We start from the raw sequence: 67,924 nt of genomic DNA on the forward strand, positions 1-67,924 counted from the left end.
TTTTTTTTACACTTTTAAAAACCTTATTCATCAATGACCCACATACAAATCATTTTAGACCGTTATCAGGGGTGGACTGGCCATATAGGGAGCGCCAGAGGCCTCATTTATAAAATGCAAATATACTATCAGATTTAATCCTAAATTTCATGTATTTCATCCAAAACTGACGATCAAATCAGATTTATAAAGACAAAAACTAATGTGAAATATACATACGTTTGCCCATGATGATGAGTGCCGTGTTCACATTGCGCTTGAATTTAAAATGAACTGCGATTTATAAAGTGACATGCATTTAGGAAACATTTTTGTGTGTATGAACATTTTATAAATTGTTTGTAGAAATTCTATGCACATCTTTATAAAGGAAGATTCCCAAAGAGGGGGGGACATGTAAAGTGATCAAACACACTTTGTTTTGATTTTATGTACTGCTTACGAGAATAAACCAGTGCAGAAAATTAGTTTATATAATCATGCAGCAATATCCATGAAAACACTGTTAAAATAGTGTAAATGTTTGTAGACTTTGCAATCAAAATGTTTGCCTGTGCAAAAGTAATAAGCAATATTTCTGAAACAAAACAAAGGACTGCTTTTGATTATCTTGTTCATATGTTTTTCTCTTCTGTTCTGCGTTTCACTTCTGCTCCAGCTTGTGTGCTAATTTATCTTAAACTTAAAGTCAGCATTGTGTGGTGCAAATATTGTAAGTCTTATGATAAAATGCTGATGACAATACTCCTCATTTGTATGTCACTTTGGATAAAAGCATCTGCTAAATGAAAAAATGTAAATGTAGTTTACTTACTTCTAAGTGCTTCAAACAAAACACTTTCAAAAGACTTTCAAAGACTTGATGGCACTAACCTTGCAAACTTTGGCAGATTCGTTCATCCTCCGTGCTCACTGTATCATCCTTAACACAACTTTGTTCCCAGCTGGCAATCAGATTGGAACCGGTGATTTCAGCCAGTGCTTGGCGTTTTTGTGTGAAATGTACATCAAACGGTCAGTGTCCGAACTGTGAGCAGTCTGACCTGCATGGTGCCGTCTATGCTCACAGGCCCTCAGTTTGGACATGGAACTTTTAGCCAACTGTGAGCCAATGACCTGAGTCATAAATGCCATGTGACTAATCACAGGAAAATGACATCATGACAAAGTTGATTGGCTGAAAATCCTAAACCCTTCGCTAGTAACCATTATGAGCTGTGACATAAAAGACAGCAGACCAGGAAAAATCTGAAATTATTTCATGCTTTAAAAAGCCTCAGAAAAAGAAATGGTCACTGGTTTAAACAAATAAAATAATAAAATAAATAAACACTTTAAAATAAAAACTATAATATATAATAAAATATTAACTGCTCATTAAATATAAATACTATAATATTAATAAAATTAATCAATGATAGTATATCAGTGTTGTTATCATTAACTAAAACTAAATTTGAAACAATTAAAAATCATTTTCAGTAATCAAAATAAAGAATAAAATAGAATTTTTTATCTTAAAAAATTTCAGAATAAAAATATGATGAAGTCGTAAAATTACTAATAAAACGAATAAAAAACTAATACAAATTACAAAACAAAATTACTAAAACTAAAATGAAAATATAAAAATAAAAGCTTATATATATACAGTACAGTCCAAAAGTTTGGAACCACTAAGATTTTTAATGTTTTTAAAAGAAGTTTCGTCTGCTCACCAAGGCTACATTTATTTAATTAAAAATACAGTAAAAAACAGTAATATTGTGAAATATTATTACAATTTAAAATAACTGTGTACTATTTAAATATATTTGACAAAGTAATTTATTCCTGTGATGCAAAGCTGAATTTTCAGCATCGTTACTCCAGTCTTCAGTGTCACATGATCCTTCAGAAATCATTCTAATATGCTGATCTGCTGCTCAATAAACATTTATGATTATGCTGAAAACAGTTGTGTACTTTTTTTTTCAGGATTCCTTGATGAATAGAAAGTTCAAAAGAACAGCATTTATCTGAAATACAAAGCTTCTGTAGCATTATACACTACCGTTCAAAAGTTTGGGGTCAGTAAGAATTTTTATTTCTATTTTTTTGAAAAGAAATTAAAGAAATGAATACTTTTATTCAGCAAGGATGCATTAAATCAATCAAAAGTGGCAGTAAAGACATTTATAATGTTACAAAAGATTCGATTTCAGATAAACACTGTTCTTTTGAACTTTCTATTCATCAAATAATCCTGAAAAAAAATATTGTACACAAATATTTTGTACAATTGTACACAATAAATATTTCTTGAGCAGCAAATCAGCATATTAGAATGATTTCTGAAGGACCATGTGACACTGAAGACTGGAGTAATGATGCTGAAAATTCAGCTTTGCATCACAGGAATAAATTACTTTGTGAAATATATTCAAATAGAAAACAGTTATTTTAAATTGTAATAATATTTCACAATATTACTGTTTTTTACTGTATTTTTAATTAAATAAATGTAGCCTTGGTGAGCAGACGAAACTTCTTTTAAAAACATTAAAAATCGACTGTACTGTGTGTGTGTATATATATATATATATATATATATATATATATATATATATATATATACTAGATTTTAAATATAGTATAAAAATAGTACTCTAAAAAATATATTAATATTAGAATGATTTCCAAACAGAAAAGGACAGAGGAGCTGTGGAGAAACCATCACCCACGACTCCTGGTACAAAGGGTTCAAACATTTTCATTTTTGGATGCAACGGAAAAGCACTGTTCAGTAATATTTATTCAAACATTGTGGCATTTTTCTGCTTTAATTTGAAGCATTTTCAGATGACTGAGGTGTTAAAGGCAACCATTACAGATGAACCCTTTTTGTAAGTGATGTTTATTTTCCTTTCTCTACTTTTGCTGCAGATACTCATTTCCTGTGTTGTTTGTTTCTTCACTCAGTTTCTCAGTAGCTGTGCTGATTCATCTAACAGCATGACGGCATCCCGAAATCTGGAACATCTTATCTTGTGCAACACAAAAAGCTACGGAAATGCTTTTCGATTTACAAAAGTCCTCCTGAGCGCATCTCGACCTTCTGAAATCAAATACATCACAAGTAATTATTTGTTACTTAGGACAGTAGCATGGCACGCCTCATTATTTTTCATTCAACAATTTTTTTCCCAGCTGTTAAACAATAAAACACTGACAGCCAATCAGAATCCATTCGAATTTAAGGGCTCACACATTTAAAATGGCAGACAACATTGTGGAGAAGTTAATCACAGAGGTTCAGAAAAATTTACTGCTGTTTGACAAGTCAAACACCCTTTTCAAGGATACTTAAAGAAAATGGATATATGGAAAACAATTAGTCATACCCTCAGAATAAATGGTGATCAATATACACCGATCAGGCATAACATTATGACCACCTTCCTAAAATTGTGTTGGTCCCTCTTTTGCTGCCAAAACAGCCCTGACCCGTTGAGGCATGGACTCCTCTAGACCCCTGAAGGTGTGCTGTGGTATCTGCACCAAGATGTTAGCAGCAGATCCTTTAAGTCCTGTAAGTTGCGAGGTGGAGCCTCCATGGATCGGACTTGTTTGTTCAGCACATCCCACAGATGCTCGAGTGGATTGAGATCTGGGGAATTTGGAGGCCAAGTCAACACCTCAAACTCATTGTTGTGCTCCTCATACCATTCCTGAACCAGTATTCTGACACCTCTCTGTCAGAACCAGCATTAACTTCTTGAGCAATTTGAGCTACAGTAGCTCATCTGTTGGATCGGACCACACGGGCCAGCCTTCGCTTCCCACGTGCATCAATGAGCCTTGGCCGCCCATGACCCTGTCGCCGGTTCACCACTGTTCCTACCTTGGACCACTTTTGATAGATACTGACCACTGCAGACCAGGAACACCCCACAAGAGCTGCAGTTTTGGAGATGTTCTGATCCAGTCGTCTAGCCATCACAATTTGGTCCTTGTCAAACTCGCTCAAATCCTTACGCTTGCCCATTTTTCCACATCAGCTTTGAGGACAAACTGTTTACTGCCTAATATATCCCACCCACTAACAGGTGCCGTGATGAAGAGATAATCAGTGTTATTCACTTCACCTGTCAGTGCTCATAATGTCATGCCTGATCGGTGTATTGGCACCACTATAAGATTAGACCTTTGCCTAGAGAGTCAAAGGTCAGAGGTTGAGATGCAGACCACAGATTCAATGTAATGCTACATGTTTTTATGGAAAAAAAAAAAAAATGTAGTATTTTTCTAAACTGTATAGATTTTACATTGGACAAAGCAGCAGGAGAAATTTTAGGATTTAGAGTCAGACACTTTTATCCAAAGTGACTTACAGTACTTTGCATTGAAGATATACATAAAAAAAACCTCAAAATTCTGTCACGAAACTAGATGATGCAGGCTGATAGGTCTTTAACTCAATGTCACATTTTTCTCTATAGAGCACAGCTGATTGGTTCCTAATGTATCAGGCATAACCTGATATTGCTGAGTTCAACATGTTCCTGGGTTAACATTTTTGTTGATCCTGGAACAACATTCAAATCAACCAATCAGATTTGAGTGACAAGTTTACAGATTATGTCAAGTTTAGGCTTAAAATCATGAATTGGTGCTTCTACATCAGTGTTATTCATCTATCATTTCCCTCAGATTTTTGGGATAACTTCTGGGTAGGGTTAGGTTTAGGGGTAGGAATAGGGTTAAGACTAAATTTTCAGACTAGAATGTTTTCCAGGATCAACAAAATATGTCGACCCAGGAACGCATCTAACTCAGCAATATCAGGACGTGCCTGTATTAGTAGCCAATGAGCTTGCATGCTCAACCTTCAAATACTTGGTCAGCATATGCTGTAGCAGTTTGCAAGGCAGTTTTTTTAGAAACCCTCCACCTTCCCCAGCTCCACCTGTATAGATCTGCTATGGGTAATTAATGTACTCTATATTGTACAGCAGCATGTTTTTCTTGCTCACAGCAGCGTGTCGTATATGTACTGGCAGTAGCAAGTCCCATACTTGCTCTGCAGCAGCAGCAGCAGCAATAACCAACAGCAATGTAGCAGATCTATTCCGCCAATACCAAACATATTAACATTATCATATCCATTACCATGCCAAACACTCCAAGAGCTGTCAAGACAGAACATCGGTTCATGCATTTCCTGAGAATGAAACCATGATTTACAATTTATTGTATTTTCAAGGTAACATAGTTATTCAAATCTGTGATCTGCTCTGTCATTTGCAGATCATTTTTCATTCCAGTTAAATAATAAAAATACAACACAAATATGTCCTGTTTTTTATATACATACCCTGTCAATCAAGGTTCAAATGTGACTCTTACAATGCAATGAAAAATTTTCCTCAAATTACTTATTTAATTTCATTTTCTATACCTATTGACTCATGAAACAGTATAAGTTTCAGACCTTTTTGGGAAGGACATTTTGAGACATTTTCTTTAATTGAATACCCCCTGATCTACTGTAGGCTGTATGAGCTCCTGAGGAGCAGATCTTACTGCATCTTATTAAACCTGTACGGTCAAAGGCCAGACACATAATCAGTGTTACAGAGGCTTCTTTAATTTAGCTGCCATATCCACTTTATGTATAAATGAGAATTTGGCTAAGGTAATTAGATGTCTACATTTAATTATTATACATATTCATATCATAACCAAGATAAGCCTGTGCTAACAGTGGGCAAATTCATTATCCAATACAATGGCACAGATACCAGTCGATTAATTTTAACAAATCAGTCAAAAAGACTAAGTTAACCACTTATATAATGACTCACTCACTGAATAATTGGAGCGATTCGTGATTAGTTGATCTTCAAGACACTATGTATATCAAATTAACTGATAGTTTACAGATAAATTAACAATAAAACGAATTTCGATTTATTGATCGATTAATAAATCGATTTACTGTAATGTGCATTTTAAATCATAAAATCAATTTTTTTAAACTGTTCATGATTAATCTGTGTATGTTATTCAAAATAATAATATGAAATAATACTAAACGATTGTTATCCTTTAATGCAATAACTTGCTTAATCTTTAAAAGGTTTAAAAATAAAAAAAATCACACAAATTACAAAAAGAATCGTTAATATAACTGGAACCAGAATCATTACATTTCTTAAAACCACCATTCCTATCACAAACTCCAACTTGCTTCACCTTAAATCTGCCATTTTGTTCCTTTCCAAATTGCCAAAACTTTTAGAAAAAGACACCTATAATTAGGCTGCTGGAAATAAGGACAACTGCTTCAGCTGGAAAGGTTTTTGCTCATAATTGTACAGCATTTCAGAGTTGTACAGTCACTTTGTACTTGGTCAAGACCTTTCCAGCAAGAACCAGCTGCAGTCGCGATGTAATGAAGCCGAGAGCCGGGCTGCGTCTGACACGGTCAGTGCTTTAGCATGTGATGAATCTGTCCAGCAGTGATAAGGATTTATATACTGTAATACGCCAGTCCCAGAGATACGCTTCGGTGCGATTGTAAATGGATATATTGATATGAATAAAGTCTGGCTTAGTGGGAAACAAAGAACAAAGGGTGTCATGACCTTGCAAACTACTGAACCCTCAGAATGGCTTGAATCACACAAAACGTGTGTGGGTCACAGTTAATTGTGTTTAATTGGTTAAAAGTAGATAAATAAAATCTGTTTCTCTATATATTTATGCATCTGGCAGATGCTTTTATCCAAAGCAACTTACTTTGCATTGAAATTATACATCAGTTCATGCCTTTTCTTAGAATCAAATTTATTGCATTTTCAATTTATGGGAGGGTTTAATGTGTTCATTGGCAGGAAAAAAAGACATAAAATAAATATTTGTTTGTTTGATATCAACTGGACATTGAAACCTCATTATTTCAGATTTCATTAGATTTGGAAGAGATTCTTAAGTTCATACATTTTGTTTATTATTGTCATATTTATGTGTGAGCTGTTGGCCAATGAAAATCATGTAACTGGTGCTCTCATTCTAGTGCTATGATCTTAAATTGGTCTTCTTTTGTCTTTTTATATCCAAGAACTACTAAAATATTTATAGAAAGCAGTTGTTTACAGGTTCAATTTTATTCAAAAGCAGGAATATATCACAAAATAAAAGCTGAATCATGTTGAACAAGGGACCAAAGCGAAAGCGTTTGTTTGTCATGTGGCGTTAGTTTCTGCAATACACAGATTCAGTCTGCTAGATTGCTCGTGTCTCCGTTTCGCAGCTGCTGTTTCTGACAAGATGCTTTTGTTATGCTTGAGAAAACCTTCCCTGCTTAGCTGTGCAGTTCTCGTCTGCTATCAGACAGAAAAAAATACAAAGCAGGCATCCAATCTGCCGGATTGTCCAGTGCTGAAACATCAATTTACACTTGTGTAACTTTGATCTGCATTTTTTTTTTTTTTTTTTTTTAAGATTTGCATTGCCATGCAAGACACCAGATTTCTTTGAAACCAGGATTAAAGGAACGGTGAAAAATGCAACACACCCTGATGTTGTCTTGCTTCTGTGGAACATTCATGAATTTTTGAAGAATGTTCACACTGTTCTTTTCCAAATAATGAAGTGCAAAGGGGACTGTGTCTCTCAAGCACAATAAAACCAACATAAAAGCAACAATAACAGCAACTTGCGTCTTATGAATTGCATAGTAAATAAAGTCTTTGTGTGAGATGCTATTCCATGAAAGCTCTCAAATCAGACACATTAGACACATCAAACCTGATATGATGCATGTAATGGCACCTTAGATTTTTCCTTTTAGGGTGAACTAATGTACTGTATAGAATTTAAAACCTAAAGTTTTAAGTCTTACAACAGGATCCTAATGGGAATTGTCCTATAAGATTTAAGCACAGAACAAAACTGGATTTTGTACAACATACTGTAGTTCCCAATAGGAATATTATGAATATCAATGTGATAAAATACCTTTGTAGATGTTTTGCTTGTAGCAGCATGACATTTCAATAGGAAACAAAAAGATTACACAATCTCAAATATGGGCTCAAATGAGAATACAAAACAAACCCTGGAGTTTCCAGTTACAGAAAGATCTTATTTGAATCTTATAAGATTTTTGGAAGGTTTCGTTCCAAATATATTGTGATATATTAATATGTTAAGAATGGCCTATAGGGATATAGTGCACACATATGAATATTTTAACATCAGTGATTTAACATGAAATAACTATAATTTCTCATTTTATACTCAGAAATAAAAAACAATTTAATACAAGTATTATATTGGTACATTTGTGGAAACCGTGATACATTTTCTGGATTCTTTGATGAATAGAAAGTTCAAAAGAACAACATTTAAATCTAAATCTGTTGTTACATTATAAATGTCTTTACTGTCATTTTTGAGCAATTTAATGCATCCTTGCTGAATTATCGTTCCATAATCATTTACCATAAATCGATAAATCCATATTGAAGGCCCATTTTGCCAGTGGTGAAGTACCCCTTTATCCATTTTTAGGCAGCAGTTTTTATAAAACATGCATGTTTTATAAAAACATGCAATGCTGACTTGCGTTTATAATGCCATATCACAATGGTGAGTGTTTGACAAAGTATTATATTAGCATTTGTGATACTGGCCTTGAAATCTAGAAAGCTGAACCACACAGCATCACCCATCACTAATAACCAGAACTTACAGAACTTGCTGTACTTTGCACTTTCAGGAAACCATGGCAATCAATCTTTAAAATTCACTCTAAAATATCTTTCATATGTGCTCCTCATTACAGAGTCCCTCTGAAAAGTGTTTTCTAGTCTCTGCGGGTTCTGGCACTCTAGTTAAGATCTGCTCTTGATAATGTCCCCAGTGCCAGGTCAGTGCCAGCTACACACACCAGCCTGTGCCAAATTTCTTATAAGCTCCACTCAGCAGGCCAGCATGAAGTAGATATCATGCTGACAGAACCTGAGACCAGCTGCAGTAGTCGTAATCATACTTAAAGTCAACATGACATAAAATCTGTCCCAATTTACTTTTCTATTACATGTTCTCATTTTACTGCGACCGATTCATCAAAATATTGCAGTGTATATTATAAATGATTTTTCAGTGCACATCATTTTTTTAAAATTCTTATGCCTTGTAATCTTTAATCAAAATAACTTCCTCTCCATCTTGCAGCGACATCTCTTTTCTTTTCTGATGAAGTGTTTACTGGCGTGAGGGCGGGACAACCTGTCACATCGATTGCTCCTGTCTGCCTCTCTGCTCAGTGTTTTGCCTGCCTGCTGTCTGACCTACGCTCGAAGCTTCGTGGAGTTTATCCTAAATCTTTCTCTTTATTCCTATTCACATAATATAACTTTCTTATTTTTCACTAGATTACTTAACCTATTGCATAGTATTACTAAACGGAACGATTTATTACTAGTAATCTACCAGCGTAATCACCTAGTGTCAGCCATAGCCCGCTAGCCTGCTAGCTACCGTCTATTTTTTTCCTCTAAACTAACCTTCCTTGTCGATCTAATGGCGGATTTATCCGATGTATGTTATTCTGATCTGTCCTCGCCAGATCGGGAAGCTGTGGAGACTTTGCTGCCCGGCATTCATCGATCCACCGCGAGGTACAGCGTCCCGCACATCACCCTTGCCCCAGGCACCGGCAAGCGACCGAGACATCCAGCTAGCGAGTCCCGTGTGCGATGCAGCTTTTCGGACGGCGTACAAAAACACGGTCAGTCATGTCCGACGATTATCATGTGTATTAACTGCAACATGTACAGCTTAGCTCTTTCTGTCAGCAGTGAGACTTACACATGTGATAAATGCAGGGATATTGTCAGGCTGACAGAGAGAATCTCAGAATTAGAGACACGCATCCAAACTTTAATTGAGGATAGTGAGAATGAAAGGGCCTTAGATACTGCTTTGGATGCGACTAGCCTAGTAAACACTGCACATTCGGTTCCGGTTGTAGAAGCCACGCAGCAGGCTAACTGGGTGACTGTGAGGCGGCATAGTGGCAAGAACAAACACCACTCTTCCGTTCCGATTAGAACATCAAACAGGTTCTCCCCACTCAGTGACGCACCCACTGAGAATCCTGTTGAAAGTGCCCTAGTTATTGGCGATTCTATTACACGGAACGTGAAAATAGAGACACCAGCCACCATAGTCACATGTTTGCCGGGGGCCAGAGCACCTGACATCAAAGCAAATTTAAAAGTGCTGGCTAATGCTAAACGTAAATATTCTAAAATCATTATCCACGTCGGCACAAATGATGTTCGACTTCGTCAGTCGGAGATCACTAAAATTAACATTAAAGAGGTGTGTGAACTCGCAAATTCAATGTCAGCAGAAGTAATTTGTTCTGGCCCTCTTCCTGTTCGTCGGAGTGATGAGATAGTTAGCAGGTTATCATCACTCAATGGCTGGCTGTCTAAGTGGTGTCCGCAGAATAATATAGGTTTCATAGACAATTGGAAAAGCTTTTGGGGCAGACCTGATCTGTTGAAAAGAGATGGTATTCATCCCTCCCGGGATGGTGCTGCTCTTCTATCTAGAAATTTGGCAAATAGTCTTAGAGCTAAACCATGACAAACCAGGGCCCAGATCAGGACGCAGACAAACTGGCTAAACCGACCGTCTGCTAGCTGCCTCACGTCACAGAACTCAAATAATTCACAGCACATAGAAACTCTTTCACCTAGATATTATCACATAGAGACTGTGTCTGTACCTCGAACTAGTAAATACAAAAAACTTCCGAAACCTTTTAAGGGTAAAAATTTAATTGATGTTCAAAAAATGAAAATCACAGATAAATTAGATAAACAAATGATAAAGCTTGGGCTACTGAATATTAGATCTATTTCTTCAAAAGCGCTTATTGTAAATGAAATTATCACAGAAAATAAACTAGACTTGCTGTGTTTGACAGAAACCTGGCTAAAACCAGACGATTACATTATTTTAAATGAGTCTAGTCCTCAAGGTTATGACTATCGACACAATCCTCGACAGAAAGGCAAAGGGGGAGGTGTTGCTGTAATTTATAGTAATATATTCAGAATCATTCAAAAGAATTTCAAATATAACTCCTTTGAAGTGATGGTGCTTTATGTAACATTATGTAAGTTGACATTTGTGCTGGCTACTGTATACAGGCCACCAGGGCACCATACTGACTTTATCAAAGAATTTGCTGATTTTCTATCAGAGTTAGTACTGGCTGCGGATAAAGTCCTTGTTGTTGGTGATTTTAATATCCATGTAGATAATAATAAAGACGCATTTGGATTGGCATTTGCAGACATTTTAAACTCTATTGGAGTTAGACAACACGTGTCAGGACCCACTCATTGTCGTAATCATACCTTAGATCTAATACTGTCGCATGGAATTGATATTGATGCTGTTGAAATTCTACAGCAGAGCGATGATATATCAGATCATTATTTAGTGTCGTGTATAATACAGTTAGCCAAGGCTACAAAACCACCACCCAGCCATAAATATGGTAGAACCATCACTTCTACCACTAAAGATTGCTTTATAAATAATCTCCCCGAGCAGTTTCATCGCCTTAGTACACCTGACAACTTAGAAGAACTCGATGCTGCAACAGAAACTATTGGCTCTCTCTTTTCCAGCACATTAGATGCAGTCGCTCCTTTACGTCTAAAGAAGATTAAGGAAACTAATCCAACGCCGTGGTATGATGAGCACACTCGGGCTCTAAAACGAGCTGTGAGAAAAGCTGAACGTAGTTGGAAGAAAACAAAACTAGAAGTTTTTCGCCTTTCGTGGAAAGAAAAAATGATTGAGTACAGAACGGCTATAAGAAATGCTAGATCTACTTATTTTTCAAATCTCTTAATAGAAAACAAACATAATCCTAGGTACTTATTTGACACAGTGGCTAAATTAACTAGAAACAGAGATTCAACTGCTGACGTTTCCAAAGAGCACAGCAGTAATGACTTTATGAACTTCTTTACTTGCAAGATTGACAATATTAGAGAGAAAATTATAAACATGCAACCGTCTACAGTTTCGCTTCAGACAGTGCACTGTAGTGTCCCTGAGGTAAAACTAGAATCATTCGCCGCTATAGGAGAGGAAGAATTATCTAAACTTATCAAATCATCAAAATCAACAACATGTATGTTAGACCCAATGCCGACTAAACTACTGAAAGAAATGCTTCCAGAGGTCGTAGGTCCACTTCTTGATATAATTAATTCATCGTTAACACTAGGATACGTGCCAAAAACTTTTAAGCAGGCTATTATTAAACCTCTTATTAAAAAACCTCAACTAGATCCGAGAGATTTAGTAAATTACAGGCCAATCTCGAATCTACCTTTTCTGTCAAAGATACTAGAAAAGGCAGTTTCAACACAACTGTGCTCCTTCTTAGAAAGAAATGGAATCTGTGAGGATTTCCAGTCAGGATTTAGACCATACCATAGTACTGAGACTGCTCTCGTTAGAGTTACAAACGATCTACTCTTATCATCCGATCGTGGCTGTATTTCTCTATTAGTGTTATTAGATCTCAGTGCTGCTTTTGACACTATCGATCACAACATTCTTTTAAAAAGACTTGAAAACTATATTGGCATTAGTGGAATTGCTTTGGCATGGTTCAAATCTTACTTATCTGACCGTTATCAGTCTGTAGTAGTTAATGAAGAGATGTCGTATCGATCACAAGTTCAATATGGAGTACCACAAGGCTCAGTACTAGGACCGTTGCTTTTCACTCTGTACATGCTGCCCTTAGGAGAGATAATTAGGAAGCATGGTGTTAGTTTTCACTGCTACGCTGACGATACTCAGCTCTATATTTCCTCGCGCCCTGGCGAAACCTACAAATTCACAAAACTAACAGAATGCATAGCTGACATTAAAAACTGGATGACAAGAAATTTCTTATTATTAAATTCAGAAAAAACTGATATCCTAATCTTTGGACCAAAAACTTCCTCACGAAAAAACCTTGAATACTCTCTAACACTTGACGGGTGCTCCATTAAATCTTCGTCCTCAGTTAGGAACCTGGGTGTGCTCTTTGATACCAATCTTTCATTTGAAAGTCATGTTTCTAGTATCTGTAAAACCGCCTTCTTCCATCTAAAAAATATATCTAAATTACGACATATGCTCTCAATGACAAATGCGGAACAGTTGGTTCATGCATTCATGACCTCAAGACTAGATTACTGTAACGCTCTACTGGGTGGTTGTTCTGCTCGGCTTTTAAACAGACTACAGTTGGTCCAAAATGCGGCAGCTAGAGTTCTTACTAGAACCAGAAAGTATGACCATATTAGCCCAGTTCTGTCAACATTACATTGGCTCCCTATTAAACATCGTATAGACTTTAAAATCTTGCTACTTACTTATAAAGCTCTAAATGGTTTAGCTCCCCAATATCTAAGCGAGCTCTTGGTGCATTATAGTCCTTCACGTCTATTGCGATCTCAGAATTCAGGCCAGTTGATAATACCCAGAATATCAAAATCAACTGAAGGCGGCAGATCCTTTTCCTATTTAGCACCTAAACTCTGGAACAATCTTCCTAGCATTGTTCGGGAAGCAGACACACTCTGTCAGTTTAAATCTAGACTAAAAACACATCTCTTTGCTCTTGCATACACATAACACATTATCAATACATTAACATTTTTCAAATCCGTTAAAGGATTGTTACGCTGCAATAATTAGGTCGGCCGGAACCGAGAACATTTCCTATAACACTAGATATACCTTTACATCAGAATAAGAATGGCATCTACGCTAATATCTGTCTCTCTGCTTATCCTGAGGTTTTCCGGGTGCTGGATCCAGGCCGTATCCAGATCAGATGGAGAACCTGTGTCTGGACCTGACTACAACGTAGCCCAGGAGACAATGGGCCTACAGATCCAGTTCTGGCTGCATCTATAATTCAGATTTTTAAATCTCCGTATCCGCTTACATATATTCATATATAATCTATTTTTAATCTCTATAATAAAAATGTATAATTCAGATTTTGATCTCCATATCCATTTACATATATTATATATATCTTCCAAGGGGTTTTTTCCCTCCTAGGACTTTTTTCCCAGTGCTAGCACGCTGGGTTTTTCTCCTAGGGGGTTTTTTCCACCCCTGGGAGTCAGCCGACACTGGCTTAATGTAGCACCATCTTGTATATGTTACATATTACCACGCTTGCTTGTACAGCTTATTTTTAACCATTTCTCTTTTTTCTGTGCTCCTAATATGTAAAGCTGCTTTGAAACAATTACAAATTGTAAAAAGCGCTATATAAATAAATTTGACTTGACTTGACTTGACATGAGATTCACCAATAGCCTTGAAATTATGCCTTTATGCTGCCTTGAAACATTGCAGCTCATGTGGTTTTCCAACAGAGCCTACGAATGCAAGTTTAATCACAATAACAGTAACATGACGAGTGTTTGACAACCTCCTCACACCTAGAAAATTTCAAGACATTTATAGATGTCACTGTTGCCTCAACATTCCCAGGAAAATACCATCATTATACTTTCCATATTTAGATACCTGTCATATTATGATTTCAGAGAGCATTTCCCGAGGAATAGAGATATGTACATATGAAAAATGATAATATAAAATACAAAAAAATGGGTCGATGCACATTCAACAGTCTGAACAGTAAGAGATTTATTAGAATATGACTCCAGTTACACTTGATTCACACAATGCGCTTTGAACCTGAAATTATTTACAGGGTTCTACAGCGTGCTACTACACACAGTTCCTTTGTCGAAGGTGAGGTCACCGGACATTCAGCCAATCAAAGAAAAGGTCACATTCAAATGCCCTAATTACTGATCAGGTCAATTAAAGGAATAGTTAACCCAAACATGACAATTCAAGTCATTATTTACTTACCATCATGCTGTTCCAAACCCTTATGCTGTTTTTTTTTCCTGGAACACAAAAGAGATTTTGATAATCTTTGATTGCATCATGGTATTGAAAGCATAAAAGCACACCTGGAATGACCGTCGTTAACTTCTGTATAAAAAACATGGTTAAACAGGTGTGACGGGCCACAGATTTGTCTTTCCGGGCCACAAAGGAGATGGCTAGAGCCATTTGTGGCCGTGGAGAGGCATCTCTGGTTAAATTTTTCAGATACTAAAGAGAACGATAAAATGTTTCTCATGGACCCTCCATTCTCTCCTCCTGGCCTCTTTGGCGACGCAATGAATCCGGTCATCGAGAGGTTTCAGGAGGCAAAAAAGCAGGTGGAAGCATTCAAACCTTACCTCCCTCACCGAGCTCAGGTCTCTGGAGCTGCTGGGCGGGAGCAGTCCCAGCCGTTGACTAGCTCCTCATATAGGGTCGGGACGGCACTCTCAGATGAAGCCTCCTAAGCAAAAGAATGATCTGAGAACTGTCATTCTCAGATAGAAGGCTTCGGCAAAGAAGCTGCCACTGGAATGCTTGCATCCTCCAAAGAGGATATTAGAGCAGTCAGTTCAGTTGTTCCCTGCTGATTCGCTTCAGGGCACCATGGTGACTACTCAGATTACACCAGAGGCCAGTCTCGAGAGACTGGTTCCCTTAATAGACCATTTGGCAGTGTGGGAACTTCTGTCAAATATGTCACAATGGGTCCTGCAGACTGAGATGATGACTGTCTTTCTAGAATTGAAGCATTTCCTCCCAGACCTAAGGGGCCATAATGTGCTTGTTCAGACAGACAACACTTATATAAATCATCAGGGGGTCTGCGGTTGTGCCCACTTTTACAAACTGGCAAATCAGATCCACCTGTGGTCTCAGGGAAGACTCTCCCTAAGAGCAGTCTACATTCCTGGATACCAAAATCAGGGAGCAGACATCCTGTCAGGGAGCAGACATCCTGCTGGGGTTGGATGCCATGGTACACACAAGGCAGAGGCTACGTCTGTACGCTTTTCCCTCGATTGGTCTGCTGCCTGGAGTTCTGGAGAGAGTCCGCCGGGACAGGGTCCATCTGTTACTAGTAGTCCCATTCTGGCCAGCCCAAGTGTGGTTCTGGGACCTTGTGTCTCTCCTTGATGGCTCTCCGTGGGAGATTCCGGTCAGGAGGGACCTTCTGTCTCAGACAGGGGGGTCAATCCTTCACCCCCACAAAGAGTTGTGGAAGCTGTGGGTTTGGTCTCTAAGGGGGCCCAACTCCTACAATCCAGTCTCTCAACTGTGGTTGTTGAGACCATAATTCACTCCAGAGCTCCCTCCACGAGGAAGCTGTATGCCTTGAAGTGGTACAGTGCTGGAGTTCCTGCAAGATCAGTTTTCAGCAGGGTTATCCTCTTCCACTCTGAAGGTGCATGTGGCAGCCATAGCTACTTACTATGTGTCTTTGGGTGGTGAATCCCTGGGAAGAAACCCGCGGGTGACACGTATCCTCCGAGATGCCTTGAGGCTGTGGCCTGCAAGCCGCATGACACGTATCCTCCGAGATGCCTTGAGGCTGTGGCCTGCAAGCCGCATTAGAGTACCTGATTTCACACACGTGCTTCAGATGCAATGACGCAGAGGCGTTCCCAAAGCATCGATACAATGACACAGTATCTCGTTCCCTTGTCAGGAAGTCAAGGTTACAGTCATAGCCTTCTCCCTAAACAATGCCATCATATCACTTCAGAATTTAAATATCAGCATATGGGTTTGGATTGACATGAGGGGAGTAAATAAATGACAGAAGCATCATTATTTGGTGAATTACCCACATAAGTCTCTGAGTATAACATTGCAAAACTACAGTGGTAATAGGGATATAAATGTGTATATTTTAAAATCTGTTCATTGTCAAAAACAATGCTGTTGCAGTACTCTCAAGAACAATCATAAGATCAAAAGTATTAGTTGTAAATTCCCACACGTAGAATGCATTATTCTATTAACGTCATTCTTATGTGCAAATTAAATTTCTCTTATAGATGAAGTGTGTAATTTCTATGGCACTAGTGGTACCAAACAGGTTTCCCAAACACTCCCATGAATCCTTTTGCACTTTTCAGTGCAATGAATCTACGAACTGTTTACTTCTGGTTCTACTTAATATAGGATAAAAGTATCGTAAGAGAAAAAAAATTACACACTCCACCTTTAAATTTCATGGACCCTATTTCAACAGACTATAAAGACAGACCATTGATTTTTGAAGGGGTACAAGAAATGCACCGTTATACTATTAGCATACAGAAGTCATAGAGCGCTGCAGTGATGATGTATTTTGTGTGCCAGCACAGAAGTTAGTATTTTCCCATTGGCTTTTGGATTACTACAGAAAATAAGCTCTGTGACAAACAAAAGTTTATGATTCTACACATGTTGTTCAAGATAATCTTGAACACAGCTTTGAGGAATTTTGAAGAATAAATACAATCATCAGAAATAAAAAGCTAAACTTAGGCCATAAACGAACTACACCACAGTCGCAAGACTTACGTTACGTCACCATCATTAAGCTTCCAACAACTCTTCCAGTCTTAAAAATGGGAAGGTTTGAGTTAGAAGAATTTGCAAGAGCATGATTATAAACACAAACGAGGCTGTAAAAGAGGACTAGTGAGTAGATGAGTTTACCTGTTCGGCATGATAATGCTTACCCGTCCTGATAACCTCTATAGGTTAACCACTTATTATAAACCACCCTTTTCAAGACACATGAAAGCTTAAAAAACACAAGTGCGGTATTACAGATGTATTTTATGTTGTAGAATAAAATGTGAAAATATTTTGAGCTTCTGTTAACCACAGACCTTATTTCAGGCCTTTAACCAAAAACCCATTCAAAAAACCTATTGACTTCAAGATGATGGAACCAGAAGTGCAAAAAAAATGTAAACTCATTTCTGGGTTTTAGAACTCATTCCTGCAGCACTCTATCTTTATGACATTCACAGATTTGTGATAAAAGAAAAACCTGCACATATCAGTTGGCACAATTTTTTTTCTGTTTTTGTTCAGGATTTGTTCCAAAAACCAGTGAGCTGATTACGTAGTTATGTAGCATTTACAGATGAACTAGATCAGTCACTAAGGTTCTATTTCAGGATGCTGCCTTTGAAGGTAGCTGCCTATGTAGGCGGTAGACAAGCAAGGCAGCTCATTAGTTTTGGAACAGCATCTGAGTGTAATAGCGGAAATATTGTTTCTGACTAACAGGCAGTTTTCACTCATGGTCCTACATCTTGACTTCTCAGAAGTATCACTCCTACTACGAGTGTAAAAAGTGTCAAAAGTGAACATCATTAAGGGAAGTTTTTGTTGTCAGGTCCAATTTTCAATGCTTAAAACACCTGTCTGATAAATAAGTGCAAGAAAAACATTCGACTTTCAGAGAAAAACTGAGCTAGTTGAAAGTGATTTGGCAATTCAAGTATATTACAATTAGTTATGATATAACAAGGCAAAAAATTATGACAATCAAAGAGAAAGCAGCTATGTGATATAGTTGATTTTGAAGTGCTGTATTGGCACATTAATACAGAGCAAATCCGAAGGAAATAAAGTCGCATGTCAATATGAATAAACATCATTAATAGAGTAAATGTACTGTCTTCACAATCAAAACCCCTAACATTAAGGAATAATTCACCAAAAAATTGTATCATTATTTTCAATTTTTGGGTGAACTATTCAGTTCAGATGTGGTTTCATTGAATGCAAACATGAATTATATTTGAGCTATCTGAATATATATATTCCTTATAAAAAGGCATTGCACAAGCCCAAACATTCGAGTGATTTCCAAAGATAAATCCAACTCATTCTTTAAAACATTCTGTCGGTGTAGTCATCAAAAAATAACTCTCGTTAAAATTCTCATAATCATAGTAAAGTAAAAAATAGAATGCGCTTAAACATAAAGCTTTCCCTTTAGTTTCTATTGCAATACCAGGAAAAAAAAAAAACATACATAAAACGTATCGGTATATTATATATTTGACTATAAAACAAGGGTGCATCTCTGAGCCTTTAAGCAAGGCCATCTACTACATAACAAATCATTTATTCAAGTTATAAATATTGACTACTGTAAATAAAAAAGACAAATGTCAAATTGCAATCCTTAACTCTTTGTTGTGATATATTTCGATTGACATTCCAAGAAAGTCTAAGGCCGGTGGCTGAAATCAGACATAATTACAGACCTCCACAAATGAAGTCCCATGTTTGTCCCAGCGTCTGTGCAACACCAGTAAAGAATACAGTGATACAAACACCATCTGACAGAAAAAAAAAAACAGATAGAAACCTCAAGACTTCATGGTGCAAATGGGCACTACGATGACCAGTATCACAGTGCAGGCGGCCGCAGCGATCAGCGCTCCAATTTTACACGCCTTTGCTCTGCGAAACTCCGCCTCCTTGCGCTTCAGCAGCGAATCGTAGCCCGGCGTGTAGATGTCCTCCATCCAGTACTCCAGATTGTTGGGGTTGAGTGACTCCTGGACCTGCAGGGGAACAGAAAAAGTGAGAGGTTCTGCAAAGGAAGCATCTGTGCGGAGCAGACCGTGATTGTGCTGAGGTTTCGGCTGTGAAATGATGGCCGTGGAAGATGAATGGAGCTCTTGTCCACTCGGCACACTAACTGCAGACAGATTACTGAAGCAACACATTCTGTCGAGATGGAATTTTTCATCAAATTGCCATTTTAATTGAATATATGGTGAGCGAGTGAGGTGGAAAGGGCGATACAGCGCCCGGTTCAGGGTGAGAAAGAGATGTTCAGGTACGACAGCAAGGAAAATGGAAACAGTCAGACAAAAATAGTCAAACCAGCTGAAGGGGGCAAAACAACATTTTCTAAAGAAAACATGAGTGGTGCTTGTCTGTGCATAACTCACCATCATGATGCTAGGGTGTTTTGGGTGGTTGTCATTACATTGCTATGTGATTTTAGAGTGTTATAGTTGCAATGGTGTTCCAGTAAGTTGCTAGGGTGTTGCTAGCAAGGTTGTACGGCATTCAGAGCTGAATTGAGGTAGTAAACAGGATGCAGTATTGCAATTCAAATTTGAATGTAATAAAGTAAAATTAAAGGATTAGTTCACTTTCAAATGGAAATTACCCCATGATTTACCCACCCTCAAGCCATCCTAGGTATATATGACTTTCTTCTTTCTGATGAATACAATCAGAAATATATTAATACATATCCTGACACATCCCGAGCTTTATAATGGCAGTGAACGAGACCAACGAGTATGAAGCTGAAGAAAGTGCCTCCATTCACATCCATTCATCATAAACATACTCCACATGGCTCCGGCGGGCTAATAAAGGCCTCCTGAAGTGAAGTGATGCATTTGTGTAAAAAAAAAAAAAAATCCATATTTAACAAGTTATTAAGTAAAATATTTAGGAAGGCGTAGGACGTAGCGTAAGCATTTTGAACTGCGAGAGTTTTACACTTTCTTCGTAAGTTGAATTCAGAAGGCGGTCTGGTGGAAGCTAGATATTTTACTTCATATCTTGTTAAATATGTTTTTTTTGTTTGTTTGTTTATTTACACAAATGCATCGCTTCTCTTCAGAAGGACTTTAGAAGGACACCCCGGAGCCATGTGGAGTATGTTTATATCCGATGGATGTGGATGGATGCACTTTCTTGAGCTTCATACTGATTGGTCTCGCTCACTGGCATTAAAAAGCTCAGATGTGTCAGAATAATATCTCTCCGATTGTGTTCATCAGAAAGAAGAAAGTTATGTACACCAAGGATGGCCTGAGGGTGAGTAAAGCTTGGGGTAATTTTCATTTGAAAGTGAACTAATCCTTTAAGTAAATTAAAATACAACATGTTCTAACCAATATGCCTATATAGGTCATTTGTCACTTCCCTGAAATACGACCCATAGGAGCGTTTTCTAAAGTTGCACCTCTATCGACAACAGTACACTTTCATTTCAATGCATTGTTCTCTTTTATCTGCGTCATATTTCTGGTTTTGCGTAGCTCAGTTGGCAGAGCATTGCAATATATATATCAATATGCAATCATGCGATCGTGGATTCAATCCCAGGGAACGCGTGTGCTCAGTATATGTATCTGCACTAAAAATCACTAAGGGTAGGTTTAGGGGTGGGGTGGGTGTAGTTGTTAATAAATAAATGATTTTTGCTAAATGGAAATAGGACAAATGGTATAAAAAGTCCATGCATTGCATTTAAATGAACATGCATTTTGATTGGTAATGACAGTCATAAGTCATTTCATAACTACAGACGTAACACGACAATGTCATTATTTTTACGCCAGCTAGAGGGCGCATGACTTTAAAATGTAAATATAGGTCATAAGGTGGTTTAAAAATGACCTATAGGGTTGGGGTTTTTTTGGGGGTTTTTTTGAGGACAGTCTCAAAATTATTTTAGGTTCCAAGGTTTAGAAATATATTAGATATAAATATATTAGATATATAAATATAAATTATAATACAAATGCATAAATTAAATAAATAATAATGTTACTTAATGTTTTTTTTAAATAAATAAATACCTGTAATATCAATCATTACAGGTATTTACTGATTTCTACAATTATTTATAAAAAAAAACGTAATATACACTGAGATATGACCATGTAGAAAAAAAAGAAGAAAAAAAGTTTTGAACCAGCAAAAGCTGATCTTCCACCTTGGCCAGGATGGTCTGCTGGTTAGTTTTGGGCACATTTCACCAGGTCAGACTGGGAGACCAACCAGCTAAGACCAGCTTAGACTGAAAGATTAGTCTAAGCAATATGGCATTATAAGACATCCATCTAATGTCAAGAGTACATGCTCTGCCACCGCTGTGACAATGATGCCATTTTTAATGCCCCTAATAACTGTTCTCCAGGGACTTTTGCACCCAAAGCGTGTTAAATGTTGCCATTTTTCACATGTGGATTGCTTCTGAATATCAGATATCATTAATTTCAGCAATGACTGGCAGGAGGACGCTGTCACTGATGACACTTTCCTCCGCTACACTGAGCATGTATTTAACTTCATGCACACTGAAGGTATTAGCCGTCTCTGTCTCCAATAAGCTCAGAGTAATCTTGTATCAATACCAGCAGTGAGCAAGAAAGATAATCCGATTTTCTCCTGTGAAAAAAACCTTCACAATTTCATATTGAAGGGAAATAGCAATCATGAGTTTTAAAGGTGACTAAATTTGCTGTTTTTTTGTACAAACCCGATTCCAAAAAAGTTGGGACACTGTACAAATTGTGAATAAAAAAGGAATGCAATAATTTACAAATCTCATAGACTTATATTTTATTCACAATAGAATATAGATAACATATCAAATGTTGAAAGTGAGACATTTTGAAATGTCATGCCATTATAAGGCATATAAGGAACAGCTGGAGGACCAATTTGCAACTTATTAGGTCAATTGGCAACATGATTGGGTATAAAAAGAGCCTCTCAGAGTGGCAGTGTCTCTCAGAAGTCAAGATGGGCAGAGGATCGCCAATTCCCCCAATGTTGTGGCCAAAAATAGTGGAGCAATATCAGAAAGGAGTTTCTCAGAGAAAAATTGCAAAGAGTTTGAAGTTATCATCATCTACAGTGCATAATATCATCCAAAGATTCAGAGAATCTGGAACAATCTCTGTGCGTAAGGGTCAAGGCCGGAAAACCATAGTGGATGCCTGTGATCTTCGGGCCCTTAGACGGCACTGCATCACATACAGGAATGTTACTGTAATGGAAATCACAACAAGGGCTCAGGAATACTTCCAGGAAACATTGTCGGTGAACACAATCCGCCGTGCCATTCACAGTTGCCGGCTAAAACTCTATAGGTCAAAAAAGAAGCCATATCGAAACATGATCCAGAAGAGCAGGCGTTTTCTCTGGGCCAAGGCTCACTTAAAATGGACTGTGGCAAAGTGGAAAACTGTTCTGTGGTCAGACGAATCAAAAATTTGAAGTTCTTTTTGGAAAACTGGGACGCCATGTCATCCGGACTAAAGAGGACAAGGACAACCCAAGTTGTTATCAGCACTCAGTTCAGAAGCCTGCATCTCTGATGGTATGGGGTTGCATGAGTGCGTGTGGCATGGGCAGCTTACACATCTGGAAAGGCACCATCAATGCTGAAAGGTATATCCAAGTTCTAGAACAACATTTGCTCCCATCCAGACGTCGTCTCTTTCAGGGAAGACCTTGCATTTTCCAACATGACAATGCCAGACCACATGCTGCATCAATTACAACATCATGGCTGCGTAGAAGAAGGATCCGGGTACTGAAATGGCCAGTCTGCAGTCCAGATCTTTCACCCATAGAAAACATTTGGCGCATTATAAAGAGGAAGATGCGACAAAGAAGACCTAAGACAGTTGAGCAACTAGAAGCCTGTATTAGACAAGAATGGGACAACATTCCTATTCCTAAACTTAAGCAACTTGTCTCCTCAGTCCCCAGACGTTTGCAGACTGTTATAAAAAGAAGAGGGATGCCACACAGTGGTAAACATGGCCTTGTCCCAACTTTTTTGAGATGTGTTGATGCCATGAAATTTAAAATCAACTTATTTTTCCCTTAAAATGATACATTTTCTCAGTTTAAACATTTGATATGTCATCTATGTTGTATTCTGAATAAAATATTGAAATTTGAAACTTCCACATCATTGCATTCTGTTTTTATTCACAATTTGTACAGTGTCCCAACTTTTTTGGAATCGGGTTTGTATCTTATAATCGACTGCTAATGTATAATTGCAACCTGATCATTTACTAAAAATCATTTTAGTTCCATTTTTTTTATATTAAATCATTATAGACAGAAAAAAATGTGCACAAGCCTTATTAAAATATGACATTATATAGATAATAAATTCAAGCCTCAACATTAAAACTACCACTAAATGTTAATATTAAATATTAAGTTAACATTGTCTATTTTCTCAAAACAAAATCAGTGAGCTAGAGACTAATTAAACCATAACAGAGCTGGCTTGTAAAGTTCCAGGGAATAAACACTAATGTTAGTTTGGAAATAATGCATTTTTAAAGATGAATGCTTAACAGTACACAACTCTCCTGTGAGAAACACGTTATTAATTGTCTTATAAATCTCCCTCTCGGTAATTGCTATGGCAACAGAACTTCTATTTCAAGTCACCTAATGGACCGTTCACACAGGATGCTTTCTTGTGTTCAGACTGCACTGGTTTTCAATTGATGGTCCATGTGTTACACACATGACACAGTGCGTTTGCATCATCAAAGCAGCAGCTGTTTACCCGTTGCTTGGTAATGACGACGCAGGAGGTTGCAAAATGCATAGCATTGGTTTTGTTTTCAAAGCGCAAGCAGACTCTGGACATAACGGCACTTGCCTCTATCTGCCACGAATGTACTGTTCTAAAAACTGTGGGACTACATTTCTGCTACAAGGCAAGCCGAAATGAGATATACATTCTCTCTGCTTGCTGTGCGTCAGTCAGGAAAGTGAGTGAGAACACACAAAAACGCAAACGCTGCATCCAAAATCGCATACTGTCTGAGTAGGTACTACATTTGAATTTGAATTTACTTTGCGACCGTTAAAAAACTATGTTCTATATAGTATGAATGTGGGTAGAATGAATGAAATTCATCCACTCTTCTGTGGCCTCATGGGATAGTAAAGTGTCCATCGAATGCACACTTCAGAATCTTGCCTGAAATAGTACAGCAGGTCATCCAGGGACTTTTTTTTTTGTTTTTCACATACCAAATGGGGGTTTAACAGTACACAGAAGTCACGGTTCCGTACGTATGCAGGTTTTGAGGTCACGGTTCGGTACAGTAAAGTTCGGTAGGTAAAATGGTCATACTTTGGTTTAGGGTCCAGTTCTCATTATCTACAGTGGGTACGGAAAGTATTCAGACCCCCTTAAATTTTTCACTCTCTTTGTTATATTGCAGCCATTTGCTAAAATCATTTAAGTTCATTTTTTTTCCTCATTAATGTATACACATCACCCCATATTGACAGAAAAACACAGAATTGTTGACATTTTTGCAGATTTATTAAAAAAGAAAAACTGAAATATCACATGGTCCTAAGTATTCAGACCCTTTGCTGTGACACTCATATATTTAACTCAGGTGCTTTCCATTTCTTCTGATCATCCTTGAGATGGTTCTACACCTTCATTTGAGTCCAGCTGTGTTTGATTATACTGATTGGACTTGATTAGGAAAGCCACACACCTGTCTATATAAGACCTTACAGCTCACAGTGCATGTCAGAGCAAATGAGAATCATGAGGTCAAAGGAACTGCCTGAAGAGCTCAGAGACAGAACTGTGGCAAGGCACAGATCTGGCCAAGGTTACAAAAAAATTTCTGCTGCACTTAAGGTTCCTAAGAGCACAGTGGCCTCCATAATCCTTAAATGGAAGATGTTTGGGACGACCAGAACCCTTCCTAGAGCTGGCCGTCCGGCCAAACTGAGCTATCGGGGGAGAAGAGCCTTGGTGAGAACTTAAATGATTTTAGCAAATGGCTGCAATATAACAAAGAGTGAAAAATTTAAGGGGGTCTGAATACGTTCCGTACCCACTGTAATTATTAACTATGACCGTTGCCTCAATAAACCCCTAATTACTGCTTATTAATAATTAGTAATGTAGATGTTAAGTTTACGTATTGGGAAGGAATAAGGCATGTAAAATATGGTCATGCAGAATAATGCATTAATATGTGCTTTATAAGTACAAATAAACAGCCAATATCCTAGTAATATGCATGCTAATAAGCAACTAATTCATAGTGAGAACTGGAACCTAAACTAAAGTGAACAAACCCACAATGGCTAGGAGTGCAAACCTAGTCCCCTCAATTTAGTCCCCTAGTTGGTACTGTAAATCCTCCTATAGTTTATTAAGCATTAAGCAGTAAACAGAATGCACTCTTGCATAAGTCATATTTTTTTATAAAATACAAAAGGTATTTGGTCACAATCGGCTACAAAACTGACAAGCATCTTGTGTTATAAAAGTACAAAATAAATAGAATAATGAAAAATATAACTTGTGCATTACACTTTGCTCCACTTAAACTTTATTTAAAAATTCAAGCCCAACCCTCATATACTTAATTTTCTGCTCCGTTTCACGCACAGATGATTGTCCATGAGCGCAGAAAGATGAATTTGAAGCGCACACACTACCCAGTGGACTATGTTGTTAAGCGCTCAAGTCATTCGTGTATGCTGTTCTTCTTCTGCTCTTTTTCCTTTTGTGTCGGTTAGCAAACAGTATTGTATTAAATCGCGAGCAATCGCAGGCCCCTTCTGGATGGGAGTGTGGATCACCTGTGACTGACTATATTCGTCATCTAACTGCATGAACCGAACCGTGACGTCCATACTGTAAGGTTCGAGACAAATACATGTACCGTTACACCCCTACTATATAGTACGAAAGTATTCAAATTTCAGATGCAGCAACAGTTTTATCAAACACAATTCAGTGCAATTGCATTCATACCACCAGCAAACCGTATTGGACTTGACATGAACCGTACCCCAGACGTACCCCTGTTCGTGGGTGCACACCTGAGTTTGGGAAAACTGTGCTCACATCATCCAAACAAACCAAACTCCGACTTAAATCAAACCCGGGAGGTGAGCACACCAAAAATGCTAGTATGAAAGCAACCTAATAGGTAGATATTATTATTACTATTTTTTTGAATGCAGGTCAGATTCAGATACAATGTGAAATCAGATAACAAAAATCTAATTGATAAATGTTTTTGTAATGCTTATAACAATATACAATATGTGGCAAACATATTGCACAAACAAAAAACATATTGTAGCAAACAAAACAAATTTAAAGAATTTCAGGTGACAAGATCAAAAAAATGTAGGCCAGATAAAAAGAAATGAATGCAAATCATTTTAATTACCTCATGTTACATTTTTCATTCAATTGCATCCTTGCTGCACAAATCCAGAAAACTCTTTGTTTTGTCAAGGTTTGAATATGCTGTGCTGGGTCACTAAGAATCACTGGTACGTGGCATTGCTCGAGCTGTGTTCTGTCTTTTTGACATTTTCTGTCCGTTTTCTGCTCCTCTCATGCTACGGTTGGGTAAGCAGGCCTTCAGAAAACCTACAGCCCTTGCAAATGGGCAAAAAGAGAGAAACACCACCCCTGGTTCTAGCCAATTTTCCATGCACTGGGTTGAACATGTAACAGATTTGATGCAAAGATGTAGGGCACACATCCTGCTGCAGACGTTGCACAAGCCACTGAAGAGGTCAGCGATTTCCTTTTCTGTTATCTTTTTTATTTTGTTCTCACACACACAGAACAAGAACAGTTAGTTTAAAGCCATCATTTGCTTTTGTCCATTCAAAACCAATATCCCTCTGGCGAGAGTCAATAAAATAGAGCATAGATTACGGTATTGTATGAAAGAAGCTTGCTGAGTGCCATCTCCTACACTAAAGCCTTTTTATCGTGAGCCCTCCTCTATCAATAGCATGCGATTATCTCTGGAGATAGCAAAGATAGATAAACATCGTCTGAAACAGACAACCATAAGCCTTAATCTAAAACAAGTGCACAACAGAAGGTTTTAAAGTCAACATGAATAAAAATGGACCCTTTTTACTTTCTTAATGCAGGTTCCTGGTCAACCTTTTATCAAAGCACAAAAAATGTAATAAACTTTCAACTTTCTACCACTTTTTCTTGTTTATTGTAGTATTAACTTTATATTTTTATGGGAAGTACAGTATGATTCATTTTTCTGAATCTTTTGTTCATGTCAACCCACATGAACATGATTCCTTTATGTCTCATCACGGCATATTACATGCCTCTCATTCTCTCTAAAATGCTAAAATGTTCCAAGCTGTATATACACACAAATTATGTTTATGGCCTTTTTGTTTTCAATCGCATGACTGGAGTGGAGACCTGGAGAGCAAAACATCCATAGATGTACGAGATTTAAAGGGGCCGCAACCTAATCTGCTCATATTTAATGATGCCCCAAAATAGGCAGTTAAAAAAATTTATAAAAAAAAATCTATGGGGTATTTTGAGCTGAAACTGAGCTGAAACATTCAGGGGACACCTTAGACTTATATTACATCTTTTAAAAAGACGTTCTACGGCACCTTTAATATCACTGTCTTACTACATTAGTACTTTATAGTACTTAACCAGGTAAAGATGACTGGCAGGTAATGGAGGAAAGTCTTGCTTTGCCCTCCAAGTGGGAGTTCCTATAAGTGTGTGATGTCACGTGAAAACTATGTATTAAACAATACTACTAATACTATCTCCATAACATAATCCACCTAAAAAAAATTTTTTATGTTTTAATTACATTGTAAAATTGCAAACAAACTTCCTTATTTTTAGCGATTCTCGGATAAGTGAGTCAGTGAACTGTTGAAGCTCTCAGACTGATTCAGTCCAATTTGTGAACGATTTGTGAATGAATCTGTGAATGAATCTTTAAAAAAAAAAACAATTCAGTAATTTACCAGTATATCAGTGATAATTCCATATGTACACCCAATTTGCAGTATATTGGGGGTTTTTTTTGTCTCATGTTTTTTATTAATAAAATATCTTTATTGTGATTTCATTTTATTGCAGCCTTGAATACGCTCATAAAAACATCTCATTTGAATTTGCATAATTTAATCTCCATTATTCACCTAAAAGATTTTATTTGTTTGTTTTAATAAAATAAAATACTTTAAAAAAAAATCCTCTTGGACTGATTCAGTCCAAAATCATAAACAAATTGTTCAGTCTGGTTTGTTAAGAAAATGTCCAAGTTATATAAACTGGATCAACTGATTCACTGAAATAATTGAAATAAAAAAAATGATTTGTTCATTCTACCTTTTCACAATTCAATCAAGTCCATTCTACTGAACATCCAGTTTCACACAGAAGATTCCAGAATCCGTTTGCGAACAGCATTTCATGTTGGCATGCAGTAATTGCATTGAGTCCCTGACTGTCAACAGGGAGTGATTTAAATAAGGATCATCAATATTTCACAGCACACGAGGTCACCTACTGCACTGACGACCTTAAGACACACACCGCCGGCATGTGGCAGAGAAGCATTGATTGAATAAAATCGAAGCCTCCATTCCCATGCGACTCAGCCTTTGAAGCTAATCCCACAGACCGCCACACAAAGCAAAGCCTCAAAAAAACAGTGAAAAATCAACAAAATTGGCAAGGTTGCAATCACAGTGCAAAGCCCTTGAGGTCAGCTCTCACCTGCAGGTCCAAGGCACTGAGCTTGTTCTTGTCTCCTGAGTTGCGTTTGTACTCTTCAATGGTCCAGGAGGGCTGGGAACGCTTGGCGTCGGCGAGGCCGGTCAGGCGCAGGTCCGTATAGAGAGGACTGCCCTTCACGTGAGACTTGACCGCGGGAGGGAAGTGGTGTGGGCTGAACACCTGCTCCACCAGGTAGGAGTCCTTGTGCGGCTTTGAGGAACGGTGGGCCTGGTGGGCGTCATACTGTCGATCTGTCTGTAGGGGAGAAATGGGAGGAAAGGTCACGGAGGAGGAAGACATTATTCCCTTCAGTATTTTTGTCTTGTTTTCCAGTACAAATTCCTAAGCATTCTTAAATCAAGATACAATTACTATTATTACTATTACTTATTAAATGATTAGATCACCCCAAAATGAAAATTCATTCATTAATTACATGTCGTTCCAAACCTGTAAAACTTCTGCTCATCTTCGGAACACAAATGAAGATATTTTTAATGCAACCACTCTTTGATTCCTCAAAAAGTTTATCAAAAGATCGTGAGACTAAAGCCGAGTGCACACTGTGCGATTTATAATAGTCCTTTACGATTGTTGTCGTTGTCAGACTTTACGAACATGATCCTCATGTCACACTGTGGGATCTCAGCTGTCATTTATGTCAGACTGTACGACAGTCAAGACGCGTTAAAAACAGACGCATGCATGAAAAATTGTCCGGAGTTTTACATCATTAACCCACACACATTCGATGACTGTGAGCTGCATGTGAAGCCCTTGGTGAGAAATCCTATTTTACGTTCCCTACACTGGTTACCAGTACACTACAGAGTGGATATTAATATTTTACTTCTCATTTATAAATCCCTAAATGGAATGGCTCCACCTTACCTTTCCACCCTTTTGACTGAGCACCATCCAACAAGATCACTGCGGTCATCTAATCAGAGACTCCTGTCTATCTCTAAATCTAGGTTAAAATGTAGGGGGGACCGTGCTGTTTCTGTAGTTGGCCCTAGACTCTGGAATGATTTGCCCATTTCAATTAGACTGGCTTCATCTCTATCTGTTTTTAAATCTAAGTTGAAAACATATTTGCTTGATAAGGCATATAATATATGTTGAAGCACCCTTACATTGTCTTTTATTGTTATATTTTAACGCACCAATTCTAGTCTATTTTATGGTATGTTTTTACAATTCTCTGTGTATGTGTTTTATTGCTTAATAATTATTGTGTTTTTATGTGTTTTTAGCTATTGTAAAGCTCATTGGACAGTGTAGATTGTATTTATTTATGCTATATAAATAAATTGTCATTGCCACTACACATGGGACTGAAATGGTGGCTAACAAAGACATCTCTAGCGTTAATTTTGATCACAGCTTGTCTTGAAAAACAAAGACAATTTGACATTCGTCATAGGAGAAGTCACACTGTAGGACTGTGTGCCAAATCTTCTGACACCGCCAGGATTTTGTTGGAGGTAAAATTTGATCGCAACGGTTGTCTGTGAACATGTCAAACTAGCGATCAAAGACTACAGATTTTAGTCTAGGATTATAGGAATCTTTTAGGATTCTAAAAATTTGTCTCAGGCGACCAAATTGTGGCCAAAATTGCACAGTTTGAACCCTGCTTAATTCATATGAATTAAAGGGTTAGTTCACCCAAAAATGAAAATGATGTCATTAATGACTCACCCTCATGTCGTTCCAAACCCATAAGACCTCCGTTCATCTTAGGAACACAGTTTAAGATATTTTAGATCTCATCAGAGAGCTTTCTGTCTCTCCATTGAAAATGTATGTACGGTGCACTGATTTGTCCATGTCCAGAAAGGTAATAAAAACATCATCAAAGTAGTCCATGTGACATCAGTGGGTTAGTTAGAAGTTTTTGAAGCATCTAAAATACATTTTGGTCCAAAAATAACAAAAAATACGACTTTATTCAGCATTGTCTTCTCTTCCGGGTCTGTGTATATCCACAGTGACGCTGCTTCTTCTTCTTCTACGGCGGTTGGCATCCAGCTTATTGATGCATTACCGCCCCCTTCTGCTCCGGACTGTGACGCGATTAGGACATCCGCGACATGCACACCTACGCACCATTTTAAAAAATATAGCAATACCAAAATACAAACAATGTAGAATAGCTTGAATACAGCGTGCGTCTCCCTCAGACTGTAAACGAAGCTCGGGCGCACCGGATAACACGTCAGCAGCGTCTTACATCAGCAGCGTCACTGCGGAGTAGTGAACCACACTCCGGAGCAGAAGGGGGCAGTAATGCACCAATAAGCTGGATGCCAACCGCCGTAGAAGAAGAAGAAGAAGCGTCACTGTGGATTGAAAGCGGATATACACAGACCTGGAAGAGAAGACAATGCTGAATAAAGTCGTATTTTTTGTTATTTTTGGACCAAAATGTATTTTCGATGCTTCAAAAACTTCTAACTAACCCACTGATGTCACATGGACTACTTTGATGATGTTTTTATTACCTTTCTGGACATGGACAGTATACCGTACATACATTTTCAATGGAGGGACAGAAAGCTCTCGGACTAAATCTAAAATATCTTAAACTGTGTTTTGAAGATGAACGGAGGTAAGCGCGAGTAATTTACATGTTAAGTCAATGCAAAGATGCGAATTGACATCCTGCGGCGCGAATGACGCGGCGCGAATTGAGCGATTCGCACGAATGACCCGATTCGCGCAAATCGCGCAAGTTGAAAAATCTGAACTTTGGCGAATTTCCGCGCCGCGTTAACCAATCAGGAGCTTGCTCTAGTAGTGACGTGACGTAGCGAGCTGAGGCAGAAATTCGCAACAACAATGGAGGACAAAATCATCGTCGCTATACATCTTCATACATTTATAGAAACAGAAATAAAAAGGATCGTGTTTGAAAGAAAGTGAGTGAGGAGGTCGGACAATCTGATAAGTTGTAAAAAACGGTCTTTACTCAATTTGAGCTATATATATATACATATTAAGACTACAAGCCAACTAAAGATGACCAATTGAGCTTATTCGCTGTAATTTACAATTATTTCCCCACTGACAAGTTGTGTTTATTCAGAGAAAGTGTGCAGAAAGCAGTGGGAGAGTCTGGGACACATAAAGGAGCGGGAGAGCCCCTCTCATGACGTGAATTCGCGTCTGTTGTGAAGGGATTTTCACGTGCGAATGAAGCGAGTAAACTCAAAATGTTCAAGCGTCCAACTACGCGCGAATAGCGCAATTTATTCGCGCAAGTCGCGTCTGGTGTGAACGCAGCATTATGGGTTTGGAACGACATGAGGGTGAGTCATTAATGTCATAATTTTCATTTTTGGGTGAACTAACCCTTTAAGTGGTTTAGTCCAAATTTTCTGAAGAGACTCGATCACTTTATATGATGAACAGATTTAATAAGTCTTTTATTCACATATAAACATTAATTAACGCACACATCATTTGTGGTAAACGGAAGCGTGTGAGAACCAATGAGGTTCATTCTCGTGTTACGCAGCACGTTTGAGCTTCAGCAAGAACCTGCAAGAGGTTTGTTCTTTTGTCAAGCAGGTTCGGTTGAGCTTCAGAAAGTTTGGACTTAACTGCTCAATTCATATGGATTAGTTTTACGATCTCTTTATGAACTTTTTGAAGCGTCAAAGTGTCAGTTGTGTAGCTGTCAATAGAGGGACAGAAATCTCTCAGATTTCATCAAAAAGATCTTCATTTGTGTTACGAAGATGAATGAAAGTCTTACGGGTTTTGAACAACATGGGGGTAAATAAATGATGACAGAATTTTCATTTTTGGTTGAACTAACACTTTAAGTCTTGTTTTCTAAAACAATTTAGTTTTTCAAAATAAATAAATAAATAAATAAGGTAAGACAAAATAATCTTGTTTCCACTTTAAATTAATGTTATTTTTCTTTCCCCATTGGCAAACATTTTTCTTGTTTTAATATTAAACTCACTTAATAAGCAAGACTTAATATCTAAAGTCATTTTGCTTCAAGTAAATGCATCTTGATTTAAGAATATTTAGATATTTTCTGGAAAACGACAAAATCTAAGCAAGAAAATAACTGCAGTGTTATCTCTTCTTCTGCTGATAATGATGTTAGAAATCTTTTTAAGACTGATAATACTGAACACATAAGACAAACAAAGAGGAGCATTTTAACTCTCTATTGAGAAATACTGCTCAATGAAATGTTCTTCTATGATACAAATGTAACAGAAATGTATTTCAAAATGTCTGAATATAAAATTCATCCACATTCATGTTTTGACTGTGGTGTTTGCAAAGGCAAGCAACACTATTATTATTGATCAACCCCTTAGTAAACTATATGTATCATTCAAAAAGTCATTTTCTTCAGCAATTCAGATTTATTTGATTAGAAGGGGAAAAAAATGAGCATCTGAACACCAGGGGCAGATGCAAACACTGAATCAGCTATAAGTCTCAGCAAAAAGCATGCTGGCACTGCATGAGTCTAACTAGCAATATATACATTGCAAGCTGGAAACTAAGTGTTGTGCTTATCAGGAACGACTGCGGTCTTGTTTGGGGAGTAGGAAATGTGTGATTGTCTCAGTCTTTAGACTATTATAAAGAATAATATCTGAGTCAGGAGCTTATTCCTGTCCGGAGGGAAACCAAAGTGCTGCAGCTTACAATGTGAAAAGATTTGATTATCATGAACTGGGTTATTCTACAAACCGGGGGACAGTAGTGTGTAAAAAATAACTTTAATAATGAACAGCTGATGCAGCTTTTACCATACGTATACATTTTTCAAAAAAATAAATCTAGTAACTTACTGTTTTCTTTTTTATTTATTAATTTTTTTCATAAGAATGTTGGTTTTGGCCTGTCCAAATTCCTTTTTGTATTAGTAAATAAACACAGAAATACCTGTTTACCTCATGTTTTCCCTTTCTAAAATAATGAACAATCCCACAAGTAAAAAAACAAAAACTTGTCCTTTCAAAAAGTAAATTGAAAGGCGGATATATATTGATATTTAAGCGTAACATTGTGGAGCTAAAATTAATGTATTGGCAAAATATGAATCATAAATCTGTACACCAATTCTCATCCTTAAAAAAGTATATATTTTTGCAAATAGCAATTAAATATGATTTGTAAATGCTCAACCAAATTTACATTCACAAAATGAGAATCACAAATGCAAAGAACAATTATGGTTGCACTTTTCTGAATAGTACGTACACAAATTGTTTATTAAATCTGCACTTGCAAATCGTCATGTGTGGATTTGAGAGAGTATTTTTACCCGGCACTGATTTGTAAATTTTTGTTTTGAAACTGACATTCTTTTTATTCAACCAAATTGAGTTTTCAATCTAGCCTATTATTATTATACACCTTGCTTGATGCTTTGAAGCATTTTGTAGTTTCACAACCTTCATGGTTTTTGTATCAGGTCCCAGACTTCACAATTGTCCATGTCTAAACATGCCCATAAACCAAACACTGAAATTTACAATTAACTGCGGGTAATGCAGGTTATTTTCCCTGGAAAAGATAAGAAAAATCTTCTCTCTTCCATTTTAAAACTATTAAGACAGACTGTGATCTATTTGAGTTAATTCCCACCAGTTAAGAACTATTTTATCTAAATCAATCAGAAAACATTTAGAATTATAGTATGTTTTTGTTACAGTAACTACACACTCCACAACCCACCAGTTGATCTAAGTCATTTCTATATAACTGCAGCATTCTGTTCTGTTCTGCCCTGTCATTTCCCTGTCTCTGTACATTTTGTAAAATAAAAACCCACACCCATGTTCTTAATTGTTCTTCTTTTTCTGTTAAATTTAAGGCAAGGTGTTGTCTGGCCTGAGCTAAGGTGAAAATTAAAAAGAGCCACAGGAGCGAGCGCTGTAGAGTGTAATGTTGAGCCACATCCTGCTTCCAGCAGGGAAAGACTAATCAAACAACCACAGATGCAAATAAGGGAAGGCCAACTGAGAGGAGGAAAAATATTGTCTTTCTGATATTCATACGAGGTATATAGGTTATTACTCGCCAAGAAAACAGCAGCAGTGAAATAATACGTTCAGTAGGTCAGACTCAGTGTCATAGAAGGACTGTGACTCACTGAATAGTGAATATCATATGTATTTATTTCTTCATACTGTAATATAAACAATGAAATTACAAGTTATAAAACAATGTATCATGGCATTGCAATAAATTAAAAAGCTTTTACTGCTGCTGTGAATTTATTAAGTGTAATCTCACCGAGAAACGATCATAAGTGTTGTTGTAAAGCAAGAATCTTTATTACAGTTGCTTATACTTGGGATTAGGGATTTAAACAACCCCCTAAACTAACTATGACACTTTGGCACATTCTGTAACCGTTGAAACAGACATGATCCCTCATATCATGCGGTGTGTTTTGGAGAGATATGCTGCTAATTTTCTTATACTTTTTCGCAGTTAACAACCACCTAGCAACCATACTGAAACACGCTAAACCAGTTTTGGTAATTAAATTAAGTAAAATAAAATAAAATAAGTTTAAAAAATATGTTTAAGTTACTAAAATTACAAAAAATGTAAGTAAATAAATTAAAGCTAAATGTAATAAACATAAAAACCTACTGTAATAAACATAACAAAATTACTAAAATTAAAATGAAAACTAAAAATAGAAAAATAGAAGCAAATTCACAATATTAATATAATAGTATATAAATAATATTAAATAACACTGTGCTAAACCAATCAGAAAGTCTTATAGAGTGCAAGTTCCCGCCCCCTTTTTCAGCAGTGCTGTTTCCATAAGTATTTTTTAAATTCATTTTTCCAATCAAGATTTTAAAATAGTCTTCATTAAAGAAATATAAGCCATGAACCAAGCCAATCAGCTGCGAGGTGAATCATAACACTACAAAATTTGATTTGAAGCAAAAAGTTTTTGAATATTGGACAAAATGACAAGGGGTACAAGTCTGTGTACTTATCAGCTTTAGTGAGGGAAAGAACTACAATCCCATGAAGCACTGCGAACAGTATGATCAAATTAAAAATGATGGAGAAATATTTTGAGAGTGTAGAGAGATCGGCTCGATTACATCATTTGAGCGGAGCTAAAGCGTTATTTTAGAGCATGTTGGTTTTTTCAGCTCTATGATTGGTGTAATTTTCCATACAGCATCACGGGTAATGTAGTTTTTCACCAGGAATTCCACTGTTAAACATGATTATTTTAAAAATAAGTTGAAATAATGCAGGCTGACAACTTCAGCAGAAGCAAATACAATGGATTAACAACCACGTAGCTCACAGTAGGTCTGTCTTTAAAGGTCTAAAAGTTATCGTTCAAAATCGTTTCCTTACGGAGAAACTTTTACTTCCAGAACTGTTGCACTCTATAGGCAACCAGTTATCGACATCTTGGAAACCACAACAACCTAATGTTGTGCTGGTGAAATTAGCACAGGAAAGACCCCTCACATTTGTAAATATCCAGCCCTTAATTTTGTCATCTAAACCCATCAGCCTATTCAGGGCACTTCTCTTTAGTACATACTTTGTTCTGAACAAATTTAAGTTGATTGGACACATACAGTCTTAATTAAAACCTCATTGAAGATAGACTTCAAATGAAGCGACTAAAAGCATTGGTTGTTTATATTCCGCAAGGCAAATATTTAAAGCGTGCTTTTAGCTTGGCCACTACTGAAATGAGCTTATCGCTTGGCTAGCTGGCACTTTTGTTTGGGCTTGAAGAAAAAAAGGTTTGCATTGCCCTTTATCAAGGGCACTTTGTGAGAAGGAACGGATGTTGTGCTAAGTGCCTGTCTGGAAATGACAGTTCTCTCGAATCTTCTCACCCACTGTACAGAGCTGTTGGGTTCGTTGGCCGCGCTCTCTCATAAAGAAGTCGTGCTAAAAGGCTGGCGTAACAACTTTATGTCAATTAAAGACAGGATGATACAAACAGAAAGAAAATAAAAGAGAGTGACAGGATGCATGCTGTAAGACTCTCATTAACCCAGAAAAAACATTTACCAAATCATCCACAGCTGAATAGATGTTTGCCAGACTAGCTGTTTCTGGGAACCCCATTGACAGCCCTGATTTGAACACAAGTAATGCTTCTAAATGAAAGAAAAGAAAAAAAACATCCAGTTGTTACCTTCAATGGGAAGTGTGTAGTTTCTGCGGCACCAGTGTCATAAAACAGAATTGCGATTCCCATCCATTATTGGTCAGACAGACACATAGCTCTGCTTCAAACTCACGCCATTGGTCAATGAGTCTGTGTTGCTGTCTGGCTGTTCGGGAAGCTCTAGCTAACAGATAAATGTTTGATAGTGGCACACAACACAAGATGTTTCCGCTTTTAAGGAAAATAAGCATAAAATAGCTTATTTATTTGTAAGCTATGGCCCGATTTCACAGACTGGGCTTAGACAAAGCCAGGATTAGGCCTTAGTTCAATTAGGACATTTAAGTAGCTTTTATAAGCGTACCCTAGAGAAAAAATCATTACTGGTGTGCATCTTGAGACAAAACATTTTTAAGATATATCAGCGCAAGTTGCTTTCAGTTAAAACAGCTCAAACATGCATTTTAGTCCAGGACTAGCTTAAGCCTTGTCTGTGAAACCGAGGGTTAGTATATTAAAGTCGTATAGGAGAAAATAATTGAATAAATTACACACTTCACCTTTAAATAAAGGAGAAGTCAAAAGGCAGAATGGCCACAGAATGGCCACAGAATGGCGAAATGCACAAGGTTGTTATGTGTTCTCATTAATGTGAATGAGGTTTAATTAACCACCAGTTCCCTGTGCGACCATTCACTAAAATTAACTACAGCTTGGATCGTCACAGAAAGCCAGGGACTTTTGGCACCCGCGAGTCCCCCAAAAAGATCAGAAGGGACGATACAGGAACTGGCAGGCTTCTAACCAGGGCAATAAGCCAAGAAGACAAGAGCGAGAGGCAGAAGAGGAAAACTAAGAAAACATGAAAATATTCCCAAGACTAAAGAAGGGTAAGTGTAGCATACATTGCATAATCTGAGAAGAGAAGAGAAGAGAAGAGAAGAGAAGAGAAGAGAAGAGAAGAGAAGAGAAGAGAAGAGAAGAAAAGGGAAGAGAAGAGAAGAGAAGAAAAGGGAAGAGAAGAGAAGAGAAGAGAAGAGAAGAGAAGAGAAGAGAAGAGAAGAGAAGAGAAAATAACAGAACACAATACATATAAAAAAGATATAAACAAAAAACAACTCAGAATAGAACAGAAGAGAATAAAGAAATTAGAATAGAATAGAAAAAAGTAAACTTCATGGAACAGAAAATAAAATAAAAAACAGACAGGCAATTATACTGTAAAACAGAACAGAATAAGAATGTCAGAATAGAATAGAATAGAATAGAATAGAATAGAAGGAAAAAGTAAACTTAATAGAACAGAAAATAAAATAAAAAACAGACAGGCAATTATACTGTAAAACAGAACAGAATAAGAATGTCAGAATAGAATAGAATAGAATAGAATAGAATAGAATAGAATAGAAAAAGTAAACTTCATGGAACAGAAAATAAAATAAAAAACAGACAGGCAATTATACTGTAAAACAGAACAGAATAAGAATGTCAGAATAGAATAGAATAGAATAGAATGAAAAAGTAAACTTAATAGAACAGAAAATAAAATAAAAAACAGACAGGCAATTATACTGTAAAACAGAACAGAATAAGAATGTCAGAATAGAATAGAATAGAATAGAATAGAATAGAATAGAATAGAATAGAATAGAAGGAAAAAGTAAACTTAATAGAACAGAAAATAAAATAAAAAACAGACAGGCAATTATACTGTAAAACAGAACAGAATAAGAATGGCAGAATAGAATAGAATAGAATAGAATAGAATAGAATAGAATAGAATAGAATAGAATAGAATAGAAAAAGTAAACTTAATGGAACAGAAAATAAAATAAAAACAGACAGACAATTATACTGTAAAACAGAACAGAATAAGAATGTCAGAATAGAATAGAATAGAATAGAATAGAATAGAATAGAATGAAAAAGTAAACTTAATAGAACAGAAAATAAAATAAAAAACAGACAGGCAATTATACTGTAAAACAGAACAGAATAAGAATGTCAGAATAGAATAGAATAGAATAGAATAGAATAGAATAGAATAGAAGGAAAAAGTAAACTTAATAGAACAGAAAATAAAATAAAAAACAGACAGGCAATTATACTGTAAAACAGAACAGAATAAGAATGGCAGAATAGAATAGAATAGAATAGAATAGAATAGAATAGAATAGAATAGAATAGAATAGAAAAAGTAAACTTAATGGAACAGAAAATAAAATAAAAACAGACAGACAATTATACTGTAAAACAGAACAGAATAAGAATAGAATAAGAGTAGAGTAGAGTAGAATACAATACAATACAATACAATAGAAAAAATAAGTAAACTTAATGGAACAGAAAATAAAATAAAAAACAGACAGGCAATTATAATGCAAAACAGAACAGAATAAGAATAGAATAGAATAGAATAGAATAGAATAGAATAGAATAGAACAGAACAGAATAAACAGCACAAAACAAATAAAACAAAACCATAAAATAGAACAAAACAGAATAAATACAACAAAACAAAAAAAACAAGAACTAATGACATACCATAAGAAATAGGAAAAAAATAAATTAAATGAAACAAATAAATGAAACAAAAATAAGAAAGAACCAGAAGAGAACAAGGTGCACAAAACAGGAAAAAATACAGCAAAACAGAATAAGACAGAACCATACCATAACATACCATAACATTACAAATCACACAAAACAGAAGAAATACATAAAAGACTAAGATAGAACCATAACAGCATAATATAGCATAACCCAGCTCACTACTGATAAACCTGTAAAAGCATGGCCTCATTCCAGTTTTCCTCCTGCAGGAATGAATGTGATCAGGAATGGAAGCCCATACTCCATTACCCACACAGAGCAGAGCAGAGCAGACTGCATCCAACTTGCCTACTAAATACTTAGGTCATGATTTCCATTCAGTTCATTTTTTGTGCCATCTCATACAAATGTTTTCAGAGATAAATCACCAAAACCTGATTTTTTGTTCGCTGTTGCTTTTTTCGACACCTCAAGCCCTTCTACATTCTTAAAGTGGTGTACAAAGAGAGGTTTCGATCAAACTTATTCATCTTCCTTGCAGCATTCATGGAATCCTTGAGCTTGTTTACATTAAAATGCTGCAGTACTGAAGCTTCAGCTCAGATGTGTCAACATATTAACTCAAGAGCTGGTAAATACTTTACAGGACTAATTTGCCATGAAATCCCTGTTCCTCTGAGGGGATTGAATTAAAATTATTTGTCTGATTCTCTACAGTGTCCTGTGCTCAGGCTGTGTCCCCGTCTGGGCAGAAAGTACAGCTAGTTGTAGGATAGAATGGGTAAATTGTGTGATAATTGCACCGCAAGAGACCATGGCTGTACTGTTGGAGATATGGTATTAAAGCAAGCTTGCTTCTATAACAACATGCCTGCATGTATTTTGGGAAGTGATGGAGTGTAATTGAGCATAACTACCTAGGGGTGTCAACCAATGCAAAACCATGCAAGGGTATAGGAGTGATATGACAACCTTATCTGTCTGGCTCATGAATATTAATTAGTTAACGTAACATACTTCCAGACTTCCAGAATTCGACTGACTCAGTCCCAATGCTGGATACAATTTTTGTCTTTGCACAATAACCAAGCTCTTCAAATATAATGACTAATTCGAAACATATAATGGTTGCTACATCTCAGTAATTATTAGGGCTGTAGTCAACCAAAGAAATGTTTAGTCGACCAAAGTCCTGTCCTGCGCAACGATCAGTCCACTAAAAAATCTTTTTTGATTGAACATTTATTAAACAATTATAATAGAGCATTTATAAAACAACAACGAAAAACATCAATAATACATAAAACTATAATAATAATACAATTCTTTGAAAATTAGGTTATTTTTTAAACTGCAAAGTGAGGAGTTCTGTCCTAGGTCTATAGTGACCGTCACAATCGTGCACCTGACCACACCACACGCTACAAAAAATATAACTGCTAAAACTGCCAAATAATGAAAAATCCTAACAAAAGCTCTCGATTATACAGGCTGTATATTCTTCTTTACTTTCAAAGCTATGGGTTAACTTTTGTCCAACCGATCTAGGCGTTTTAAAACAAACACAAACAAACGCCTGTGGCATGGCCTGTGGATGCGCCTAGTACATAACCAATAAAATATATAAACTTTCGACATTAGACATAGCAAAGCTGTCTGACACATTTATATCTCGCTTACCGCTTTTAGGTGATAGGTCATATTGGTCGTTGAGCTATGGTAAGTTAGCTTTAGGCCGCATAGCTTGCACTCCACAGTCTTGTCGTCTTTTTTTGTAAAATGCAGCCAAACAAAAGATTTACATTTCTTGGACATTTTTTCGACTAAAGCCCAAAACAAGTAGCGTTCTAACTGAATGAATACAGCAAAACTACCTATATTCCTTACTGAGCGCGAAGCAGCAGTGCAGCCAGCCACAGGTGCGGTTCCCGAGTGTTCATGTGGTGCGCTAAACTGTGGCGCCGTTATAAAATAGCCTAAATTAAAGCATTTAAAGTTTGGTATAAAACATAGGCTAATTATATTTAGAATACAGTAATATATAACTGCTAATAAAGGAATAAATATCAAGGAGTAAATCAATGAACATTTCTTTATTGGTAAAAAAAAAAAAAAATTTTGCAACTGGTCGACCAATGAGAATGTCAGTCGACCAAAACGGTATCGACCGATTAGTCGACTAAACGACTAAAGTTGACAGCCCTAGTAATTATCGGATATAATGTAGATTTGCTAAAAATGTCACCCAGCATTAAATGACACTAAACCTTACACTATTTCGTTTTTTCAAAGGTGGGCACCAAACCCTGATTTTACCATTAGAACAAAGTATAGACTGATCGGTCTCACTAAAATTACAAATTTACATTCATACTCAAGTCATTTTAAGGCACCACAACACTTTTCAAAGCACTTTGTTCAGAAAACCATCATGCTTTCAGAAAGTACATGTAATGCAGTAGCAGTTCTGAGCTCATTTCAATTCAAGACAACATGAGCAAGTGAGTCATCTCAGTTGATTCAGTGATTAAGTGAGTTGTCTGACCAATTCAGATTTAGACTGATGACTCTCAAGATCTCATTAATCTCTTTTGCCAATCGGTTTGACTAAGTGATTAAAATGAGATGCACCAATCAAGTGACCTGGCGGGTCAACACAATGGCAATGCAATTGTAAAAACCAAAAAAGGTGAGTATTCAGGTTTGTTACCTCTCTGGATTTCCTATGTCTGTCCTTGCCTTCACTGTGCCGGTCTCTTTCTTTCCCTTCTTCCCCTGTGTGACTGGAGTAAGAAACAGTCCTCCAGTCTCGAGGTGAGTTGGTGATGCTGGCCACTTTGGACTCAGTGGCGCTGTTCTCCTCGGTTAGCGATCTGGACGACCTGCGTGTGAATACGCTTTTCTTTAAAGCTTTTACCCTCAAGCTTTCGCTCCCATCAGCCTCCGGGCAGCAAGTCCATTCTGGACTTTTTTCCACCTTCATGTTGTGTCCAGTGGTGTGACACTGGAAAACGTGAGGCGAGAGGTTCGCATCAGTCTTAATCTGCTCCACCACACCGTTATCACTTGATTTCCCATTAGCCTCCGGTTCTTGAATCTTCTCATCCAGCTTAGTAAGCTTCGAGAGGACCTGAGAGATCTCTCCTCGCACACCCGAAAGAGACTCAAGCTTCTTCTCAATCTCTCCAATCCTGAGTACCAGTTTGCAGACGCTTTCTTTGAGCTCATCATCAGAGCTCTCCAGTGACTGAAAGAGGCGGTCAAGTTTGATGCTGGTTTTGCCCAGCTTGATAGTGTTGTGTTCAGGTGAGCTGTCCCCATCTGATTTAGTCACCTGAGACAGCGAGCCGTTGCTGTTGTAGCACGATGACTGCACAACTCCAAGAGATCCACACACACTCATGTCATCCAGAAAGCGAAAGATATCGCTGATATCGTCGCTGACAATCTCTGAGTCTTCGTCTGAGTGTTTGAATGGAGGCCTCTCTCCATATTTGTGGTGAGCAGGGTAATCTTTCACTTTCCTAGGTTCGGATTGTTCCGTCTGGGTCCCAACACTCATGCCATTGTCCACATTACTTGACTGAAATGATGGACAGTTGATGCTCTTGTCCTTGTACCTTTTCCCACCCTCTCTTTTCTCAACACTCGGTCCGCAAGCCACAGAAGCCATGTCTTTTGTTTTGGTTCCATTTGACTTCTTGGAGAAACCTGAGGGAGAGGCAGTGGGCTTGTCTTTTGCACACTGAAAGTGTTGGTCGTTTTCCATGTTATGACGATGATTGTCCTTTGCCAATTTTCCATTCAAGAAGGACCTCTCAAAGTCAGGACCTTCTTCGGTATTGAGACTCAAACTCTTGACAGGCCAGGCTGGTTGTTTGCCATGCTTGCTAGAAGTCCTCCTGCTGCTCACGCATTCAGAAACTGTTGTAGGTCCAAAGTAGGTGGATGCTTGCAAGTCGTCCAGGCTCTCATGCTTCACCCGCCCTTTGTTCTGGATGGGTGAGCTGATGGGTTCAAAGTATGGGTTGCTGTACGGCAGCTCAAAACTGTGATTGAAGAAAGTGGGAGGCTTGCTCAGCTCCCTCCTGTGGTGGTAATCGCCACCAGCTTTGGGATTCGCTCTGCACTCCGTGGTGATCACATGGGGCGAAAAGGCAACAAGGTTGTGAAAATCCTCTTTGAAGATATTCCGCTTTTTCACACACGAGTGCACGGTGAAAGGTTCTATCCCTGGGTTGACATGGAGAGATTCCTGGTCCGTTGTAGACTCGCTGTCGATGTCCATGGGGAAGTAAGTGCTCTGCATCTCGCACGGAGGAGGACTGACGCTGGCGTACTGTGGCAGATGCTGTAGTTTATCCAGAGATGCTGCCCTACATTTCAAATCCTTGGTGACTCCCAAGAGGAAGTTGGGGTCTGAGGTTGGTATAAACTGCTGGCAGTTGTTGCAGTCAGACTTTGGGCAGGGTGACTTGCGTGAGATGTGATGACCCCTGGTGTCCAAGAGGTTGTACACCCTGTCATTGTCGTTGAATTTATACACATCTGTGTCAGATCGACAGGACTCAAAGGATTGGTTCTTGTGAAACTTGGGTCTCGGACCCATTGGCAGCTTGTCTTTGGCCATTCCTCCATTCATCTGGATGAGATTAAACATGGTGACAATGTCCGCAGCAACCATGAGCTTCTTGGACTGTTGGTCCTCCACCGAGCACCTCATCTTGTCTTTGAATAAGGTTGCAGGGAAAGCTGGATCCAAACATGCTGTGTAGAATAGCAAACTCCTCAGCTTAGCCAAATGGACCAAGTCAAACCTAGCACACAAGGACTTGCAAAGGTCTTGGTACGAAACTGTACTGTACTTGGTATCCAACTCCTCCAAAATCCTCACAAGAAAGAGGGAATACTCTGGCATGGCATCCATTGCTGTTTTGATTCTTGATTTTGTGAAGAAAGGACAGCCTGCAGGGGACAGATGAATGATTAGTGACAGAAGAAATGTGAGCCATCTGCCAAACTACCATAAAAATAATATCAGGATGCAGGACGATAACCATCAAGGACATAGTCAGAATACTGATTGATCAATATGGGGATTTCAGTTACTAATTTTCAAACTTTTACTGAGAGTTCAAAAAGTCTGAGACCACATTCAAAATATAGAACTCAAAAGTTTTAGGATTTTTTATTTTTTTTTTAAAGACAAAATTAATATGAAATACTGTACTTAAGATTTTGCACAATTTTTAATTCTGCAATCAAATAAGTACATTTGTGAAATTAATTATGTGACTCTCTTATGCAAAAGATCAGATTTTCATGCTTCAATTAAAATACAAGATGCTCTTTGCAACTCAAATCATGCTGGATAACCATGTACAGTCTATACCAGCTCAAGTTACTGTCATCTAAACAATTCTGGAAAATGAAAAATAAATACATTTTAAAAAAAAAAATGCATATGCAATGTTCAGTTTACTTATAGAAATAGTACTATATAGAGTTTGTAATTAAAAAACATAATGATTTAATAGCTCAGATCAACTGATCTTGAGAAAATTTGATGAGAAACATTTGAGTTCATATTGAGATTCACAGACTACAGACTTTGGTACCATTAGCAAATATGAGTACAGTTTCAGATATTGCTGATATCTGTTCATGAAAGACATGAAATTATCTTTCACAGGAGAACATTTTACTTTTTTAAAGCAAATGTCTCCATTTGCTCTCCATTTGACCTCATTGCTGTCGAAGAGAAACAACTGAGATATGAAAGAAATCACATTTGTCATTTTTCTTACCTATGTGTTTGTGCCCCACTGCACTGGTCCCTCCAGTCTTGATTATAAAAGAAAAGAAAGAGGTAATTATTTGTAATGAAAATTTTATAGGAACCTGAACTACTGAATTAAATTTATTATCCAGTGCATAAAGAAACTGTTGTTTTACACATGCAACCATGCAGTTTCAGTTACATAATAGGACTGTATATCAATTTGCAGTGCAAGTATGCATGTATAAAAATCCTGTCTCCAAGCCTCGTAAAAATCGATGGTAAAAAAGCGGCATAAATGAACACATGGACACTCACAATCACAAGACTATGCTGAAAGAAGGGGGTCTAAAAACATCCCACAATAATTTGAAAATACAATATTTTAGATTTATAACAAATTATCAAGAAGAATAAAAAGCACACACACCTATTCAACGGTCCCATCTGCTGTCCTCTGGATCGACAGTGGAAAAAAAAAACTGGACAGGGACGTTTAACTCAGAAGTGCATTATTAATCCACAGACATTTCTTTGCAGTTGCACGGCACATGCATCAACATCATATCCCCGCGTCCTCCTGACCATTGGGAATGCTATGGAATGGCCTCTCTTCATCTGTATCCCATCCGGATTGCAGGGGGAGTTTGGCGAGGGAGCTGCTCTCTCTCCATCTGATGGAGCTCAGAGAGCTCAACTCGTCTTTGTTTCCACCTAGAATGACGTAATTTCACCTTAAGAACATTTGCGAGCGCGTGAATACAGGTTGAGGAATTGACAACGGGAATGAAATCGCATTATACATTTAATAGAACGCGCAACGTGACGCGTCAGTGGCTCAGCCATGCGGGAAACGCGTCGGGCAGATCGCAAACACTGCATTAGGATAACGCTGCTCTCTCGCGCTCTTCTGACAGACCTATGTATGTTCAATTCGTGGTGACTGGGGACGCATACATGTTAAAATTGAAAAGAAAACTAATGCAAAGTGAAGAAGTTGTGAAGCGCATCCTTGGAGCCTCGAGCTGCCAAATAAAATAGGGGAGAACGGAGAACACTGTCAGTCAATTTAAACACACCATATGGGGTAAGTTGTCACAGTGAAAATCTGCCATTAAATAAACTTAAAAAAATGCATGAAACAGAATAAAAAAATGAAATAAAACATAAATAAAATGAAATATCGACATTTAATATTTTTTATGGTCGATAACGATAAAGATTTGATCGCCGGTATAGCTGAAATAAGGATTCAACAACAACATTTTGTATTGCAAAGACGGTTAGATTGATGAACACTGTTATGTACAAAGTCATAAAAAAATATGCAAATAACACAAAAAATACTTAAATAATTAAACTTGATTAGCTGTTGCTGTTTGGGTGCTATTCTGTTGAGACTCACTAAATAAAAATGGACCCATTTATATTAAAAACAAGAACTAATTTGGTAGAAAACTGAATTAAAAATGAATTTACTTACTGAATGTGCATCATTAAATGGACATTATTGGTAGACCTGATATTAAAAACAATAACTAAATAAGTAAAACAAACAAACAAAAAAACTTAAAGGGCTAGTTCACCCAAAAATTAAAATTCTGTCATTAATTACTCACGCTCATGTCATTCTACACCCGTAAGACCTTCGTTCATCTTCAGAACACAAATTAAGATATTTTTGATAAAATCCGATGGTTCAGTGAGGCCTGCATTGCCAGCAAGATAATTAACACTTTCAGATGCCCAGAAAGCTACTAAAGACATATTTAAAACAGTTCATGTGAGTACAGTGGTTCAACCCTTGTGCGCCAAAAAAACCCCCAAAATAATGACTTTATTCAACAATATCTAGTGATGGGCGATTTCAAAACACTGCTTCATAAAGCATCGAAGCTTTACGAATCTTTTGTTTTGAATCAGTGGTTCGGAGCGTGTATCAAATTTCCAAAGTCACGCCCCCCAGTGGTGAACCATTGAAATTTCGAAACACTTATGACATAACGAAGCCTCGTTTACTGAAATCGTGTGACTTTGGTAGTTTGATATGCGCTCGGATCCACTGATTCGAAACAAAAGATTTGTAAAGCTTCGAAACTTCATGAAGCAGTTTTTGAAATCGCCCATCACTAGATACCTTTGAATAAAGTCGTTATTTTGTTTTTTGGTGCACAAAAAGTATTCTCATCACTTCATAACATTAAGGTTGAACCACTGTAGTCACATGAACAGTTTTAAATATTAGTCTTTAGTAGCTTTCTGGGCATTGAAAGTGTTAATTATCTTGCTGGCAATGCAGTCCTCACTGAGCCATCGGATTTTATCAAAAATATCTTAATTTGTGTTCTGAAGATGAATGAAGGTCTTACGGGTGTGGAACGACACGAGGGTGAATAATTAATGACAGAATTTTAATTTTTGGGCAAACTAACCCTTTAAAACTGCATTTGCTTACAGGATTTGCATAATATAGGCCAACATATAAATTACAATGCATAATTTCTACATATCTATATTCTAAGTATAACCATACTGACCTTATGGCTTTGCTGTGGTATTTGATGCTTATTTACTGTTCCTTCATAAAACATACCACAGTTTGATTCATACTATTGACACTTGGCCATAAAAATAATGTAGCTGGTAAATTATGGTGGTGTCTCTAAGACAACATGAATTCATAAACATCAGATGCCATGCATATCATGCATAACAATTCTGATAATAGCATTAATATGGTAATCCTACCTATGCTGAAATGTTTTCATTAGATTATTAGTTGAACCTTGCATGAACCTTCAGGGAACTCTGGCCATTGGTTTATGTTTGCACCACTAACATCAATGTCAGACGCAACTCTTGCCACCTAGTGAAGTCAATTTCATTGCTCCTGACAAATCAATATCGTATTACTGTTCACTCAGCATTGCTCTAAACTCTTGTTAGCATACGGCTGCTCTGGGTTAGGTATGGATTTTGCCGACTGTCACAAATGTGGAGGACTTCAGAGAGCATTCATATACAAAAAAAGCATGCACAGAAATGACTGCAAATTGCAGTGCTCATAAGGGTATGATGCGCTATGACATCACTTCACTGTGTAATGTGATCGTTAATATGAATTATATGTTTTAGACCTCTGCAGTCTGCAGATGAGAGGAGAGAGACCAATGAGGCCCTTTAAAACATTAATAATTCAAAAAGAAATACTGATAGCATATGACAGTGGTTCTCAACTGGTTTTGGTTCAGGTTTTACATTGGATATCAAGGGTGACCAAACACAATACAAAACCTTTTTGTCATATAAAAGTATTTATTTATTGATTTTTCTGGTGTCCCACAACACACCAAGCCGACGGCGACGAACTAGTGGCGACGAAAGCAGACTGCGGGGTTGGCTCACGTCGGCAGCGTCTGGGTCCAAAGTTGGCCTGACACACCAAACCAACGCTAAACAGCCGACGGCCAAGTAGCACGTCAGTTCTGCGCCTGCGTGAGATGAAATGCCTTTCCGTACCAGCAGGTGGCAGTATCTGAACAGCCAATCAGAATGATCAGATGGCCCGACGGACCGACGAGCTCCGACGCCAATTCAACATTTCGAATCGGCCGGAAAAAAGGCGACGAGGACCAACTCCAGCCGACGGTGCGGAACACACTGAGAAAACTTAGTCGGCCTGACAGCCGACCGTCGTCTTGGTGTGTTCCTGCCTTAAAGCTAAAGCTGAATTATGTAATAAGCATCACCAAATGGAAATGCAAATATTACATTTCAAAAAGGTTTCTTGAACACTCCCCCTGTATCCCATTGGTCAGCCAAAGAGACAGCCCCGCCCTACACTCTCGCCATTGGTTGAGGCAGTGTTGCAGTGTTCTGCGGATTGGTTTTGAATCAACATACAGATAGCTTAAAGGTGCAATGTATACATTTTAGGAGGATCTATTGACAGAAATGCAATATAATATACATAACTATGTTTTCAGTGGTGTACAGTGGGTACGGAAAGTATTCAGACCCCCTTAAATTTTCACTCTTTTTTTTGATATTGATATTGCAGGCATTTGCTAAAATCATTTAAGTTCATTTTTTTCCCTCATTAATGTACACACAGCACCCCATATTGACAGAAAAACACAGAATTGTTCACATTTTTGCAGATTTATTAAAAAAGAAAAACTGAAATATCACATGGTCCTAAGTATTCAGACCCTTTGCTGTGACACTCATATATTTAACTCAGGTGCTGTCCATTTCTTCTGATCATCCTTGAGATGGTTCTACACCTTCATTTGAGTCCAGCTGTGTTTGATTATACTGATTGGACTTGATTAGGAAAGCCACACACCTGTCTATATAAGACCTTACAGCTCACAGTGCATGTCAGAGCAAATGAGAATCATGAGGTCAAAGGAACTGCCTGAAGAGCTCAGAGACAGAATTGTGGCAAGGCACAGATCTGGCCAAGGTTACAAAAAAAATTCTGCTGCACTTAAGAGCACAGTGTCCTCCATAATCCTTAAATGGAAGACGTTTGGGATGACCAGAACCCTTCCTAGAGCTGGCCGTCCGGCCAAACTGAACTATCGGGGGAGAAGAGCCTTGGTGAGAGAGGTAAAGAAGAACCCAAAGATCACTGTGGCTGAGCTCCAGAGATGCATTCGGGAGATGGGAGAAAGTTGTAGAAAGTCAACCATCACTGCAGCCCTCCACCAGTCAGGGCTTTATGGCAGAGTGGCCCGACGGAAGCCTCTTCTCAGTGAAAGACACATGAAAGCCCGCATGAAGTTTGCCAAGATGGTGAGAAATAAGATTCTCTGGTCTGATGAGACCAAGATAGAACTTTTTGGCCTTAATTCTAAGCGGTATGTGTGGAGAAAACCAGGCACTGCTCATCACCTGTCCAATACAGTCCCAACAGTGAAGCATGGTGGTGGCAGCATCATGCTGTGAGGGTGTTTTTCAGCTGCAGGGACAGGACGACTGGTTGCAATCGAGGGAAAGTTGAATGCGGCCAAGTACAGGGATATCCTGGACGAAAACCAGAGTGCTCAGGACCTCACACTGGGCCGAAGGTTTACCTTCCAACAAGACAATGACCCTAAGCACACAGCTAAAATAATGAAGGAGTGGCTTCACAACAACTCCATGAGTGTTCTTGAATGGCCCAGACAGAGCCCTGACTTAAACCCAATTGAGCATCTCTGGAGAGACCTAAAAATGGCTGTCCACCAACGTTTACCATCCAACCTGACAGAGCTGGAGAGGATCTGCAAGGAGGAATGGCAGAGGATCCCCAAATCCAGGTGTGAAAAACTTGTTGCATCTTTCCCAAAAAGACTCATGGCTGTATTAGATCAAAAGGGTGCTTCTACTAAATACTGAGCAAAGGGTCTGAATACTTAGGACCATGTGATATTTCAGTTTTTCTTTTTTAATAAATCTGCAAAAATGTCAACAATTCTGTCTTTTTCTGTCAATATGGGGTGCTGTGTGTACATTAATGAGGAAAAAATATGAACTTAAATGATTTTAGCAAATGGCTGCAATATAACAAAGAGTGAAAAATTTAAGGGCCTCTGAATACTTTCCGTACCCACTGTTTAAAGATCTTGCATAATGAACCGTTATGTTTTTATTACCTTAGAATGAGCCATTTCTATCTACATACGTCGCGGGTCCCCTTAACATGTTACGTCGCCATTTTGCACATTTCTTTTTTTTTTTTTTTTTTTTAAAGATTTATTTTTGCCGTTTTTGCCTTTATTATGATAGGACAGTGATTAGACAGGAAGCGAAGTGGGAGAGAGAGAGGGGGATGGGATCGGGAAAGGACCACGAGCCGGGACTCGAACTCGGGTCGCCCGAGGCGCATTGGCACTACATGTCGGCGCGCTGCCCATGAGGCCATCAACACCAACATTTCGCACATTTCTACAGTAGCCCTAAATGGACAAACTGCTCTACAGAGTGCATTTGCTTGACTGGCTATTCTCTGCTGTCTCAGACAACGACATCTTTGTCCTGTGTTGGCCACCATAGCTTCTCTATATTGCAATTCGCAACCTCACCACTAAAACTTACACACTGAACCTTTAAATAATAAAACTGCATCTTAAAATATTACATGACATTAATGAAATAACAGATTACTTTTAACACGGCACACAGGATGATTTTGAGTACACACACAAGTACTGCTTTCAGCTGGAGTGAATGTATGAAAGTGTAAACTGACCTTCAGAAGAGCAGTTCAACTCCAACAACCCGGCAAAGTCTCTGACCAATATTCTTAATTTTCCAGCTGACTAAACAGTGTTAACAGAGGCCAGACTCAATGCATGTTACCTCATTCCAAGGGGAAGCCTATCAAAGTGCCAGAAGATTCACGCGTTAGACCATGGGCTTTTGAAACTCTGAACAAGTATAATTGGATCTTCTCAATATCAAGGACAGTAGGGGGCTGTCTTGTTCTTATCGGGCGGGAATCAGCATTGCATAATCACACTGACAGATGAAAGGACAACACACTCTGGGAATATTATTCTTTGTCCTTTTTCCATTTGCATTTCCAGGCCAGTTTGCATCACAAGAATCTAAACATCCTGGATCATTCCTATACAGTAGTACATGTTCATGTCCCATTATATGCATCAATACACTGAAAATATTAAACAGACATTTTTTAAAAATGAAAATCAGGGTGCCGCAAAAGAAATATTACAGGTGTTTCTTTATCTCTCTTTTTTTCACAATTCTGACTAAAAACAATTCTATGAAAAAAAGAGTTGTGATTGTGGTATATAAACTGAAAAAAAGTTGCAATTAGCTTTTTCTTTTTTATTTAATGGCAGAAACAAGCATGCATAGTAAAAATTAGCAGTTTGATCAAATTTCAGAAATAAGTATGATAATATAAAAATATCAACATTTATGACCGTCTTACTCATAATCGTTATGGTTACATATTGTAATCCTTTCATTATTAATACATTAGTGTGTCTCTGAGGAGGAAGGACAGAAGCACCTTCAATATTATGTAATGTATATCGCTTCTATGAGATAATACGCCAAAGGCTGAGAAATGTATGCACACACACCAACACACGCACTAATCAGCAGTGACCTTGAATTTCTTTGAACCTCTTTATCCACCTCCTGCATGCTGCAACGTCTGTCATAACCTAGTATATACTTTAGTGGTCCTATTAGCTCTATTCCAAACGACTGGGAGCATCTGAACTGAAATGATACCTCATAAGAGACTGATATGAAGCAAAACAGAAACAGCAACAAACATCCCTTTCAACTCACTAATTAAGAATCTGAAAATGTTGAAGTATACACGTTCTTGATATGATGTATATTAAATGTAGTAGCCATTTTTCTTTTTAATTTTTGTCAACTTTATTAAATGCAAAATGTTGCATTTACAATCAATGAGACTGAAATCCACTGTTACTCACGTCTGTTTTCAGGTCTTCCCGCTTAGCTCTCTCTAGCGCTGGAAAGCTTTTTTAATATTAACATGGGTCCTAAAGTGTTTGCCCAGTCATAAATCTTCATTACAGTGATATTCTTTTGAGCTCTTTTGTTTTGAGCCACCTTTTTTTTTTTTTTTTTTCCAAATCTCCCTCTTGCTCGTTCTCTCTCCTCGACCGTCATAGGCTACAACCCCTAATGCTGATTGGCTACACATTTGTTGTTGGTGTCGGTCCACTAACTTCCTAACAGTGTTTTTGAAATATTGCTTACCCCACCCTTAAAACATGAAATTTTAATCTGGCATTTTTTTTGTATTTTTATTTCGGCTGGGACAATACATCGAATTTCGATTCACGATACAAAGAATCTGGAGCAATTCTGATATTTTCTGATATGATTCTCTCTCGAATCGATTCTGATCTTAGATTTTAAACAGCAGATGGCACTACTATAGCCTACATACTACGGAAGAGGATTAGGGCCAAGCAATAATAAAAAAATAAAACCATCTCGAGATTAAAGTCGTTAAATTTCGAGAAAAAAAAGTCGAGATAAAATGTTGAGAATAAACTCGTTAAATTACGAGAAAAAACTAGTTCAACTTCAAGAAAAAAGTCGAGATAAAATGTTGAGAATAAACTCGTTAAATTACGAGAAAAAAATAGTTAAATTTCAAGAAAAAAGTCGAGATAAAATGTTGAGAATAAACTCGTTAAATTACGAATTTGTTCTCATAATTTAACAATTTTTGTCTCGTAATTTAATGACTTTATTCTCAACATTTTATCTTGACTTTTTTTTCTCGAAATTTAACGACTTTTTTCTCATAATTTAACGAATTTGTTCTCATAATCTAACGACTTTTTTCTTGTAATTTAATGACTTTATTCTCAACATTTTATCTCGACTTTTTTCTCGAAATTTAATGAGTTTTTTCTCGTAATTTAACGAGTTTATTCTCAACATTTTATCTCGACTTTTTTCTTGAAATTTAACGAGTTTTTCTTATAATTTAATGAGTTTATTCTCAACATTTTATTTTGACTTTTTTCTCGAAATTTCGAGATGGTTTCATTTTTTTATTATTGCTTGGCCCTAATCCTCTTCCATGCTTTACACTCACACCACTTAAACCTAAAATAATCATTCATAAAGTTCGAAACAGCGAATTACAAATCTCGCATCATAAAAGCATTCTGAGCCAAGGTGCAAGTTTATTTAACCACTTACATGACTCAGCCGAACGCACGAGCGCTGTCCAGCAGTCTTCTTCGTATGACCACAAATGAGAGGGGGTTCACAAACCATTAAGTGAATGAAAGGCAATAATCACTGAGTAGTTAGAAAAGAAATGCATAGTGACTTCATAGCATAATGAACCTATGAATCGGCTTTTTGAACCGGTTCATTGAGCCGAACTGTCCGAAAAGAACCGGCCTAGAGCGCCATCTGCTGTTAAAACTAAGCTCAGAATCGATTCGAGAAAGAAAATATCAGGATTGATCATTGTATCGATCGAGAAACGATGTATCGTCCCATAATTTTTTTAAAGTTTCATATGACAATGAACCTTGAATCTTCTCTCTGAAGGACAAATCACTTTGCAAAAAGAAAGACAGATGCATGATAAATAGTTTTCTGTCTAAATATGCATATAGACTTTAATACTTGGTAATATATTCAATAATGGTGACAATCAACAAATGTCAAAAGATGAGCTCAACATCACCAAACAACAAATAACTAACAATAATGACAAAATTAATAGCAACTGCATTAACAAATAGCCAAACAATAATTAGCAACTGCATAATTTATTTATGGTGCAGTGCATGCTGGGAACTACCAAAAATCCTTAACAAACATCACTATTCAATATGAAATTGTTCAAACTGTGTTTGTCAAGTTGGAGCAACATTGGGGGAATATTGTTGGTCTAATGCGTTATATGTTTCTAATTCAAATTTCTTAGCATCTTTGACACTCAAAGTCTCGCAGACGGAATAAAATGTAATTGATTTTGTACTCTGTGGTGTACTAACATAACCTACTTGAAGTCAGGATGAAACAGAAGGCTTTTCTTTTCTATTGTGACGTACTATATCTGAGTGAGACGGCTTCTCGAACAAGAATAAATATAGGGCGGGGCTTGATTTTGTCCATGGGGAATTGATTGGATGGTTGTGGTTTGCTATTGGTGGATCTGATGTGAGTGACAGGTTGCCCTGCCCACATGCCAGTAAACAAATCTTCAGACAAGAGAATAATGGGCACATGAATTAAAAAATATGATAATGTGCATGGATAAATCATTTATAATAAATACTGCAATATTCCATACTAAAATAAGAAGTACATTTTGATTTTATGGTGACTTCAAAATGATGGAAGGCATCTAAAAATCGCAAACAATTTACGTAACAGTTTTGACAAAACCATGCTTTGACAGAAAATAAGCAGAATTATCAAAAATCATAGACTATAAACCTGTCAGGTTCCAAATGGTCTTGATACTCAGAACAAAAAGAAGATGAAAACTGATTTTTATGTTTTCTCTGATTCATTCCAAAGTGGAAATGTTTTAAATTACACAAAAATAACTGGCAGGTGAAACTACGGGACTTGTTTTCTCTCATATCTCAAGAATCAGTAGGAGGAAATGGCATTGGCAAATTGTGATCACATCTGACACTAAACCAATTGTTGCGCTCGGAGGCAGTGCTGGAGGACTAATCTTTGGTAAATCTCAAGTTTTGTTTTGCTTTAGAGCTCAGGTGCTTTGGTGGCCCATTTAAATGCACCTTTAATTGATTATGATTTGCCACTAGAGAAGTAATTGAAATGCCAAGTGCTGATCCCGTCAGCATGCAGGAACACTCAGGTAATCAGCTCAATTTAGGAGCTTTTCATTTGAAATGCATGAATGAGTCACACAATCTGTTATAAAAATTTGTGTAGCTTTCAGGTAGAAGTGAAGACGTTTTCTTTGACCTTCTGCTCTCACACCTGAGTTTCAACCTGGATTCATAAAATTTTGTTTCATTTAAAACATTGTTTCATTTAAGAGAAATTTAGATGTCGCCGTTACTACAGCTCTTTTTTAATTTTACAAAGACTTGAATTGCTCATTCAGTCTGCAGCTTTTACAATCAATAGAGTGTCAGCTTTGATGTGCTGCTTTTGAATGAATTAAAGAAAGATTTCAAAATTTTAACTTTTTGGTGTGCTATTACTTTTCAGAAGCATTTCAACTTTTCACCTGTTGGATGACCAAAGGGATTAAAAAAAACTCATACATTGAAGATCAGAATATCATACGATTACTAATGAGAAGATCATACAGTAAGTTATGTAGGGATTCTAGTACACGTGTGTTTTATACATTTGCGTATACAAATGTATTTATTTACGTATTAAAAATATCTGTATATTTGGACTAAAATCACTACATTCATCCACCTATTACGTTTTCTATACAGTTGAGAAGTAGTTAGGGGTTAGGGTTCAAAAATATCTCAAATAACTATATGTTCATTTATAATAATAAACATTGCGAGACTTGTTTTCTCTCATATCTCAACAATCAGATTGCCAAATTGTGATAACATCTGACACAAAACCAATTGTTGCTCTCATAAAGATTTTTATACTTCTAAATTTACGGAAGAAAAATAATGACAAAGGTTTTTTTAAACAAAAAAGCATGTTGAATTTAAAAAAAAAAAAAAAAAATACATTAAATTAACAGTACTTGCATTTTAATGCATTGTATTTTCAGGGCTTGCATTTTTAAGGGCTTCAGCATGGTTGTATATTTAAGCTGTAATTATTTAAATTCAAAATATTTCACACACATTTTGTTAAAAATTCAATAATCCATATTTGCCCTGAAAATAAAATGCATTAAAATGCAAGTACTGTTAGTGCAATTCAGCATGCTTTTTTGTTTTAAATACATTTGTCATTATTTTACTTCCACACATAAATATGTGCGTACATAAATACTTTTACGTTTTAGATGCTTTCAAAACATCCATCTAACGTCTTATGTTATATAATATGTTCAATTCAATTCACATTTATTTGTATATCGCTTTTCACGATACATATCGTTTCAAAGCAGCTTTACAGAGAATGCATGTCAACAATACAACTTAGAGAATGCAGTCAGCTAATAATGTAATAATTTAGGCAATTTAATTTACAATCACTGTTAGCAGTTTAATTGAAGGTAGAAGCAATGGTTTAGCACCATTTTCAACAAAAATGGTGCTAAACAGCACCAAGAGTGGTTCTTTGGCTCGTAAAGAATTTTTAAAGGGGCTTAATGGGTCCTTTGTACGGCAGTGGTGCTCTATAGCACCTTAACCACTCCAAAGAATCACTGAAGAACCACTGAAGAACCATACAGGGGCTTAACAGGTTCTGTATACGGTAGTGGGATAGACTGCTTTAAAGCATGCAGCTACAGTATTAAATGCAATATAGTTTAGAAATTAAAAACTGTTGTGAACCTTTAAAACATATACACCTAAAAAATCCTGCAGTCACTTTACTATTTTCCCTTAGATTGCACAAAATAGTGATTAGTGATATAAATGCAAATTATACTGTATATAATGTACTATATTGATTAAATAAAATAAAGTTGTTTTCAGGTTTTATGTATATGGTGGTGTGTTCTTTATGACCGTTTTTTCTAAAATTATATTAAAATTAATTTCTAAAATTAATCCTCTTTCTAAAAAAAAAACAAGAAATATCGCAATATATCGCCTTTCTTACAGTATCGCAATATATCACAATATATCGTATCGTAACCAAGCGGCAACCTCCCCCTTTCTCTCTTGAAGCCAATACGGAAGTAACTTAAACTGCGATTCATCGACTGGCCGCTAGGGACAGGCTCCAAAAGAGAGCAGAATCTCATAGAGTCCCATGTTAAATTGGCCAAGTTTATAGCAGAAAAAAACATGTTTACAAGTTGGTTCAAATTGTGGTTTTGGTCTATACTGCTATTTTTGTCCTTCATGACAACTCTGAGGGGGGTGATTTTTTTTATAACTTATCCGTTTAAATTATATTAAGCCTTAAAGTTCTGCATAATTAAGGGCGTGGTCACTTGAGTGACAGGTGGATTGGCACTGCTCTCTGTGAGCCGTCACTTTACCTCAGATGCCGCTGAATTTGGCATCTCAGCCGTTTTTGTGCTTTTTTTCTCGATTATTTTATACAATTATAAAATATGGCTTGCTGCATAATATTCGAGACTGATGTGTGTCTGTGTAGATGTGCATGCATGCGGAAGAGGCAGAACACACGTTGTTGGATCGTGGCATTGGCTGAGAGTTTTGGTTGTGAGATTTACTACAATGACAATGGCGGGAGGATATCAAAATCCGACAGCACTGCTTGGATATTATAACTAAAACTGCTGCACTATTTTGAAAAAAATATACTTTGGACATAGGCTCATTTGTTTGTTAGATACGATCGTATACAGTTTTACAACATAAACGCTGCTCAGATTGCATCCTTTCTTGAAGAACGATGACAGAGAGCAGATCATTCAGAAGAAATGTGACATGTTTTTTTGTTTTGCAATGGACACTCATATTTTACCCAAGTGCCACGGATTGGATTCATCTCGCGATCTCTATTTCATTATAAAGGTATGAAGTCCCATTTGATTTTCCATGTTGTTATTTGCACACCCAACACTTCTGGTGTTGGAGCATCTATATCTTAAAGAAACACCATAGATTGACAGTAAACCTTTAGAACGTTCTGATGATAAAAATTATCTTCATTAATATTTTAGATAGTATCTAGATAGATAGCTCCTTTGCTTGCTAACATGGTCACGTAGAGCTAGGCGGGCGTGGTTTCAGCAACCAGTCATATCAGCTCAAACCACCTCCCCGCCTCTTTGCCCATTTTCAGTTATCCGGGAGTGACATGCGGTGACGCGCAGCTAAGATGGCCGCGGCCTCATTTACGCTTCAAAACTGCTGTTCAAACTCTATGGGTGACGTCACGGACGCTACGTCCATATTTTTTTACAGTCTATGATCGTAACCCCTATATTGTGATACGTATCATATCGCCAGATTCTTCACAGCCCTAGTAGCGGTGCTATATAGCACCTCAGTCATCCCAAAGAACCGGTGAAGAACCACTGAAGCACCAAGATTTGGTGCTATACAGCACTTAAAGTGGTTCCCCAATGACTACGAGCCAAAGAACCACTTTTAGTACTATATAGCACCATTTTTTTATACATTCGAATAATTGGAAATGTAATACATTTTTGATTTGTTGAACATTGTGTAATGTTTGTTTATGAACATTATTTAAAAGTGTTGATTTTAAACACTTAGATTAAAAAAAAAAAAAAAAAAAAAATCTTCAATAAAAATATTCTAATCCATGAACAAACCTGCTCTGAGATAAACCATTTCATCTGAACCACAAAAGACTGTGTGCTTAAAATCTTTATCTCTATTGACAAAATGAAAAGAATCTTTATGTCCAGAACCGGACTGTAGCACTTTATTAAACACTTTAGCAAATTGCCAATCTTTAAGGTCACATATAAGCTCTCTGTTAAATTCTGATTGGGGAGAGGAAAGACCAGAAGAGAAGGGATAAAAGATGTAATTAATCTTTCTTAATGATATGCAAAAAGATAACAAGGTCAAATGATCTATTCACCACAGCAACAATCTGAACCTCAACCACAAAGCTCGCCCACACACACACACATGTTGGGTTTTTATGATTTATGGGGACATTCCATAGACATAATGATTTTTATTCTGTACAAACTGTATATTCTATGCCTTAACCCTTAAACATCACAGAAAACGTTCTGAATTTTTACATTTTCAAAAAAACACTTAGTAAGATTTATAAGCTATTTTCCTCATGCAGACCAAAAATGGACAAAGGTTTTGGATCTTTGGACAACGATTTTGCCATCTTTCATCACGTAGGGTCTACCAGGACACATTTTACTTCTGTTCTCATAAGCATTTCTAAATGAAACAACACATTTACAAGATGTCTGATGAGGCCTTTTGTTTTAATATTTTATGCTTTGTTACTTTCAATTTTGATTTCATGTTGATTTTAACGACATTTTAACATTTATAACGCTTCTGAATCGGAAACACTCTTTATTTAACAAACCTAATCACAATTTGAATTTAAAACTGACAAATACTTAATTTAGTGAAAAAAGAATCAGTAGTAACCGAGGCCTCAGGAGTGAGGACATCTCATCCTATAACCACAAGAACACTGAAGAAAAAACTAAGTAAATAAGCAGCAAAAAGAGCTTTACCACATGTTTACTTTCTAGCCCTGTAGTCAATCTGATACAGCCGTGAGTCTCTGCGCTGATTAAACTAGAACAGTGAAGCGCGGATAAAAGCCTTTGAGTTTAATACCTCTCTGTGTGCCTCCTCAGAGTTTAGCACGCTTATCTTCTCATTAGTCCCTGATGAGGAATTTCAGAAGTTATACAGGATGAATCAATTTGTGCCAGACACACCAGAAGTATGAAAGGACTTTATTTTCGTTCTGCTACTTTAAATAAAAAGAAAGCATACCTACTGTAGGTATAGTTACTGTATATATCATAGTTTAGAATACATATTTTGTCAGCTCATGCACAAGGTTTCTAAAACAACTTTAATTTCTATTTATTCACAATGATTTTTCAATCCTCCACAGACAATATCTCAATTTTTGACTGAATAGAACATTTCAAAGCAACATGGCAGCTGCTGTCACTGTTATCAAGGTTGTGGCCTCAATCAACAACAGCCAATACACCAACGTTTCTACAAATAGTACAAAATTAATAAGTAAAGACTATTTTTAGTTATTTATTCATTTTAATTGACCTTTATTTTATGCTTTTTATGTTCTTTATTTTATATTTTATTCTTTTTCTTCTTCACTGGATTTACTGTGGGTTGTGAACCAACTTAACTAGTACTAAGTTCATACTGCCACCTACTGTGCTGGGGTTTGATGAGAATTGCATCTAAGGCTACATCCACACGAAGCCGGAGCTTACCCTAAACCGATCTTTTTTTTTCCTCGTCTCAAAAAATATCTGCGTCCACACGAAACCACTGAAACGACTCAAAATGATGTAGTATACATGCCAGACCATTATGTGGCGCTGTAATTCTGTCACAGAAATGCACTTAAATCAGCGAAGAAGACTTGGAGCATGCGCATAAACCTCGCGCGCTGAATACAGACTATAGCAAAGCTTAGAAATAACACTTTATTTTGGCTCAGTAGCTTCTGCAGCACAAACGCAAGCATGTAGAGTCTGCTATTGCTATTGCTGTTGTTGTTGCTGTTTTGTGGTGTTAGCGCATCTGACTAGGGTCGACACGACTTGGGTAAAGTTGGTTTTATATTCGCACATTCGGACATCCGTAATTCAATAGCCTTGTCAATCACACTACATTGGACATTCAGTGGACATTCACAAGTAAATATGCCATTAAAACAATACTTGCCTATTTTGATCGACTGTGAAAAATGTTGTAAGTTGACAATCGTTGGTTGTCAATATCATGTCGCTGCTTAAAATTCGCAAACATTAATTTATTGCACATTTATTGGAAAGTCTGAATTTATCAGAAGTCCGAATGTGCGAATATAAAACCAACTTTACCGAAGTGTCGACACGTGGGATGATGACATCATCGTTTCAGAAAATATACGGATTGCCCCGTCCACAAGAAAACGCAAAGACAGCGTTTTCAAATTTATCCACTCTGGGACCCGGTTTCAAAAAATAGCAGTTTCGCCTTTCGAAAACGCCGGATCCATGTGGATGAAACGCCTATCCGATACAAAATTTGTGCGTATTCACAGAAACGCGTCTCCGTGTGGACGGGGCCTAAGTACTTGGGTAAAGTTGGTTTTATATTCGCACACTCAGACTTCTGATAAATTCAGACTTTCCAATAAATGTGTAATAAATTAATGTTTACGAATTTTAAGCAGCGACATGATTTTTACAACCAACGACTGTCAACTTACAACATTTTTCACAGTCGATCAAAATAGGCAAGTATTGTTTTAATGGCATATTTACTTGTGAATGTCCACTGAATGTCCAATGTAGTGTGATTAACAAGGCTATTGAATACGGATGTCCGAATGTGCGAATATAAAACCAACTTTACCGAAGTGCTGATTGCTCACTAAAACCCCCACAGTCATCATGTTTTCAGGGCATTTCAAGTTTGATTTTGACATAACATTAGCAGTGATATCTAAGTGGCTGAGTTGTTTACTCACTTATTAATTAGTCTTCCCATTAACGCCATCATTGTCTTCATTCGGGCCGATTCGAGAACACACACAAAAACAAGAGGCGGGATTTATCGCACAAACCAATCATATCCAATCATAACTGATCATATCCAATCATAGCCCGATAGAACATTTTCAATTACCCCGCAACAAACCCAGTGCACGCTTTAGGGGTCTGTTTAAAGTCAATGGGTTCAAGGGAGGCAAGAGAGATGTTGTAACTTCACCTGTGGGTGTCGCTGTTGGACACTGTTACTTTATAAAAACGAGTGACTTTTACACTTTTTAATGTCATATTTTGTATTATTTGCATTGTTTGTTTTTTTGTTTGTTTGTTTGTTCTGTAATATCGATTATTTTCTCATCCAGTTTTTTTTGAGGAGACACTGGGTCTTGCATTTGTTTTTAAAATGTCATGACCCTGCTCATTAAATAAAAATGAAAAGCAATAAACACACAGGATCTATTCTGCAAGAGGCAAAATAAACATGCATTTTCTGAACAGTTTACATCCTATTACTCGACTATATCTTGTGGGAGGGGGACTTTAGTCAGAACGATAGCAATTAGAGGAGTGAGCTGCTCTCTTTCTCTCTCTGTTGGGTGCAGGGAAAGGTCAACCTATTCAGAGTCTGTTGCTCATAAACTAAGTATTCATGGCCTGTCGCTGAAATGCTACATTTATACATGCTTGAGAAGTGACACAGTTATTACAGAAGGCTTTGACAGGCATATGTGATTGCTGCTCAAGAGCATCTGTCATAAGAGGATATGAAGAGCAGTATGAAGATGAGGCGTGTGTTCTTTATTAATGACACAAGGCAGATGATGTCATAGCTGAAGACTTAATTAATGATTCAAATTCTTTTATATATAACTTAAAGCCATATTAATCTGAATTGTCTTTAGCTTGGTGTTGGGCACAACGGAGCTAAAGACTACCCTTAAGAAAATTAGGTTATTTTTTAGTTGCAATTTTAATGTGCACTTTAAACATGTTTTTTTATTTCATCATTTTTGGCCATTTCTTTTTTTAAAGTCAGCATGAAACAGAAGTTGTGATAGTCTTTTCTTCCATATTGTGAAACAGCATCTCAAACAAGAAAAGATGTAGGGCAGGGCTTGATTTTGTCCATGGGGAACTGATTGGATGGTTGTGGTTTACTACTGGTGGATCTCACATGAGTGACAGGTTGCCCCGCCCTCACGCCAGTCAACACATCATCAGAGAAGAGAAGAGATGTCGCCGCAAGAGAGAGGGAAAGTTATTTTAATGAAAGATTATGAGGGCACATGAATAAAAAAAAATTATATTTTAAAAACATTGCATTGCATTCCTCTGCCAGCATATAACAGTGTTTATTGTGATGTTTTGACCACAGTCTTGTCCTTTCTGAAAAACATAAATAAAAGTAGATTTCATAAATAAGGCTTTTGTCTCAGAATATTCATGGTCATAATCTGTGTTTTTACTGTGTTAATTACTGTGTTAGATTAAAAACCTTTTTTTTTCATATCAGTTCTGCATGCAGTGACCAACAACATGTCACAATTATTACTATTCCATTTGTCTTTGAAATTAAATCATATTGCAATGCATTATGCAATTGCCTCTGATATTAAATGTTTTGCAATGTTATGCCATGTTCCACCATGTGCTGCACTGTCAATGCATTTTGTTGCTGCTGTGGCTTTTGACGTTTAGAAGGTTGTTTCACTAGGCTAAAATTATAAATATTCATTGTCACCATTGCTGCCTTGACACATAATAAATAATGCATTATATGTAAGATGGTCCTTCCAGGCACTTGGTGCTTTAATCTCTGAAAGAAAACATGGTATGAAAGCCAATGATTCAAACATACAAGAAGTAATAATCCAGTCAGAAAAATATAGTAAACAAGCCGGAATATGAGCACTTGTTCTGTTCTTCTCCTTCTGACTTCTGAAGAGCTTTCGTTAAAGGACGTCTGCTGCCAAGGTTGTTTTTCTTTTAAATGTCTGAATGAAATGCTGTTAAATGCAGTGCATGCAGCATCGCCCATGTGCTGATATGAGCCAGAGCTGGATGGATTTAAAGCACAGCTCTGTCTCAATTGCTTTTCACAGCTCATTAGATGTGCTGTTTAACTGTGATGGACGCTGGCGGCTTTCACTCAACGTACGGGAGTGTAAATGTGTGTGCTTGTGTCCCGAGGGAACACGGAGTCAGCAGAACACCTGAAGAAATGAACAAGACTGCAGCCAGAAATCCAATATTGCACTACAACACAGCATGACACACTCACAGTATTCAGCGGCGCATGCACTGCAGTGCACTGCTTGTTACACTGTCAATTCACAGAGTCATTCATCTAATAAGTAGAGCAAAACCTATATATATAGGTACACCCAGATACACAAAAATAAAATCAATTAATCTCAAAATTGGTTTGACTGACTAAATCTTACAAATGTTGATATTCAGATGAAATGGCAAAATTAAGAAAAGCATAGACATTCATTAAATGTGCTGAGATGTGATTTTGTGTGCCATCTATGATCAAGACATAAAAAAAAAAAATCTTCCCAATTTTTGGGGGAATTCCCAATCTTCCATATTTATATCTGCAAAAATTTGCGTTTTGAATTACTTGCAAAATGTTTTTATTTGAGTGGCTGTCACTGGAGAAAGATGCTTTTTGCTGTCAAATGGTGTAATTACGGGATCAACCAGCAGGGACTAACAGAGTCATGCTAACGAGAACGCACGTGCGCAACTCTCAGCGGTTTCGTGAACCATTGGCGAGTTATTCCTTTTAAAATGTAATTTGTTTATAAAAATGTTATCAAATTTTCTCCTTTTTAATTTTATCGACTTCAAAGATTATCATATTTTGCCACTACTAAATACATTTGTCACATTCCTATAAATACATTTGTTGTTAAAAATGTGCCTAAATTCTCTAAATAAGTGAGACTTGTGAGTTTGTTCTCCCATTCCAGCCTGTAAAAGTCACATCACAGTATGAAGTAGTTTGATTGTCTGCTCTAACCTGCACTTTGGTTGTTCCTGCATAGAGCATACTGAAAAATGTGGGTAAAGAAATAAGCTGTACAAAGACTCCAAAGAAAACGGGCAACAAAACAAAACTCAAAAAAGTGTCTTTTAAATGATTAAAGTTTCTGTGGAGATACAACACTCACTGAGGAGCCCGAAGTCAAGAAACTCAAAACCCACAGATGAGGTGGGAGATCAAATGAGGAAAAGTGATAGGCCGATTACAGTATACTGCAGGAAGGATATTCAGATTAAAGAATAACTCTGGATATATACTTTATGCTGCATTCATGCCATGTCATAATTACCGTAACCGTAGTTTCGTGATGACACGCCACGTTCTATTCGGAGCTGTTCACTTATGTGTTTCTATGGCAACACTATCAATGCCTAAATGAATCTGCAGCGGTCACATGGTACAGGTAGGAGCTCTCAGAAAATTCCCATCTTTCGAGCTGTAATTAATCTCATATTACGCTAATTACAACATGGTGTGAACACTCCTATAGCTGCTACTGTGTCCTGACCAGCAAAGAGGCTGCATCCGAAATCGCATACTCTCTTGAGTAGGTACTTATTTTGAACAAGTAATTACTTCGCAACTGCTAAAAAAGTATGTTCTTGTAACAGTTCAGGGTGACTTAGAAAGCGCACAATGAAGGAGATGGTGATAACAACAAAAGTCTTTAATCCAATAGCAAACACAGAAGAGTAAGACACTGTTCACACAAACAATAACTGACATGGGCTGAACAGAACAGGGAGTATAAATACACATAGCAACTGAGGACACTAAACAAGCATGGCTGGACAGAGATTAACTAATGAGACACCATAGCAACTGATGAGAACTAATGTAGACATGACCGAAAATTAACCAAACTGAACACACATGTGACATAAGCCCTCCCCTCCCCCCTCCTCCCCCAGAAGGCGCGACCTTGCGATGTGATAGAAAAAGTTTAGGAGGACGAAAGAGGGTGGAGGGTGTGGAGTTGGTGACCTGGGGTACCTGTGGTAGATGGCCACAGGTAGAGCTGACGGTGGCAGGATCCATGGCGGAGTCCTAACTGAGGAGGAGGACAGAACCCTGGGACCGATCAGTGGAGGTGGAACCATGGTGAAAGGAGGAACTGGCGGAGCAGAGAGGCTGACAGACCTGGGCGACATAGAAGGCTTGGAAGCCTGAGGCTTAGCTGCTGGTTCGCGGGACTGAGGTAGCAACGAGGACTCGGACGACCGGGGTGAAGATGGGACGAGGACGACGGGAAGGTCGGAGGAACGGAGGAGCCCAATGACGCCGAAAGGGTGCAGGTTGTAGGCACAGCCGGAATCCCTAGAGTCCATGGCAGAAGCTGGGTGCCGACCTCTGGAGGCTGACCTTGAGTGACGAGGGAGCCCAGCGGAGTCTCAGGGTAGACGGGCCGCGGAGGCGATGAGGGAGCAGTGAGCCAAGGAGATGGCGATGGGCTGACAGGCAGAGGTGGAGACATGGGGCTGGAGGCCCGAGGTGCAGCCGGGGACTCGGCCTCATGCCAAGCTGGTGGAAGGGAAACCTGAGGTGAGGAAGATGAGCCGCACAGAGTGAGCAGTGGGGCCGAGCCAAGGAGCTGGACAACACTAGTGGTGCCGACGGATCCAGGGGACTGGCCATGACCAGCGATAGAGATGGGACCAGGAAGACAGGTAGGGATATATCGGCAGATAATTTCCGGACATGACCGGCAAAGAAGATGAAGACTCGAGGGTGAGATTGGGTGGCAACTGGGCAATTGGGTCTGCTCCTGGCTCTGAGATGGACTGACCTGCATGCGTTGACTCCGGGGTTTTGGTGTTATCTGGCTCTGGTTCCTGGACGAGCTTCATGGGTGCCTCGGGCTCAGTGGCTGTGAGGGAGAGACTTCTGTTCCGGAGCATCCAGGCCAAATACCCCAAAAACTTCCGGCTCTCAGGGAGTCCATTGTTTGTTTTCTTTACTTGTTCTTGAGTGGACAGGTTATTCTGTAACAATTCAGGGTGGCTTAGAAAGTGTGCAACGAAGGAGATGGTGATAACAACAAAAGTCTTTAAACCAATAGCAAACACAGAAGAGTAAGACACTGTTCACACAAACAATAACTGACACGGACTGAACAGAACAGGGAGAATAAATACACATAGCAACTGAGGACACTAATGTGGACCTTGTGGACATAAGGCAGGGGT

At 37.5% G+C, this 67,924-nt stretch overlaps 1 protein-coding gene across 1 annotated transcript; it reads right to left on the reverse strand.

Annotated features, from left to right (window-relative positions):
* Window positions 1-16,083: 16,083 nt before the first annotated feature.
* minar1 (membrane integral NOTCH2 associated receptor 1) lies at window positions 16,084-47,074 on the reverse strand. Its single transcript, XM_048183791.1, has 5 exons — window positions 46,277-47,074; window positions 45,875-45,911; window positions 42,778-45,032; window positions 29,354-29,608; window positions 16,084-19,550 (listed from the first exon to the last, which is right to left on the reverse strand). Exons 3-5 carry the CDS (start codon window positions 44,992-44,994, stop codon window positions 19,353-19,355), a joined length of 2,670 nt encoding a protein of 889 aa, XP_048039748.1. The 5' UTR covers window positions 44,995-45,032; window positions 45,875-45,911; window positions 46,277-47,074; the 3' UTR covers window positions 16,084-19,352.
* Window positions 47,075-67,924: the final 20,850 nt, after the last annotated feature.

Source organism: Megalobrama amblycephala, linkage group LG3 (assembly GCF_018812025.1).
Source record: "Megalobrama amblycephala isolate DHTTF-2021 linkage group LG3, ASM1881202v1, whole genome shotgun sequence".
In the NCBI taxonomy this organism is placed as follows: domain Eukaryota; kingdom Metazoa; phylum Chordata; class Actinopteri; order Cypriniformes; family Xenocyprididae; genus Megalobrama; species Megalobrama amblycephala.

Excerpts from the sequence above, each read along its gene's own strand:
- minar1 (XM_048183791.1), bottom strand. The coding sequence starts at position 44,994 with ATGGATGCCATGCCAGAGTATTCCCTCTTTCTTGTGAGGATTTTGGAG. Across the intron at positions 29,609-42,777 it reads GACATAGGAAATCCAGAGAG|ACAGATCGACAGTATGACGC; the intron begins GTAACAAACCTG and ends TCTCCCCTACAG. Across the intron at positions 19,551-29,353 it reads TCAGTGCCTTGGACCTGCAG|GTCCAGGAGTCACTCAACCC; the intron begins GTGAGAGCTGAC and ends GTTCCCCTGCAG.